The sequence below is a fragment of the Lycium barbarum genome, chromosome 5 (genome assembly GCF_019175385.1).
Source record: "Lycium barbarum isolate Lr01 chromosome 5, ASM1917538v2, whole genome shotgun sequence".
Taxonomy (NCBI): Eukaryota; Viridiplantae; Streptophyta; class Magnoliopsida; order Solanales; family Solanaceae; genus Lycium; species Lycium barbarum.
The window spans coordinates 141279764-141351852 of record NC_083341.1 but is presented as its reverse complement, the minus strand read 5'-3'; the positions used below and the strand labels follow the sequence as shown (position 1 = coordinate 141351852).

At 34.4% G+C, this 72089-nt stretch overlaps 5 protein-coding genes and 1 pseudogene across 8 annotated transcripts in view; 3 read left to right on the top strand and 3 right to left on the bottom strand.

Moving 5' to 3' along the window:
- The window catches only part of LOC132641951 (pentatricopeptide repeat-containing protein At2g30100, chloroplastic), a 3957-nt gene extending 138 nt beyond the window's left edge, over positions 1-3819 (bottom strand). The window contains exons 1-3 of the mRNA XM_060359105.1: positions 3205-3819; positions 2012-2341; positions 1-1118 (exon numbers count right to left, since the gene is read on the bottom strand). The exon at positions 1-1118 is cut by the window's left edge and continues 138 nt beyond it. Of these exons, the coding sequence (XP_060215088.1) occupies positions 345-1118; positions 2012-2341; positions 3205-3630 (1530 nt within the window). The 5' untranslated portion in view covers positions 3631-3819 and the 3' untranslated portion in view covers positions 1-344. The remainder of the gene's footprint in view (positions 1119-2011; positions 2342-3204) is intronic.
- A 7773-nt stretch (positions 3820-11592) lies between these two features.
- Positions 11593-12521, bottom strand: LOC132639936 (putative late blight resistance protein homolog R1A-3; annotated as a pseudogene).
- Positions 12522-14669: 2148 nt separating this feature from the next.
- Positions 14670-17378, bottom strand: LOC132639935 (putative late blight resistance protein homolog R1B-12). The gene is made up of 3 exons (XM_060356316.1): positions 16336-17378; positions 15058-16234; positions 14670-14762 (listed from the first exon to the last, which is right to left on the bottom strand). The coding sequence occupies exons 1-3, from the start codon at positions 17376-17378 to the stop codon at positions 14670-14672; spliced, it is 2313 nt and encodes a 770-aa protein (XP_060212299.1).
- Positions 17379-35858: 18480 nt separating this feature from the next.
- On the top strand, positions 35859-47677 carry LOC132641950 (serine/threonine-protein kinase 1). 2 transcript variants are annotated; one of them, XM_060359102.1, is made up of 19 exons: positions 35859-36305; positions 37828-38195; positions 39338-39426; positions 39523-39630; positions 39770-39877; positions 40972-41062; positions 41464-41516; positions 42378-42440; positions 42584-42628; positions 42840-42875; positions 43480-43535; positions 43854-43935; positions 44044-44166; positions 44298-44400; positions 44971-45115; positions 45617-45821; positions 46765-46965; positions 47057-47226; positions 47352-47677. In XM_060359102.1, exons 1-19 carry the CDS (start codon positions 35944-35946, stop codon positions 47449-47451), a joined length of 2508 nt encoding a protein of 835 aa, XP_060215085.1. In that variant the 5' UTR covers positions 35859-35943; the 3' UTR covers positions 47452-47677. The 2 variants fall into 2 exon arrangements, with proteins under 2 accessions (XP_060215085.1, XP_060215087.1); XM_060359104.1 differs by having other exon boundaries at positions 35860-36305; positions 47057-47142.
- Positions 47678-50154: 2477 nt separating this feature from the next.
- LOC132641949 (uncharacterized) lies at positions 50155-53250 on the top strand. The gene is made up of 5 exons (XM_060359101.1): positions 50155-50470; positions 51651-51715; positions 51813-51988; positions 52467-52575; positions 52688-53250. The coding sequence occupies exons 1-5, from the start codon at positions 50221-50223 to the stop codon at positions 52988-52990; spliced, it is 903 nt and encodes a 300-aa protein (XP_060215084.1). The 5' UTR covers positions 50155-50220; the 3' UTR covers positions 52991-53250.
- Positions 53251-69600: 16350 nt separating this feature from the next.
- LOC132641947 (probable 6-phosphogluconolactonase 1) overlaps positions 69601-72089 on the top strand; it is a 4307-nt gene continuing 1818 nt past the window's right edge. The window contains exons 1-3 of one of the 3 annotated variants that reach the window (XM_060359100.1): positions 69601-69726; positions 70858-71039; positions 71131-71266. In XM_060359100.1, the coding sequence (XP_060215083.1) occupies positions 70867-71039; positions 71131-71266 (309 nt within the window). In that variant the 5' untranslated portion in view covers positions 69601-69726; positions 70858-70866. Of the gene's footprint in view, positions 69727-69803; positions 69965-70426; positions 70734-70857; positions 71040-71130; positions 71267-72089 lie in introns of those variants that run through there. The other 2 variants (XM_060359098.1, XM_060359099.1) reach the window with 2 other exon arrangements.

The following is a 72089-nucleotide window of genomic DNA, read 5'->3' as shown; positions in this document are numbered from 1 at the left end:
TCTAAATTAAACCAGCAGCCAACATCTTGCTCTCTCAAATCATCTAAAACTATACATATTATACACATCAAAGCCTGCAACAAACTACAAACCTGAAATATAGGGCATTACTATTTATTGTTCGTCCATACGACGTGGGAGGTGATGGAGTACTTTACATGTACATTAATATATACCAACTTCAACTTGAGAACAAGATGCTCAATGTTGCAATTCTGGACATGTAAATGAAACCAGCAGCCAACAGCTTGCTCTCTCAAATCATCTAAAACTATACATATTATACACATCAAAGCCTGCAACAAACAAGAGCACCGTCTTCTATAGCTTCTCCGAGTTGTTGCTCAAAGCGTCCTTACTATCCAAAGTTTATATTTCTTCATATACAGATATACAAGACACGGACCAATCAAACTCGCATCTGAAAGGTGTTTGCAAAGGTTAAGGTAAGTTTCTAAGTTTCCAGATTCTTGAATTCTTCTCCTTAATCTCTGCAGCACAGCTGCTCTGTCCAGAAAATCTGGATACAACCCCAAGTCGAGCATCTTAATTACTGTCTCTGCAGCATTCTCTAAATGCCCGCCTTTAATGAAACCTCTCAACAGCCACGACAATGTTTTCTTTTTCTGTAACGAGGTTGAAGCCTCCATTCGGGCAAGCAACCTCGAGATGGGGCCTAGCTCCTTTTGGGAAGCACATATTGCTAAGACAATATCATGAAGATCTCCGCTTACTTCCTTGCCAGCTAATTTCATTTGCCACAAATGTCTCTCGGCTTCTATTCCTCGACCAGCACAGACATACATTGCAAGAAGCCTCTCGTGAACCACCCCGAAAAGAGAAGGGCCACCCTCTCGAATCAACCAATCGGACAGCTGTACACCCTTAGCTAACAGATCTGCTTGATATTCTTCAATGAGCCTTAGATTTTCTAAATCAAGCTCAGCAACGAGACCAGTTCCAGCAAAACCTTTTAATTTGCGTAAAGCTTTTCCGAATTCATTCAGCTCTTTTACCACAGCTGTCATTGCAATCAAATAGCTGTATAACTCTGGCTTCAACCCAGTATCTCGAATGTCAATAACTAATTTGACTGCATCCTTGTAATTACCCTCCTCCTGACAGAAAGATTAAAGCTATAAGACAGGGATATAATTTTGCAAAGCAAATCCTAGAAGCAGGAAAATTGTGCATCACAAAAGACCAGGTATACATATACAAACATTCATACATATTATGTATATGCATACATACAAATAGATTTTTTGGTAAGGTAATAAAAAACATGAAGAAGTTACTGCCAGACTTGTATCCCCTCTTGTTGGCATTAACCCCTTTCTTTCTACTATATAACAAGATATTGGACCAAATCACTTTCTCAAAACTAAAATACAGAGTAGTTTATAACTGGAAGATTGAAAGTTTGCCGCGATAAATGCATGGTGAAGTGACCCAAGATCCCATAGCAAAAGAGTCCCCTTATCACTGTCAACCGTTTAACTTTATTTGGGAATCATAATTTGTGAATTTGGCTGCCACAACCTATCCAACCAGACCGACTCAAAAAATTTCGCCAACAAGCATCTACAAGTAATCTTATTCAAGTGGCACAATGAGGCACACATGTTTGTCACAATAAGGATGCAGGAAAACAGAATATATATATAACGAACTGCCCATATATCATGGGGGGTTATTTTCTTCATTCCAATACCATATTACTCAAAGATAGGAAGAGAGATCCTAATTTGACTGTAATTTTCAGAAAGCATAAGATAGCAAGACATTTATTTTTTGGCAAATAAGATAGCGTGACGTTAACATGACCAAACTGAATGACTAGAAAAAGAATATAACATGGTCGAAGGCATGAGTCTTTCTTTTTCCAATCAAGAGTCCAAAACAGTACTCGATGACATCACCTTTTTAACGGGAGAAACACACCAAATATTAACAGCAAACAAGTAGTATTACTTAGCATTAAACCCAATCAGTATATAAGGATTATTACCATCATCTTCCAGGCAAGATAACCAGTAGGACCAGCCTTATGCCCATCTCCATTGCCATCCGAGTAAGCGATCCGCCTCCTCAACACCTCCTTCACAAAAGACACAGCTCCGTCCCGCTCACCCACATCCCAATACAAAGAAATAACCTTCTCAACCATACTAAAACTGGGGTTCAATCCTACACAGTCCATATCCACCAGCAGGTCCGCTACATCCCCAGGTTCGCTCTTAGACCCGATCAACTTCTGCACCCATCCACACATTATCGAAACCATAAGCTCCATCGTCTCCTTATCGACTCTGTTCTCTTTCCTTAGCCACTCAAATACCTGTTGGAAAAAATAATTCAAAGTTGTAAGAAAATGATTAGGATTTGGTATTTTAATTCATTCTCAAATTCATATAGGAATAAGTTTTCCTGTCTTGAGTTGAAGTAGGTTTCGTACTACTATAAATAGGGGTACTGCTAGTTACTCCCTCCATCAATTTTTACTTATCCATGTTTGACTTGGCACACCCCTTAAGAAGTGCTCCCTCTGTGTCTTACTTTCCTTTTTGGTCTGTCGCAAAAAGACTGTCTCTTTCTATATTTAGTGAGATGACAATTCAAACATCCTACCTGACACGTTTAAAACTACAAGATTCAAATGACATTTTAGTACATTACAAATATCTTAAATTTAGGACCAACAGATTCAAAAGTCTCTTTTTATTCCTTTAACTTTGTGCTCAGTCAAAGACACTTAAATTGGGACAGAGGGATTAATTAATAAAATGATAAGTTTGAATATAATAAATTCAATGTTTTGAGAATTGCATTGGGAAATGATTATAGTTAATAACAAGGGCAAATTAGGAACTGAGCGATAAATTCTGTCTTGGTTTTCTAAACTGTACAAGTAAAAGGGGACATTTGAACAAGTAAAAGTGGATAGAGAGATTATTTTCCATTCATAGAGCCCGTTTGGATTGGCTTATAGCTTAAAGCTGTTTGCAGCTTATAAGCTGCTTTAGATAAACTAAGTTAAATGGGTCCAATTATTTTTTTGAGCTTATTTTAACCATAAAATGACTTTAAGCTGGCCAGCCAAACACTCAAAAAAGCTGAAAACAGCTTATAAGCCAACTTATAAGCCAATCCAAACGGGCTCATAGAGGTTTTAAATAAATATATATTTCCTTGAAATAATACCTCTAATGCACACCAAGAGTCCCTTCCTTCTTGAGCAAAGTACACCAATACAAGCTGCAATTCTCTATCAGATAACTTGTCATTCATTTCCTCTAAAACATCAGATGGCTCTCTATTCATTCTTTCTAATTCCTCAACTGCTTCAAAAAAACAATCACTCATCTCATTTTCCTCCTCCTCCTCTTCATCATCTTCACTTGTCACAAATCTATCCAATTCAACTGAATTAAACAACCTAAAATCAAGCATTTTATTCCTCCTCCTTGGTATAACAACATCAAAACTAGGGTTTTGACTATTACTCAAAAACTTTGAACATGATTGAGTAATATTCCTTAATTTCAACCAAGTTTGAGGGATAGGTGAAACAGTGTTATTTAACCTGAGGTAGGTAAAAGCAGCAATTTCATTAACAGTAATAGCCATATCTATAAGTCTTTGTATAACAATTTATTGGATATTGGAGTTGAATAATTGAAACTGAAGGAAGTTAGATAGATAAGAAAGAAGGAATTTATTACATGAAGAAAGGAATGGAATACTAAGAAAGAAGAAGAAGATGATGTTTTAAGCAAAGTGACATTGATGATGTTTTGTCTTCACAAAATTATTACATTATTTTAAGGATGTAATAAATAAACATGTTTTTTTTTTTTTTTGGTACATTAAAAAATAAAAAAGACTTAAAGTTCATAAATCAGCTTAAGGGAAGAAATTTTAGCACGTTCTTTTAGACTAAAAAAGGTTGGCTGAGTGGTTTCGGTAGGTGGTAATCTCTTCACGTGAAAGATTTATCAATCAGAGCTCGTCGCATTGAGTTTATCTAATGCAATTTGCGTCTTCGTGTGGTTTGCGAGATTTTCCGGAGATTTAGAAAGAAAAAAAAAATCTTTATTATATTTGTAATCTTCGCGCTCAAAATTTACACATTGACTTGGTAATATTTACTTATATATTTCTCAGTCTTACAAATAAACATCAAACTGTCGTTTAATATTTATAAAATACAAAATTTTAGATGTGCTTTAAAATCGATGTCTAAAAAATTTTTAAATTACAAGAAAACTACAAAAAGAAAATGTCATTTTCTAAACAATTGGTTTACTAAATTATTGTCTCAAAAGAGGAGAACCGGTGAAAATTGCACATGCTAATATGCTATAGTGTGTCATTTTGCAGTTTCCACGTATTTTGAGTAAATTTTAATACCTACCCAATTTACAACATGAAAACTCTAAATGTGTCAATTATTAAGACTTATACATATAATAATCACAATAGAACTTTTTGAATAGTACATATATAAAAAAAATATCACAATTGATAATCACGATCAATATTTTAACTCTATAACAAAACGTCAGACCATTGTAAATTAATGGATCCATTCCAATTCTTCAACCCATAAAATACCATGTGAAAAAGATCACAACTTTTGTCTCTGAACCATATTCAAAATATATCAAAGATTTTTCTCTCCATATTTCCGATTTATACAAGTATATTAAACAGTTAATGTGAATTTTATAGCACGTATCTGACACCACACATGTTTTTTTTGTTTACAGTCTGATTAGATTTTCATTAAATATAAAACAGAAATTTTATGCCAATTACTTTCTAAATATCTTTTTACTGTAAATAATACTAATTTATATCTAATATTTTTTATTCCCATGTTTTTTAAGCTTTTGCTTAAGAATTCCTATGTTTCTTCTACTAAGTTTGAAAACGGGTAACGTCATTTTATATCAAGTTAAGACCAACTACTTTTGCTAAATCTCCAAGTATTTTTTTAAAAAAAATATATTTTTAGACCAAGTATTTCTTAACCGTCCAAGTATTTCTTTAGATATATTTTTAGACCAAGTATTTTCTTAACCGTAAATAATACAAAGTATAAAGTACTTTAGACTGTTTACCATAAAAATGTATTTTAAAAATATTTTTAGACCAAGTATTTTCTTAACTGTAAATAATACAAAGTATAAAGTACTTTCTACCGTTTACCAATAAAAAAAAAGTACTTTAAACCTAGTATTTCTAAGGCCAAGTATTTTTATTTTTAAGACTAAGTATCTTTTCAGACCAAATATTTTTTTAATCGTAAGTAATAAAAGTATAAAACTGTATACCATGGACAGACCATAAAAGTGAACAAAGTAATAGATAATGGTAGAATAACCATGATAATATACAAGTACTATTTATTATGTACTCATAGAGCAAGTACTTTTTAACCGTAAATAATACAATGTACAAAGTACTTTAGACCAAGTATATTTAGACCAAGTATTTTTAAGAATAATTTTGTAGACCAAGTATTTTCTACCATGTATTGAAAATGAAGAACGACATTTTTATACCAAGTCGAGGTCTGGTAATTTTTTAAACATATTTTTAGAGCAAGTACTTTCAACTGTAAATATTACGAGGAAAGTACACTCTAGACCAAGTATATTTAAGACCAAATGCTTTTTAGACAAAGTATTTTCTTATCATAAGTAATACAAGGAATAAAATTTTATACCATGGACATACCATATAAGTGATGTATAATGTTAGAACAAAATTGTGCTTACCATGATAACATACAAGTATTACTTAATTATTATATACCAGACGAAGAGTCAGCCTGAAAATAACCTCTTGCAAAATTGCAGTCTTGGACTGCCCTTAGGTGCAAAATTCAAGACTACTGAAATATGGTCTCACATAACTGAGAAGTTAAAAAAAAAAAGGCTGGCAACATGGCAAATGCAGTATCTCATTTGGAGGAAGATTAACATTGACTAACAAGGTAATGGACAACATCTCTAATTATAACATGTCCCTTTTCCATATTCCAGAAAAGGTTCTCAAAATGCTGGATAAAATTAGATAAACATTCTATGGGAAGCAACAACAAGGATCATAAATTTCATTTGATTAATGGGGAAAAGTGACACAACCAAAATCCCAAGGGGGCCTAGGTATCAAAGATCTAGCATCCCACAATAAAAGCATGATGATGAAACAATTATGGATGTATGGCTCTGAAAACATAAGATCATGGAGAGATCTGATTAAAGCTAAACATGATGAGCTTACTTACTGGTGCACCAAAACTTCAGCAGCTGCATATAGGGTTGGCCTATAGAAAAGCGTCATCAAATTGTGGCCTGATTTTGCAAAGTATATAACATAGGGTGTGGAAAATGGCTTACACATCAACTATGAGTGAGGAATTTCCAAGTTTGCACAACCACTGCAGCTGAACCAGATTAAATCATAGCATACAACAGATCAGGTGACACTTGGGACATAAAGTTCAAAAAGAACTTACAGGACTGGAAACTTAATGACATGATGGACCTTTTGTGCCAAGCTGCAGCCGTGCTCCTTTTCACCCCCAAGAGCCTGATAGATTGAAATAGGACCAAAACAATTGCTGTGTTTGAATCACTACTAATATTTTAGCAAAGGTGAATTAACAATTGCAAATTAGAGCAGCAAAGTTTTACCAATAATCAAGATGTCGTATTAAGTACAGAGGAGATAAAAGGTGTTGGCATAAGTTTGGGAGAGTACAAAACCTAACTAACTTCATTTCTTCAGTAACTCTAAAAAATGTTGGAAAATGATCAAGAAAAGAACTAGAAGAAAACAGAAAAGATATTTCCAATTCTGCAGCACCGAATCAACTTGCCAAGTCGGTCCAAGTTCTTCTTCATCCTCCTCTCTAGACTTGATGATGAGCTTGAATTCATGATTTCCCATATCCTCAATTTGAGTTTTCTTAATCTCTTCAGCAGTGTTTAAGGCACTGCGGCTGCATTTGCACCAGGACACCTCGATCATCTGCAGCAAAAGTAAGTTTTCAAAGTTGCGAGGAATTGTTTTCAGTCTACTGTTCCTGAAAATCACATGCTGGAGGTTAGGAAAGGAGATATCAGAAAAGTTCCATTGTGGAATATTCATGCTGTAGAATATCAAGAGCTTGAGTGTCTGGAACTCCTCATCTTCGACATCCCATTTCTCTCCCTTAAAGCATCGGACTCCAACTTGAGCATTTCCAGGTTTTCTAATCTTCCTATGACTGAAATTTCACTCCATGGTAATTGACATGATGACAAGGTCAACTTCTTGAGGTTCCTAGGGAAGTTGACTTCAAGTCGCTTTGCACCACGTTTTAGAAAATAGACTTAATGATTCGAGTTTATTCAAAGATTCTAAACCCCCAAGTCTAATGCATCTCTGATAACCTTGTGGCTCATCAACCAAGCACCTCAGCTTTACTAAATTAGGTACTTTTTACACAAACTCTTGGAACTCTTTGCCTCCAGGTAAGTGTACAAAGGAAATCCATCGTAATTTCGTTAAACGGAAGTTCATCTCAAACTCTGGGACATGGCACCTAATGATAGCTGGTTACCAGTCACTTCCAAATGTTTTAAGCTTACCATACCCCATATTGCACGTGATAGATCTAATCTGCGAGATTCCCTAAGTATCAATGTTTTTAAGTACTTGAGGTTGGATAACCATGATGGATCTTCCTCAAAATTTCCCTTCAGTGCCAAGTATCTTAAATTAATCAAGAACTGAATATAGGATGCACTGGTTAATGTAACGCATACCAGATCCAATACTCTCAATGATGTGATTCTTGTTTTTTCACGAAAACTGTTGCAGTCAAAGATGGGAAGGTTTTTCTGGTTAAGTAAATCATCAACATGATAGGGTACTCGACAGATAGCAGAATGGAGATATAAATGTTCAGCTTCTTTATAATTATAGCAAAAATCAAGTGAAATGCCACGTTCGTGCTCAGCAGCTGTTGAATAACGCGATCTGCTAAGAAAACAAAATACCAAAAGGAAGAAAATAGTAAGTACCAGTAGAGTTAAACAGCCTGAAGTAACAAAGTCTCTGGTGGTTCAAATTAGATCTTACCTGTAACTCTTACAGCTAGTCAAACAAAACTCACGCAACAGATCATGCATGCGTATTGCCTTCACCTCACCAAAGAAACTCCTTTGGACAACCATTACAAGGTTACTATTAGACCTGCTGTCACTAGGGTCGATAACCACAGGAAAAAGGGTGAAAATAAGGCTTAATTGTAAATGTTTTATTAATTAATTATTATGTGTATGTATATCCAGTAGTTACATAGCGGTTACTTAGCAGTTTAGGCAGTTATTATGTGTTATATTGTACTAAGAAGAAGGAAAAAGGGGCAGTTTTTTCTGTAGGTTTTTCTCTGGCAGATTTGGAGGTTAAGGTTCCTCAAAATACCTTGGTTGTTAGATGTAATGAAGTTCTTTCTCTATTTGTAAAACTTATTCTATTTGTTGACAGTAAATAATAGTTGGAGTGTTGCTCTTATTTCTGTGTTGTGTTTGGAAGTCTACAGATTAAGGTTAGCAAAGTTTCTGGGTTTCTAACAATTTTGGTATCAGAAGCCTTCATGGTTTCAACCAGAATGGAGGGAAGGATTGAAGGGTTAGAGAAGACAATGGACAAAGTACAAGAGGAGATTGGTTCAGTACGTAATTACCTGGGGCAGTTATGGACTGGATGCAAAAAAAAGATGAACATGACGCTGAAATTCTTCAACATATGAAAGGAAAATCAGTGGTTCAGGAAGATCTAATTAAAGACACAGATGTGATGGCAGAGAACAACAACAAGCATAGGGGAGATGGATTTCGAGAAGTTCAACCACAATTTCGTGATGAAACGCGTCCTAGAAGATTGGAACTTCCTTTATTCTCTGGTGATAATCCATATGGGTGGCTTAACAGAGCAGAACGTTATTTTCATTTTAATGGCATTGATGACAAGAATAAATTGGAGGCTGCTGCTGTTTGCCTTGAAGGTAGAGCCCTAAATTGGTTCCAATGGTGAGAGACAAGAGCGCCGATTGTCACATGGGATGTGTTTCGAGTAGCGATACTCCAACGCTTTACACCATCACAGTCAGGGAACTTATATGAGGTTTTGATAGGATTGCAGCAAATTGGAAGCGTGGCACAATACAAAGAAGATTTCAGATTACTTTCAGCACCTTTAAAAGATACCGATGATGCAGTTTTGATGGGAATTTTTATAAATGGTTTGAGAGAGGAGATCAAGGCAGATTTGCGTCTTAGCAAGCTGGGAACTCTAACCCAGATTATGGACCAAAGCCAGGCTTGAAAAGTAGATGGAGCGTTAGACAACCCAAATGGCATGACTAAAAACTCATAATGTCCTTCATGTGTACGAAAAGCTGTCTTTGCTACATCTTCCTTGCAAACCCAGATTTGATGGTACCCCGATCTTAGATCCAAGTTCGAAAATATAGTGGCACCCCCAAGCTCATCCAGTAGTTCTTCGATTGCTGGAATTGGAAATTTATCGGGAATAGTAATCTTATTAAGGGCCCGATAATCCACACAAAATCGCCAACTACCATCTTTTTTACGAACTAGCAACACTGGACTGGAAAAAGAACTTGTACTTGGTTGAATGATACCAGCTACAAGCATTTCCTGGACAATTCGCTCAATCTCATTTTTCTGATAATCAGGGTAACGATATGGACGAATATTGGGTGGATTAGATCCCTCTTTAAGTCGGATAGCATGATCACGACTTCTACTGGGTGGCAGCCCTTTCACTTCCTCAAATAAAGTTCCAAATTCTTCCAATAATTGCTGCAAATCCAAATTCTCATGTTCCTCCCTTGCTGTTAACTCATTCAGATCAACATAATACCCTTCTCCATCTTTTTGCAAGGCTTTAAACAGAGTTTTGAGTGAAGCCACTGATTTGGACAATGAGGGGTCTCCTCGAACAACTCGTGTTTGCCCTCCTGTGTAAAATTTCAGCATCAACATTTTGAAATTAGCTTGAATGTCCCCCAAAGTCTCCAGCCACTCTAATCCTAACACTACATCGGCACTGCCCAAATTAAAAAGGAAATAATCTTGTGTTATGCGGAAATTATCAATCCACAATTCCACTTCTTTGCAGCTTCCCCTACTCTTTACTTGTTGTCCATTTCCTACTTCCACTACAAACGGCTTATTTTCTGTTTGCTTTAGCCCCAATTCTTCGGCCACTGTGTGAGAGATAAAATTTGTTGATGCTCCGCTATCGATCAACACAATAACCTTCTTCCCCAATATTGTTCCCCATACCTTCAAAGACTTCTTTGTGGTAAATCCTGGAATAGAGTACAAAGACAACTCCATTAACTTTTGCTACTCCGGTAGTTCGTGAACACTTAATTGGTCCATCCTTGCATTTATTATTTCCTCTGGATGCTCTTCTATGCCTCCATCTTTGTCGTCCTCTGCTGCTACAATAAGCAGATTTAACTGTTTTGAATTGCACCGGTGATTGGGACCATGTTTTTCATCGCATCGAAAACAAAGTCCTCTTCTTAATTTATCCTGATACTCTGCATCAGATAGCCTTTTGTGTGCTCCTCCATGCCTTGCAGAAGTTTCAGGCCTTGTCTGCTCGATTTCTCCTTGCTTTTGCTCTTGAACATGCCGTGGTATGGCTGTAACTGTTGTACGGGCAGAATGAAAGGGTGTTGTGGCTACACGCAAAGGGGAACTTGTAAAACTTCCTGTTCGGCTATTGTCAGTCACTAGAAACTGCATTGAACCCCTAGAAGGCGCCATATACTGTCTTGAATAAAAGTGGCGAAGTTGCTTATCGCCTCGATTTACCCCCTCATTCACGGGTGCATCCTGTATTTCATGTTTCTTGGCTAAAGTGTGCTTTGAAGGATTATATTCCAGTTCAGCAGCTCCCTCCTTTCTTATCCGAAGAACTTGAAATGCAAGTGCAACCTGAAGGTTTAGTAGACTACCAGACACTTTTGAATGGCTCCCAAGAGGTTTTGATTAAGTGGAAGGACTTACCGGACTTTGAGAACACTTGGGAATCCTATGAAGTCATTGATGGACAGTTTCCTCATTTTCACCTTGAGGACAAGGTGAAACTCGTTGGGGCGGGTATTGTTCGACCTGCTGTCACTAGGGTCTATAACCGCAGGTAAAAAGGTGAAAATAAGGCTTAATTTTAAATGTTTTATTAATTAATTATTATGTGTATGTGTATGTATATCCAGTAGTTACATAGCAGTTACTTAGCAGTTTAGGCAGTTATTATGTGTTATATTGTACTAAGAAGAAGAAAAAGGGGCAGTTTTTTCTGTAGGTTTTTCTCTGGCAGATTTGGAGGTCTTATCCTCAAAATACCTTGGTTGTTAGATGTAATGAAGTTCTTTCTCTATTTGTAAAACTTATTCTATTTGTTGACAGTAAATAATAGTTGGAGTGTTGCTCTTATTTCTGTGTTGTGTTTGGAAGTCTACAGATTAAGGTTAGCAAAGTTTCTGGGTTTCTAACAGTTACTATCTATTAACTCCTTCAAGTAGTCCTTTGCTACATTTTCTGCACTCTTCAACTCGTTACCTACTGCAAATTCTTGGCGATCCAAAGCTGTATCAACCCTCAAACCAAAAGGTCATTGTCAAAATGTTTTCCAAAGAAAAGAAAGCCATTCGTCAATGACCAGTTAAAAGTCTATAACTCTAAGTTGATTATGTCCATGTACTTTTGCTTATCACCAGCAATAAATGATCTTAAACCATGGGCAACTTCTTCCCAACGAACTTCGTCCTTGTCCAGTTTTGCAGGAACACCAGCTACCAAAATAATTGCAAGTGGAAGCCCTCCACAGCTCTGTGCTATTTGCACTCCTACTACATCAAGTTCTGGAGGGCAACTTTCTTCTCCAAACACCTTCTTCTGCAATAAGCACCAACTTTCTTCATCTGTGAATAAACGAAGATGACGAGGAGCACTAAAAACTTCAGTATAAGAAGCTATTTTGTCTTGTCTAGTTGTCAAAATGATTCTACTGCCGCTGTAATCATCTGGAAAACATCTCTTTAAGTCATCTCATACTTTAGTGCTCCATAAATCATCAATAACAATGAAGTGTTTCTTTCTCAATAAATGTCTTCGCAGCTCATCTGCTAGTTCATCATTGCTCCTTGTGTTGTCATTGAGAGGATCCGAATTACCCAATAACTCAAGCAATGTCCTTCTCTTACTATATACTTGAGAAATAGTGCACCATGAACAAACATCAAAGCGGCTGATAATATCTTTATGAGTATACAATCTCTTCGCCATAGTTGTCTTGCCTATTCCAGGCATTCCAACGAGGGCGACTACATCTAAATGTTTCGGACCCCATACCAGTTGATGTATCAGCTCTGCTGTCTCATTCTCAAATCCCACAATTGCTTCTGAAGTTGTGGTCATACTGAGCTCAGAAAATCTGAGCTTCTTCTTGGCACAATCAACAGGAAGTAGGCGAATGTTGCAGACTTCTTGTAGGTGGTGCTCGATATATATGGTTGTTAAGCAACAGTACAATAAATTTGGAGAGAAAAAATGTAAGAGATGAAAACTGTTTGCATAGAAGGCTCAATTTTGTATCCAAAGATTGAGATATCTCTGAAGTGCTTTGTGCAATTTTGCTATGGAAGAACATATTGCAGAAAACAACTCTTTTTATAGGAGTACTAGTTCAGAAACCCACACTATACGCTACATCCCAATTCATTATTTTTGTTGACATTAGTGTTGTGGAGTAAGTTTGTTGATTAAGAATCTATAGGAGCTAGCTGCATAATAAATGGTCCTTACTATCATAAACAATAAAATAAATAAGATTAATTGACTATAAACAATGTAAATAAAGCTTGTCAACAAGATGCTTGAGACAAATTTGAGATTCGTGTATTTAAGTATCTGTTCTTAGTTGTTACTATGACAAAAGTGTAAGAAAAATACAGATACTGAAATGGGACAAAAAGAATTAGGAAGTGCTATATGCATTCCCACTTTAGATTCTATACAGGTTCTTTTAAGTTTCCTCACAAAAAGGATTGACTTGTTCTGGCATGTCACCAACTACCTAAGTACAATTAATAAATCTAATTGACTGTTATTTATCTCATAGATACATGCATCTGAAAATGAGATGTGAACTTATTTTTGCAAGTCAACTACCAACTTCTCATTCGAACAAAAATGAACTAGTGAAGAAGAAAAAAATAAATAGCAGACAAATAATTGAAGTTCTTTTGGTGATATCAAGTGATATATTTAATTTTTCAGCAAACAGTTTAGCAATTAGGTTGTGCAACCCTAATTTCCAAATTCGAAACCTTAATCTTTTTTGACATGTACTCTTTTTTTTTTCTTTTCTTTCAAAACAGTGTTTGCTTATGTGTTACCGTGCCTCAGCACAAACGTTACATTTTAGTTAGATTGATATGGTTGGAATTTAAATATGTAGTGTACTTGTTTATAGATAGAGCTAGATTGCAACTTAGATAGTGAATACCTTCATTACATGATTTATAACTTTGATCAAATGTTTGGCTTGATTATAAACATGGCCGGACCCGATTAAAATGGGTCATGACTCAATAATTCCAGAGAAGACATTCTTATCATGCTTAGAAGTGTTCTATTGAGCCTTTTCAATAAATAATGGTTAATTACTTTTAGAGCACCCAGTGCATGATACTTACAAAGAAATTTAATTAAGTAGATCGGCCGTAACACACCAGACATCCGCTTGTAGCACCCCTATTTAAAATATATCCAATTTCTATAAACTATTCAAAAGGCATTACGGGCCGATCGTAAGAAAAGCAAAGCTTCGTAGACTTGGTTAAGTCGCTTATAGCATGCAGTTTAACCAGTTTTGGGAAACTTCAAACTGAACCTCATGATGTTTATTCTTTTGTTTTTATGAAGTAAGAAGATTACATTAAAGGAAACAAGAAGATGCATCAAAAGTTACAAAAAAGAGAGAATGTGATTGCTCCCGTAAAACAAAACTATGCTAGTCTAACACAAGGGAGCTTACACATTCCAAAAAAAAATAGTCACAGCTTGTTACATGAGTCTGGTCTTGCCAACCAAAAAGATTAAGCAAACATTTTGCTTTAATGACATGAAATGGAGTTGAAATCTCATCAAAACATCTGGGATTTGTTTCATCCCAGATGCACCAAAAACATGAAGCAAGCACCATTTGCCAAATTTTTTGATGGACTTCCCAACTCTCCATGAACACCAACTTCCATAAGCTTCCTTGATACTGTCCGGCATGACCCAGGCTAGTCCGGGAGATGGAGAAAAACATGCTCCAGATATCTACTGTACAATGCAGGGAGAGGTGCCTAACACTCTCAAAATTCAACTGGCACATATAACATCTATTAACTGGCTGAATGCTCCTACAGCTGAGATTGTCCTGTGTGAGACAAGATTCATATAGTGTTATCCAACTAGGACAAATTACTTTGGTGGGAAGTTTAGTCCTCCAGATGAGTTTCCTAGGCTATTTGTCAATCCGGTTCTTATTGGAGCATAGTAGTGAGTAACCTCTCTTCACTGAGTAACCTCATGTTGTTTATTCTTCTTCTTTAGAGGATCTGAAGCTGCATTCCGCCAAGGCCTAACTTCATACCCGAAGGTCTGAATCTGAAAAGACATAGTTCAAATTCAGACCTTCAGTCTGAATTTAGGCTCCGGCGGAGCCTAAATACAACCTGACGGTCTAAAATTTTCAACTTCAGACACGTATGTTTGAAACTAAAGCAGCTAACTTTAAAAACTTTGTAAATTTCGACTATGCTTTAAAAAAGGGACCTAAATACGGCTTCGCCCGATCAGACTGGCCATGACCTGCAATTCAAATAATGAACTGGATGGGGTCCGGGTCAGCCCATTTAACAGGGACAGAAATGATCAAGAAAAAAAGTAGAAAACAGAAAACAAACTGCAAAATTCGCAGCTCTGAGTCAACTTGCCAAGTCTGTCCAAGTTCTTCTTCATCCTCACTCATTGATTCCTCATCTCTAGACTTGATGATGAGCTTGAATTCATGATTTCCCCAATCCTCAATTTGAGTTCTCTCAAACTCCCTAGCAGATCTCAATGCACTGCGGTTGCATTTGCGCACCTCAATCATCTTCAACAAAGGTAAGTTTTCAAGGTTGTGGGGAAATGTTTCCAGTAGACTCTTTCTGAAAATCACCAGCTGGAGGTTGGGAAAGGACATTTCAGAAAAGTTCCATTGTGGAATATTCATGCTGTAGAATTTCAAGAGCTTGAGTTTCTTGAACTCCTCATCTTTGACATCCCATTGCCTTCCCTTAAAAGCATAAGAATCCAACTTGAGCACCTCCAGATTTTCCAATCTTCCTATGGTTGAAATTTCAGTCCATGGTAATTGACATGATGACAACGTCAACTTCTTGAGGTTCCTAGGGAAGTTCACTTCAAGTCGCTTTGCACCACGTTTTAGAAAATAGACTTTGAGTGATTCAAGTTGATTTAAAGAGTGTAAACCTGGAAGCCTAATGCATCTCCGACCAACTTCTGGCTCATCAACCATGCACCTCAGCTTTACTAAACAGGGTACCTTTGACACGAACTTTTGGAACTCCTCACCTCCAGGTAAGTGTGCAAAGGAAAGCCATTGTAAGTTCTCTAAAGGGGGGGACGTCTCAAACTCTGGGACATCACACATAATGACAGCTGGTTTACCAGTCACTTCCAAATGTTTTAAGCTTACCATACCCCATATTGCATGTGACAGATTTAATCTGCGCGATCCCTTAAGTATCAATGTTTCTAAGTTCTTGAGCTTGGATAACCATGATGGATCTTCCTCAAAATTCCCCTTCAGGGCCAAGTATCTTAAATTAATCAAGAATTGAATATAGGACGCACTTCTTAATGTGACGCACACCAAATCCAACACTCTCAATGTCAATAACTCATGAGAAAGGATAGAGTTGCAATCAAACAATAAATTTCTCTTGTTAAGTCTATCATAAGGGAGTAAATGAGTGATCAAAGAATGAGAGCATGAGGAACCTGTTTCAGACCAATCGAGACGATGGATTTCATAGCCACTTCGGGGATGAGTGGAACTTGAATCATCTGACCTGGTAAGAGAACAACATACCAAAAGGAAGAAAATTGTAAGAACCATTAGAGTTAATAGTCTTAGGTGATAAAGTATGTGGTAGTTCCAATAAAATCTTACCCCTCTACATCCAATTGATGTATACAAGTATTGGAGCAAAACCCACGTAATAGATCATGCATGCGGATTGTTTTCACCTTGCCGGAGAAACTCCTTCGGACAACCATTACAAGGTTACTATCTATTAACTCCATCATGTAGTCTTTTGCTACATCCTCCGCGCTCTTTAACCCATTAGCTACAGCAAATTCTTCTGCAACCCAACGCTGTCTCAACTTACGGACCTTAACTCCATTTCCAAAATATTCTCCAAAGTAGAGAAAACATAGTTTCAACTGATCAGGTAAAAGATTGAAACTCAACTCAATTATGTCCATGTACTTTTGCTTATCGCCAGCACTAATACATGCCCGTCTTAAACTATAGGCAACTTCTTCCCAACGAACTTCGTCCTCGTCCAGTTTTGCAAGAACACCAGCTACCAAAATAATTGCAAGTGGAAGCCCTCTGCAACTCTGTGCTATTTGCTCTCCTATCCGCTCAAGTTCTGGAGGGAAACTTTCTCCTCCAAACACCTTCTTCTGCAATAAGCACCAACTTTCTTCATCTGTGAATAAACGAAGACGATGAGGAGCACTAAAAACTTCAGTATAAGAAGCAACTTTGTCTTGTCTAGTTGTCAAGATGATTCTGCTACTGTTTTTATCATCTGGAAAGCATCTCTTTAAGTCATCCCATGCTTCAATAGTCCACAAATCATCAATGACTATGAGGTACCTCTTTTTTAGCAAATGTTTTCGCAGCTTGTCTGCTAGTTCATCATCATTCCTTGTGATGTCATTGAGAGGAACCAAATTACCCAATAACTCAAGCAATGTCTTTCTCTTATTATATGCTTGAGAAATACTGCACCATGAACAAACATCAAAGCGACCGACAACATCATTATGATTATATAATCTCCTTGCTAAAGTTGTCTTACCTATTCCAGGCATTCCAACAAGGGAGACCACATCTAAATCTTTCCAGCCACAGATAAGTTTTTCGATCAGCACTTCCGTCGCATCCTCAAATCCAACAATTGCTTCTGAAGTTGTGGCCATACTGGACTCCGAAAAACTGTGCTTCTTCTTGGCACAATCAACAGGACGTAGTCTTGATAATGTCGCTGACTTCTTGCAGGTGGTGCTCGATATATTGATGTTAAATAAGGGTATAATACAGTTATAGAGTCAAATGTAACAGATGAAGTGAGCAAATTTGTAGAGAAGGCTCAATATTATGTGGGGAATCAAATGATTGAGATATCTCTGAATTGCTTTGAGCTATGGAAGTACATGTTAGAGAAAACAACTCTTTTATAGAAGTACTAGTTAAGAAACCCACGCTATGCACTGTCCTGGATCCAAATTTATTACTATTTTTAGTTGACATTAGTAGTGTGGATGACTTTGTTGATTAAAAAAGCTATAGCAGCTAGCTGCATGTAAATGATTCATCCTATCATAAACAAGAAAGTAAGAGTAACTTACTATAAACAATGTAGACTAAGTTGGTCAACAAAATGGTTTTGAGATGAGTTTGATTGTTGCATTAAAGTATTCTTTCTTAGTTAACCAAGTATGACAGAACTGTGTAAGAAATAGTTTTAAATAATCAAGTACTTATAGATTTGAAATAATATTGAGATTGGAATCTACAGTTTAATAAGTTTTTCTTGGTTTCCTATATAAATTATCATAGAACAGTCCAAGATCCGCTGGGTACGGCAGAATCAACTCCTACTAATTAAATTGGATAATCACTATGTAAATTAAAGTTCAAGTGTGTACATCAAAGATGAATATTTAGACAATCCAAGTTTAAGTTTTAATTTATATTACGTTCTGGCATGTCATCAACTACCAAGGCACGTTAAATACATCCAATTTTATAGAATTGTCCCGGAGGAAGGGACAAGCAATAACAACATAGCCACCGTAATCCCACAAATGGGTCTGAGAAGGGTAGGATGTACGCAGACCTTACCCGTACTTTATGAGGATGGTTGTCCCAGAGGAAGGGACAGGCAATAACAACATACCCACCATAATTCCACAAATAGGTCTGAAAATGGTAGGATGTACGCAAACCTTATCCGTACTTAATGAGGATAGAAAGGCTGTCCCAGAGGAAGGGACAATAATTAATTTTAATTGACTGTTATTTGTGTTCAAAAATGCATATCTTTGGAAATGAAATGTGCATTTGTTTTGTTACAACTATAAACTTTGAAGTCCCTTCTGAGAAATTTAAAAAGACAATTTTTGAAATAGAAAACAAAACGACTACCAACAAAAGTATTGAAGTTTTATAGTGCATTGGGAGAAGAGCTTTAATGAAATAGCTCACGTGGCCTTTTAGAGGGAAATGGAATCCGAATCGTTTTCAGAAACAAAACAAAATAATTTATTGTCTTAGGTGCCGTTTGGCCATAAAAATTATTCATTTTTTTCCGGAATCAGCGTTTGGCCATGAAAATTCCGATGAAGTTGTATTCCAGAATACCAAAAACTCAAAAAACTTATTTTTCAAAAAAAATAATCACTTTTTTCACTTTTTTACAACTACATTTCACCAAAAACTACAATTTCAAAAACTATGGCCAAACATAACTCCAAATCCAAAATTCCAAAAAAAAAAGTGAATTTTTTTTTGGTATCTATGGACAAACGGGGCCTTAAAACAATACTACAGTAATATTTTATTTTAAGTTTGTTACTCCTTCTTTCCACTTTTACTTATTCACAGTACTAAAAATAGATGTCCGTTTTAAAAAATCAAGAGATAATTTATCATTTAATAATACCTATTTTACCTTTGTTAATAAGTACTATAATTATTTGCAATCAATTTTCAAACATATAATAATTAGAGGTGGTATAGTAAAATTACTCGTGTGTTACTTTTCTTTTTTGTATGTCCCAAAAGAGCGTTTATTTCTATATTTAATAAGTTACAATTCAAACATCGTATATGACAAGTTTATGACCACAAAATTCAAATGACATTTTGGTACATTATACACATCTTTAATTTAGGACCAAAATATTCAAAATTCTCGGTTTCTAATCAAACTGGGACAATTTAAATTGGGATGAAGGGAGTAACAACTTAGTAACTAGTATTTCCTCCGGATAAAAAAGAGTGTCTACTTAGCCTTTATTTTTTGGTTCAAAAAGAGTGTTCACTTACTAAATCAATAAAAAATTAACCTTATTTTTTCAAATCTGTCCTTATTAAGTATTAAGTAACCAAATCTCAATACTTATTTAATTAGGGGTAGTTTAGTCAAATTACCTAATTTTGCCTTGAAATTTTTTCAAAGAGTGTGTAAATGGCTAAGTGGACACTCTTTTTGATCCGGAGAAAGTATTTGATTTCCGTACTCTTTTGTCGCCCTTTTAAAATTCCAACACATAGTATCAAGCTATTGTTGACACCACCAAAGGATGTGGTGCAGCAACTCTTGGGTTCGAGCCCTTAGTATGAAAAAATCAAGAGAAACAAAGTTATGACAAATTCTCACCAAAATTTCATGACAAATTATCATGCGAAATTCTCAAGATTGCATGATAATTTGCCATGCCAATTTCTCAAGATTGCATGATAATTTCCCATGCCAATTTCTCATCAAGGAAATATTATTATATTGAATTCCTCTTGCAATGTCTCTCCAAGGCTTCTAGAAATTTTTCTATAAATAGGCATGTGTTGTAGAAGAAAGGGGCATCCGACTTTTGTATCTAAATTCCATTCTAGTTCTAAGCTTCCTAGAGAGAAAAGAATTACTCTTGGTCTCTTTTCTCTAGTTTTTTTCTTAAACTATGTTTAGTCTTTTGGAATTTCTCTTTAGCTTTTCTTACTTCACAATGGAGTAATTTCTTTTTGTTGGGATAGTTGATGAAGCTTGATATAATGATAATTCTATCTCAGTTTCAATACATTCTTAGCTTGAAATCTTCTATTTATATTTCATAGTGTGCTGGAATATTGATCTTTTAATCATTATTATCACATCTATATATTTTATATCTAAGTTATTCTTATATTAATTTTGTAATTCTCACGGAGCAAAATCAATATATAATAACTGATGAATAGAATATTAGAGTGAGAGTAATTTTTAGTAAGATTATTATTTCAAGTATGTAATTTTGCTTGCCTCAGTTTTAATTCTCACGGAGGAACTGTTGTGGGCAAGATTATTGATTTTTAGTAAAAATATTCTCACGAAGTTTTTACTACCCTTGAGCACAATTCAGGCAAGATATTTCAGTTTAATTATCGCTAAGCTTAAGTCAATTAATTGACATAACCTCGCGGAGTGTTAATTAATTATTTATTTCTTAGTGTGAAAATATAATTGTATTATCAATAAGAAATTATTCTTTAGAAAATACGTGTAGAAACTGAGATTTTATTGTAATGATATATCAAGTGAATTCAACGATTCTCAACTCTTTTAAATTATAAATCCTTTGGAAGTTGTTAGCTTTAATTTAAGTAATTTATAATTCCAAACTCACCTTTCATCAATCTGATTCTCCCAAATAGTAGTCAAAATATTACAAGTCTGTAGCCTAGATTATCCAATCTCTGTGGGACGATGTCATAAACTATACTAGAATTTGACTGAGTACGAGCAGAAAATCCTATACACATTGGCCTCGTCAATTATGCTTTACATACTCAGTACATTGTTCGTAATGACGTCCTTTTGTTTGTGGACTCTGCGTCATGCCCGCAGGTGGACAGGGAGATAGACTTGATCCCTAGACTGCTTGCTCAGAGACTGCATAGAGGAGCTCCATTTAATTTGGAGTTGTAGCTGTTGTACTATTCCTTGGTGTATATACATATGGGCATGACGAGGTCCTGTCCCGTCTATATGGTGTTACATACTCTCTCTAGAGGCTCGTAGACAGTTGTGTATAGTTAGAAGTCTTTTAGCCCGGTCGGCTCATATTTTTGTATATTGTTTTGCTAGCCTCATCGGCTTGTGTATATGTATATGGGCATAGTTGTAGACGTTGATATAAAAGTGTTTTAGCCTTTGGAAATGGTATTATTGAGGCATATAGTTTGTTAATAGGTCATGTGGCTCACCTAGTTATGATTATAGAAGTATGATGAGAGGTGCCCGATGGGTTAGCTCCGGGTGCCCGTCAGGGCCCTCCGGTTGGGTCGTGACAGTAGTATACCCACAAACTCAAACATTTTGCAGGTACAAGAAACTGAGTTACTGATCGCTTGATAGTTATTGCATGCTCCTTAACATTTCCATAAGTGCCAACATTGTATGTACACAAATCTCCTTCATCATGAAAGTCCTTCACGGAAACAAGTAATGACCTTTCCCATTCATTTTGAAACATGTCAAATATAGTTGGGGTATATACATCCCTAGCATGAATTAATAAAGGAAGTTTAACCTTTAAAATAGGTATTCTTTGAGTCATATCAAAATTTGACTTATTCTCATTGGTGCGCTTATCATCAACTGATCTTTGAAAATGCTTAAAAAATTGAACGATATCCAAATCAGATTTCAAATATCCCCTTAAAGATCCATTAAAACTCTCACTTAATTGTGTACTTCGCATACCTGCTGAAAATGTATTTCTTCCATATGCCATCAACCGTTTCTCCCTCATAGCAAACGTAGTTTTCAACCAACTATTATCCCCAAGATCATATTTCTCAAGCATATCCTGCCACACACTTAAGAAATCGTCCTCATACTCATAATCATAAAGCAATCTGCTAAAATCTTTCGAAAATGATGAATTAACTCTAAAGATATGGTTAAGATGTTTAAACGCATTTGTTTTCCAAGTGCCACACACATAGACGATGATATGTATTTGGCATTACTGATGAGACAGCAACAACTATTGCGGGATCTTGATCTGTCATGAATGTTTGTGGTTTATCTGCAGATATAATGCTAAAGAATGCATCAAAAAGCCACTGAAACGATTCAGTTGATTCTTCGTACAAGAGAGCTGCACCAAATATAACTATTTCCCTATGATTATTCAAACCAACAAACAGTGCCAAGGGTCGATACTCTTTATTTGTCCTATATGTTGTATCAAAAGACACAACATCTCCATATATCTTAAAATCTCTTATCATCTTTGCATCAGCCCAGAATACATTAGTTATCAAATTATCATCATCTAAGTGTAGAGAAAATCGAAAAGCGGGATCTTCTACTGTTCTTTTCTCAAAATAATTCACCAAGCTACGAGCCACTCCATGTTTCAAATTTTCATGTCTTTTGTCCCTAAGATAATTCTTGTGATCTCTCTTCGTGTAACCTAGAAAAGATTGTCCTCCAGCTTGATGAGCAGCAAGTCAAATGAAGCTTTAGGACGTATTCTTGAATCATCTAATAAGTCAAGTTCTGTAACGACCCATTCCGTCGTTGATAAGTTGGTATTTTACCAACTTATCTCTTCTTTAATATTATATTTTTGCTATGTTTGTTTGAGAAATTAGTGCATTTAATATCATTTACATCTATTTTACAGGTTTTATATGATCTAGAAGTGATCGGAAGAAACCAAGTGAAAATAAAGTCAAAAAGAGGCCAAATTGGACAGATTTGCAAAACTGTCAAAACTGGACAGTTTTGCAAAAACGGGACAGATTCGCAAAAACGGGCAGAATTGCAAATCTGAAATATGGGGCATAAAAGAGAGGCTTAGGGCAAAAACATTATCATCTTTGGCATAACACATAAACTTGGAGGCTAAGGTTTCATCACCAACACCATTGGAGGAGAATATTGGAAACACTTTAATGAGATATTTCTTAATCCTTTCTTCAATTCCTTGCTTTGTATTGAATATTTATGTGTGTAGTATTTCATTTCAATACTTGAACCTTGTTTATGGAAGTATACATTGTTTAAGTTTGGATTGAATATCTTGTTTTGCTTATGTGTTGAATGATTTTATTCCTAATGAAGTGGGTTATTGTTTCTTTAATTAATCTCATTTTGAATGATTCTTAAGGGAGTAGCTAACCCTAAGACTTGCCCATTTATTTCGATTTAAACTTGGAAGAGGCAAACTCGGGATTGGGAAAGATTGATTAACAAGAATTTGGGGCGTTAACCCTCATCTAATGGAAATCGACCTAGGGATAGGCGACACCACTTGTAGCCGTATTCGGGTGTTCTTAATGCTCCTAATTGCTTTAGGGATATTCAATTAGGTAGTCTAGTTAGTCTTCGGAAGAAGCTAATTTAGAGTCATTATCCGAGGCTAAGTAATATAAACTCACCACTATTTGTAAATCATGAAGTACATTGGATCGTTACTTGAGCGTAGTTTCCCTTGTATCCATGCTTGTGGCCATTGATCATTTTACTTGCTTTCTAGGTTAGTTTACATTTTTGCATTAGTTATAATTTTCTCCAAAAACCAAAATATTATCCATCGTTTGGCTTTAGTGTAGTTGGTGAAAGTTCCTTACTTTCTTAATCGCCTAGCATATTGTTCCCTGTGGGATCGACCCCGACTCATAGTTGCGTAAATTATATTGCATACGACCGTGTACACTTTCTCTTTGAGGAGTGGATTCGGACGTTATCAGTCGTTACGGTGACTTTCAAAATATTCGTGACACCGACTCCCGACGACATGCTGGAGCCTTCTCTTGCAACTTGGGGACCGTCAACTTGATCGGGAAATCATATGAGTTACGAGTAAAGAATTAGATCGGGGCCCACGAGCCCAAATATGACTGGTTCAGCGTCATGCACGTCGCCCCAGCGGTGCCGCAGTAGCGGCTTGTATGCCGCAAAAGCGGCTGGTCAGAGAATTCCATTCGACCGCCCTAGCGTCACCTTTGACGCCGAAGCGATACTGCCGAAGTGGTGACGAGACCGCCCCAGCGGTCACAAGCAGTGAATCCACCTATTTAAGTGACATTTTGAGAATTAGCTTCATTTCTCAAAACCCTAGAGGGTCCAGTCGTTTTTAGAGTAATTTCTGAGCAAAAAATGGTACTTCCTTGGGAAAGATTATCCCCCTAACCTCTTCCATCCATTCTCCCAACATTGATTCTCATTAAGGATCCTTGTCTAGAATCACAAATGGGTAGCTCAAATCTCTTGAACTCTAAAATAATAAACCCTTGTCCTTCTTGATATAAAAGTCCTTGGAATATTTTCCTATGTTCATCATCCTAACATAATTCCCAACCTAATCCTCCACTTATCCTATTAAAAGACATATGTGTCTCTATTTTAGATCTTGGAAATGGGTTTCTTGAAATAAGCCTAAAATGGCAATTTGACCAAACTAGTAAATTGAATATGGTCATGAATGTCCTAATGAAGGTTGATTGATCAACTAGCATTGTGACAGTGAAGTTTTAGGTAGGATAAAAAATTCCATATCTACCTTAGCAATTTTGAAGTCCTTGGAAAGAACCCTAATGGTGAATTCTACTCTTGGGTCTCATGGTTGTCTCCAAGCTTTTCATATGGTTTACGCGGTGGTGATTAATTGAGGTTTCATTGGATGTTCGTGGCACTCGCTCAGCCCTGAGGTAGGTTACGACTTCCTTTCGGTAGACTCCGGTTAGTTTTCCGTATTGTTGTGGAGAAGAAACAGAGAATGCATGTATAGGAATTGGAGATATGGGATGGAATCTTAGGATGGTACTGTTATGTGTGACTTGTTTGTTCGGGCTTGTGGCCTGTAGAACCCTTAGGTATTAATGTAGCCTTGTTGATTATCGGTGGATTTATGTGACTTGGGAGCCGTGGACGGAATCTAATTATGCCTATCGGTGAGAATATTGTAGTGAATCTAAGCGCTAGCAGGGAATATAAAATGAATCACGGTAGTGAATGATATCCTAGTTAAATGGTGACGAGTGATGCGAGTGTAGGGCGAGATTCTTATCCTAAGTGAATATGCTGATTAGGAAATGGTAATACTGTACGATAAATTATTGACTTGATGCGTGTTGGGGCAAGCCATCCCGTTATGTGTTTGATTGTTTAATTGTGTTGGCTTGATTCCATGTGTAGTTGGTAGATGATGAATGTCACTTGTTGTCCTGATTTGGATAGGGTTGACATACCCGTTATGGGTATTTGTACTATGATACATTGTTGGCGTACCCCGTTGAGGTACTTGTGATATTGAGCTTGCTTGTAGATGATTTACATATGCATTGCACGCATTCTCTCATATTATCATGCATGGCCGATATCCGGTGATGATCCGGTATCGTTGATTGAGCGAAACTGATATTTGATAAACTCTTTTACTTGAGTGATTGTGAAAAAGGCCGATGTCCGAAGATCCATTCCGAAATCGCTGTTATATGAAACTGATACTTAATAAACTCTTTTACTTGAGTGATTGTGAGGAAGCCGATGTCCGAGGTTCAATTCTAGAATCGTTGATTTATGAAACTGATATTTGACAACTCTTTGAGTGATTGTGAGAAGGCCAATGTCCGATGGTTATATTCGGGCATCATTGTGCATAGCCATTTCCGATGTTATCCCGAATTCGATTGTAGTGCATTGGCTCTGTGAGTCCCCCAGAGTGGTGTCGGTGAGACTCCCCCTATGATCAATTAGCCAGGGTCCCGTCTGTCTGTTTGGCAAAGATCCGGGACGGGTGGCACTCAGACTTCGCGAGTCACACTGGGTTGTACTACCGAGACGTCGATATTTCCGTCCGGAGTACATGTGTACATCTCATTTGCATAGCATGGCATGGCATCACATTCATACCATTATTGCATTGCGTTGCATTATGACTTGAGGAAGATGTCGTGATGACTGTATTGTGATGATTGTGTTGTTGATTCTACTGTGTTGATTGTTCCAGGATTAGATACTCAGACTTATCATATGGGGTTTAGATGCTATACGTAGGTAATGATGAACAATTAGACTCGACTCTTGTGACTTATATTGCCGACTTATGCCTGTTAAACAAACCTAAAACTAGTAGTGTATCGTGTTAAGCGAGGTTGGACATGAAAGTGTCGTAACAATGAGTTCGTTCCTAAAACACGGACGAGCGATCTGGGAATGGTAAAGATGTTGTGAATCTGTATATGTGTTTAGCCAACTTATAATTTATGATAGATTAGTTGTGATGTACTGTCTGGGGATATATGACTTGATTTAGTGATTATCATCATTATTCGTGAATTCTTTACCAATATGTGTTACTAACCATTGTCGGCCTATGATGCCTACTCAGTACGTGTAGTTGTACTGATAATGCACTTGCTACACCCTTTTGGGGTGTAGATTGTGTTAGGTGATTGATCGAAGTATACGCGGAAGTTATGCGGTGCTTTTCTGGAAGGCCTCCTCCCATTTCATTTCGGGATTGGAGGTTGAGTCTTAGTATATGATTGCACTCTGAAATTTACTTAGTCGCTGTTGTATTAGCCTAGACCAGGTCATGGGAAATTGTATCGAGTCTGTAAAAACATATTGTCAAATTATGTAACATTCGAGTTTGTATTTATAAATGAAATTCCGCTGTTTTTCTTAATTTCCAAATGCTTTCGAAAAGAAAGGTATGTGATTGAAGCGTTGTATAAACGAGAGGGTTCGCCTACCAAGATGGGAAGGTGAGCCCAAAATGGGTCGTGACAAGTTCATATGCTTGAGCAACTTTTATCTTTCTTTGAGATGGTAACAGATGAGCTAAAGAAGAATCAACAAGAGGATGGTTGTGTTTCTCTTCAAATGAAGTGATGTGAAACATTCCACTCGATTGACGATTAATAGTAATATGAGCTAAGCACCCTGTCCTAGTTTCGTTTCTGTGCTTTTGAACCATCGGATCTTGTTTGTCCGTGCTTCTATAACCTTCTTTATAACATGTAAATTTTGTTGAAGTCAGATACCCGTGGACTCTATTTTTATTAGCATATTCTTTTTTAATACTAAAGCCAACTGAAGCTGCGTATTCATTATAACAGTCATATGCGTGCTCATCCGAGTCAAATTCCATCCCAAGTATTATTAGCACATTACATCCACCTTGAGACTCAGTTGATGCGATATCCATATACATTACAAAAACTATAAATAAGACAAATAATTTTTAGTCTTAAATTTCAGAAAAAATTATTTAAATTTTTCATCAGAAATGAATTTCAACACCTAACAAAGCTCTGTTACTAGCTATCATATCCATAAGTCTACCAACGATGGAGTTCACTAATCAAAACAGTCTTAACAAAGGCTCTGTTACTATCACATTCTAAAATTAATGAATTTCATTATTTTCATAAGATTAATATGAAAACTTTACGTGGAACAACTTGTGACCTTCATTCGATTTGCTATTTTTGTGCTTTAAGTATCTCAACTTCTCACTATTTCAAATATCCATTTTTTACTTAAAATTCTCCAACAACCTAATTGAGACATTTTTATCAAACACATTCTAGACATTTGTTCGTTTTGGTTGTTTCACCACGAGAATCACAAGAAACAAATGTATTTGATCTCGAAGTAGAAAAAATAGTGCAAGAGCGGAGAAGAACCTATTTTGGTATTGTCACTTAATCTCTGGAAAAACTTTTGCTCATCAACTGATCTTTCGTTTTCTTGCGATCGTTGGTTGTTGTTGTACCATCTAGATGATTTAATCTTTTGTTCTTGCTGTTTTTTGCTATGTTTTTCCATGATTTTCATGGTAAGAAAATATTTTTTCAACGAGAAAGATTTTCCAGCAATTTTTTCGGATGCTTCTATTTTGGTTAGCAAGATTTTAGGCTAAATTGATGCTGCCAGCAAAGGAAAGGATAAATCAGGGTATTAACCATGGTTTGAGAGGCTGCTTTAGTTAATTAAGTGCTGACCATTAGATTAAAAGGTGGACAGATGTCTCAATATTAACTGTGCACTGGACTCACTGGAGGGGATTAATACTGGAGATGGACCGCTTCCACTATTTATACTGAGCATGATATTAGTGTTAATTCAGCAGGATACAATAATTAGGATTAGCAAGATTAAACTACGTTAGAAATGGCATGCATATAAGTAGAAACATTATTTAATCATTTGTATTTCCAGAAATATAAAAACATTATCCGAATAAAGCTGCTCTTCAATATATATTATAATTGAGTTCAATCTCAATTATCTACTTATATTTAAGTAGAAGAAACATGAAGTAACCACTATTCAATTATTTTCACTTTTTTGTGTTTCAAGGAAATTTTCCCATTTCATATTACAAAGAAAGAAAGTCTATATTCCCTTCCCAAACCCAACACATCAATATGGAAATGACAATATGGAGATCTTCACCAAATATGCAAGTCACACACTCACACTATAGCAAGATTAAAAATCTCATAACTGATAAATCAAAACCTGTTAGGCTTCACTCCAAGATAGATAAAAACACACACGTAAATTCTTACATTACAATAAGTTCTCGATATTCCATAACATCTCCACATATTATGTTCCGTAAAAACAAAATACTTCAACTAAGAATTACTGCTTATAAGCCTAGAATTGAGAATTATATAACCACAACAATATACGTAACAATGTTATATGAGGAGAAGTAATCTTATAAAAAGGACAAAAATCACAACTTCTCGACCAGAACGCAAAAATACAACATAACTTTTTAATTTATGAAGTAATGTAATTTGTTGAAAAAATCTCTCACGATAATATACTTTTTATAGGAAATAAAAACATAATCAGGAATAGAACTCTAAAAAAATGGAAAAAGATGAAGAAGAAAATGATTACTTGAACTTAAATTGTTGATGATTTTCATAACCGATGAAAAGGTAAACCAAAAGTCTAACAGGTGAAAAGACTTACATTGAAATCATATTAAATGTACTTTCAAACAACAGTTGAAAATTGAAAAGGAAGAATATTTAAGCAATGAAAGATAAAAAAAAAATATTCAAATGAATGGAAAATGAAGTCCAACCGGCTGTCTTTCCACTTAACTATGGCCAGTTGGCCACACATACAGCTCCCACGTTCTTATTTTACTTTTAAAAAGAATTATTTTGATTTGTATTAAACTTTTCATTTATTATGTTTACAGATTGTATAATAACATATTTCACTCAAATGTTCTTGAAATAATGCTTGATTTAAAGGCAATATAATGGGTGAGTAATTCCGTTGGTCACAATTATGGAGAGTGAATGTGGAGCATTAAAATAGACTAATGAAATTCTTATTCACCACCCTTTATGCAATTTAATTTTCACACATTTAATTAGGTCGTGATTCAATGCAGAGTGGAAAATTCTTACCACTGCTGAACGTGTAATCAACTTTCAGTTAATTAAAATATTATTATTTAATATTTAATTAGTTGTTTTATTACATTTTGATTTACTGAAGGGGCAAAATCGTAATCCAACTTTAGAGATAGGACTTCCCACTTTTAGTATAATATATATATATATATATATATATATATATATATATATGATATGATTCTACACCCACAACCCTGTGATGTATAACCGTAACTAAGTATATTAAAATGTAATTAATAAAAAAATAAATTACAATTATATAAGAAATTTTTATGTATTTATTTTTAAGATATTTGATAAAGGAGATAAACTTTTTTGTTAATATCTTTATTCACGCAGTGGATTAAAACATAGAATAAAAATTTATTGAACATGTACTTTCAAAACGTATAAACAAGAAACAAACACAAATTACTCAGTAAGATATACCTGACTATTGTTTCTTGCAATTATTAGTAATAATTTCCCCCCACTTTAAACATGTAAGTTATTTGCACTTTTGCTAATTATAATATCATTTAGGTTTTTTCCCTTTTTTATTTTAGTTTGTTTACTAATTTTTGTGCTTCAAAATTATCTTAAAATAAAATTAATATATTTTTAGTAATAGCTAAATTATTTTTAATAATTATGTTTTAATATATTTAATTTAAAATATACCTCATAAGGGTGTAAGTATAAGATGTCAACATAAATGTTAATTTTAAAATACAGGGGTATATCTAAAACTAAGTCATATTATAGAAATATTGAATGTAACCTACAGTTTATGAAAAGGTTATGTTCTATCTATTATGTGCATTAATATGAGTAAAAACTTACTAATATCTAATCCTAGTAAATTTGACCGCGCTTCGCACAGTTGTACAATTAAATTAATAAATTTTAACAATTTTCCGAAACATTTTCGTAACATGTCCTTTCTTATATAATTACCGTTTTGCCCTCTTTGATTTCCAATGTTCCCCTTCCGCCTGTGTATATGGCTACCCCCTATTCTGGACTTTCGGATTCTCGATAGTAACATTCACACCTCCGTTGCCATACCAAATCCATGACCTTTCTGGAACAACGCATCTTACCTATTGCCGGTTTGCAATATTTCCTTTCCACGCGCCTTCCTGTTAGGCGTATCCATTCTTACAGAATCTCCTTTACCATTCTTACTTTTCAAAATCTGTACGTAACAAATATCGATAATACTTCACATATGAATTTAGTCAAGATAAAAGGATACAAAATTTCATATATTTGGATATAAAATTTAATTCCGTAAATTGAGTAACCTACATATATACCTATATTTGGTTAGTTTCAACACTCTTCATAAAACTGATTTCACAATAGATCCGACAATATTATTCAGAATGAAGGCAATAAAAATCGACATTAAGACCAAAACATATGTACTTACTTTATATTGTGTTAAGCTAAACAAAAAGAAGAAAGAAAGATAAAAAAGTTTCACCCAAATTATCATGCTTGGATTCATACAGTTCGTCAAAACCTGAAGTAAAAAGGAAGAAATAATGAACAGATAAAAAAAGTTAATCATGTGTGATTTATAATTTTTCAATAGTAAAAAATAGCAGATAATCAACGAATCAAATATGTGATGCAGAACCCCTGAGTTATAAGCCTGAAAATACAAGTACATCAGCGTCGTAACAGCACCTAAAAGGCAGACAAAATAGAAAAAAAATTGATACATAATAATTATTTCGATAAAAGGTAGAAGAAACTGAAACATAGTTAATTGTATCATAAGTTCCCGGGCTTTTGAGTTCATGCCTGAAATATCCTAGGGTTAACTTAATCTAATAAAATATTTTGGGGATAAAGTATGCTATGAAATACTATGACATACCGTTCTGGTCCTAGTCCAAGAGATGTACAAATCAATGCTCGTAAAATTAATTTTTGTGTCACAACCAAAACTGCTCTCCCTAAGGATAAACAATATAAAGAACTTACTGGTGTCGATAACATTTCTTTCCATGCATCATGCGCTCTTCCCCCTAGTTTTTGAAGAGGGTATATACACCATCTACACAAATATTAGATGAATCTTCTCTCCAATTATATACTCCTTTAGATTTATGCAATCGGCATCCTCTCCTTCAAACACTAAACATCATTAGAAAACTGCTAATAGTGTTGAGTGATCTAAATGGAAGCAAAAACTAACAACAACAACAACAACAACCCAGTGAAATCCCACAACGTGGGGTCTGGGGAGGGTAGAGTGTACGCAGACCTTACTCCTACCAAGGTAGGATGGCTGTTTCCGAGAGACCCTCGACTCAATAAAAACATAAAAAGAGGTCAGATACGGCTAAGAGATTCAAAGCGATATGGAAATGAAGTAACGCAAGCGACACAGATAACATAGAATAATCAAAGCACAGGAAATAACAGATAATAGCATAATAGCATAAATTAGAGCACAAGAAATTATACTACGATAATGCGACTATTAATAAGGCAGGGTAATGAGACTATCTACTAGCCTTCTACCCTAATATGGGTCCTCCAAACCCTCCTATCTAAGGTCATGTCCTCGGTAAGCTGTAACTGCGCCATGTCGTGTCTAATTACCTCTCCCCAATACTTCTTTGGCCTACCCCTACCTCGTCTGAAACCATCCATGGCCAACCTCTCACACCTCCGCACTGGGGCATCCGTGTCTCTCCTCTTCACATGCCCAAACCATCTCAATCTCGCTTCTCGCATCTTGTCTTCCACCGAGGCCACTCCCACCTTGTCCCGAATATCCTCATTCCTAATCCTGTCACTCCTGGTGTGGCCACACATCCATCTCAACATTCTCATCTCAGCAACTTTCATCTTTTGAACGTGAGAAACCTTAACTGGCCAACACTCCGCCCCATACAACATAGTCGGTCTAACCACCGCTTTGTAGAACTTTCCCTTAAGTTGTGGTGGCACCTTTTTGTCACATAGCACTCCGGAAGCAAGCCTCCATTTCATCCACCCTGCCCCAATACGATGTGTGACATCATCGTCAATCTCCCCGCTGCCTTGCATAATAGACCCAAGATACTTGAAACTACTTTTCTTCTGGATGACTTGGGTACCAAGCCTCACTTCCAAGCCGGCCTCCTGAGGTGCTTCACTAAACTTACACTCTAAGTACTCTGTCTTGGTCCTACTCAGCTTAAACCCTTTAGACTCCAGAGTTTGTCTCCAATCCTCCAGCTTAGCGTTAACTCCGCTACGAGTCTCATCGATCAGGACTATGTCATCCGCGAAAAGCATACACCATGGCACCTCACCTTGAATTTGCCGCGTCAATCCATCCATCACCAAGGCAAATAAGAACGGACTAAGAGCTGATCCTTGATGCAACCCCATCACAACTGGAAAGCGCTCTGAGTCTCCTCCTACTGTCCTTACCCTGGTTTTGGCTCCCTCATAAATGGAAGCAAAAACTAAAATTAATTATATCTTCCTGTTGTTAAAATATTGAGCTTCAAGTGACTCAAAAAAGATAACAGTAAAATCACATTATTTCAATTTTACAAACAACAGAAAATAAATAATATCACTCTTTTAAATCATTGGAAGAACAAAAGAATAAAATAGCACTCTATCATATGTAAGAATTTAGTTTGATGACCGAATTGAAAGTGGTAGATTGATGCAACCTTCTTCATTCCATCTTAAATAATAGAAGAATTCTCATGCTCTATTAATTAAGAATAGAAAACTGTTATAGTGACTTTATTAGGGAAAACAAAAGAAAGCAAACGGATGTTCATAGCTTAATTAGGAGGAAAACGGTAGTTTAGACCTTTATTATGTAATAAACACATGCCGACCTTAAATATAAAGGCTTAAATGAGTGACTTTTAAAATATCTCCATACTCAGTTATCATCTTTAATTTTGTCATTACTCTCATTTCAACCCATTAAATCCTATAATTAAAATATAATTAGAGTTTTTCATTTTAAAATTAGAGAAAAAGGCCAAATAAATGAGAAAAAAATAAATAGAAATAGTAGTCATAGAGGAGTGTCATATCACCTTGTCTATGCTTAGCTGTATATTATATATAGATTTACATCAAATCAATGTTCACATGTCATGCTTTTAGATAAAAAGATCTTTAACTTGATTATGATTAAATGACATATATATATATATATATATATATATATATATATATATATATATATATTTACTTTATTAGATTACTTAGCCACGATAAGTCGCAGTATTAATTTTTTATAAACATATGGTGTGAATAAAAAAAAATGCGCAAAGGGTCAAATTTACCCTCCAAGTATGGTTTATAGTTTAAAGTCTTGGAAAGATTTTAAAACATGGCAAAGTCAAATTATTGTTATATTTCTCGTATAAATTTATGGGAATATATTCATGGCATAAATTTGTTATATCGAAAGTAATTTTAAATTTTTTATTACATAAAATTTATATGTAATATATTGCATGGTATAAAGCTTTTATATCTAAAATATACCATGTATTTTTATGTTATAATTTTTTTTATATCTAAAATATACTTTATTATATAAAATTTATATGTAATATATTGAATGGTATAAAACCTTTATATCTAAAATATGCCATGTATTTTTATGGTATAAATTTTTTATATCTAAAATATACTATGTATTTTATGGTATACATGTAGAATATGACAAATTCAAGTTGTTGTTATAAAGGTTACAATTGTATATTCATGGAATAAATCTATTATATCGAAAGAACATTTTGTGATTTTTTAATTAAATATAAATATTTATTTATAATATATGTATGATATAATTTTGGTATATCTGAAGCATACCATGTTAATTAGCAAAGTCTTTTACTAAAATGAAGAGGAAGGTGGAAAGTAATTGTTGTGAGAGGAGAGATCTTTTGAACTAAAAAATAGGAAGAAAATCAGTTGGTTTAGTGGAGAGTAATTTGATATGGTATCTAACTCTAACTCTACTGAATGTTATCTAAATAACTCTGCTAACATTGTGTAATAGTTTTATGTTTTTGTATAGTTATGTGTTTTCCCCTAAAAATTACCACATCAGATTGCCACGTAATATTAAGCCCATCAGATTGCCACATCATAATCCGACCCGTATATTAAGCCCATTAATATTATTTCAACCCTTTGCCCTTTTTTTATTTCAGAAAAGGAGCGATTAGGGTTCTTGAGAGAGAAAAAGGCGCCAATCGAGTCTTCGCCAACCTTATTTTAGAAACAACATTTAGAGCCTGTTTGGATGGGCTTATGCCTATAAGCTGTTTGCAGCTTATAAGCTAAAAAAAATAAGTTGGGGTAGTCTAACTTATTTTTTTGGCTTATAAGCTATTTTCAGCTTATCAGCTGCTTTAGATAAGCTAAGTCAAATGGGCTCAATTATTTTTTTGAGCTTATTTTAAGCACAAAATGACTTTAAGTTGGCCAACCAAACACTCAAAAAAGTTGAAAACAGCTTATGAGCAACTTATAAGCCAATCCAAACGGGCTCTTAGTGACAGTGGCACCACCACACTACTAGAGTTTTCTTGTTCCAAGTAATTATCAGGAAAACACTGTATAAGTTTGTGGGGTTTCATTGAAACAAACATACAAAATTATGGCTTTGTGTGCATATGCATTTCCAGGAATTTTGAACAGGACCGTGGTTTCAGATCTTCTTTGAATAGGAAGAAGAGACGAACAATAAGAGCAAAAAATGCTCTGACCAAATGCCATATTCACCCCAAAGTCATGTTTCATCAGTTTGCTTTTTAACACAAGAACATCCAGCTTAATGAAGTAAGCACAAGCCAGTTCACATATGCTAAACAACTTACTGCTTCCATGAAACAAGTTAATATTACGTGGCAATTAAAGGGCAAATATAACAAATATCTAAATGAAAAGAATAAATTTGATCTCAAACTTTAACGAAGAGCAAATTTAAATTATAAATCATATTTGAAGGAAGTTTTGATCTTTTACAAATTTTATTTAATTTTATAATCTTTTTACAAAAGATCTTCATTTTTTACACATAAAAATCTATAAAAACACATAAGAATTTTAAAAAAAAATTCATTTTTTTCTATTAAAATAATAAAAGGACAAAAAAATCTTATTTTCACGTCTTAGTAAATTTGACCCTTTACCCAAAATAAAATACACAAAAAGTTAAAAACAACATAAAAACACTGTATGCCTTTTGGAGTAGAATTAATTATACAGTCACCATAGATATAGATCAGTAGAACTTCCACCATCAACACACTTCACACTCACAGAGACAAAAGGTCAAAAATGGAATTTCGCCCCTCTTCATGGCGATCTCGTAAACCACCACCACCAGCAAAACAACAACAATCCGACAACATTTACGCTACTATGCTCGTCAACGATGACGTCATCGTAGATGATGATGACGACGACGATGACTTAAACGACGACGAATCATTACCTCCTTTACTTAAACGCTTACCTAAAGACTTTGGTGGTGGTGCTATAGATTCGGTTTCTGATGATGACGTGGCATCCATTTCTGGTACGATGATTGTGAAAACCGATCGCAGTTCTAAATTACAACCTCAACAACAACAACAACAACAACAAACTGCTCGTTATATGTCTTATTGGGATCGAGATGACAAAACCCCTATCACAAGGTGAAACCACAATTAAATTACAGCTCTTATGTCTATTTTTTGCAAATATTTACGCCACGTAGTCCATACTTTTGAGTCCTTTTATTCTAGTTGCTAGTTGTAGTATTAGAGCCTGTTTGGATGGGATTATGCCTATAAGCTGCAAACAGCTTATAAGCTAAAAAAAAAAATAGGTTGGGTAAGTCTAACTTATTTTTTTTTTTGCTTATAAGCCGTTTTCAGCTTATAAGCTGCTTTAGATAAGCTAAATTAAATGGACCCAATTATTTTTTTGAGCTTATTTTAAGCACAAAATGACTTTAAGCTGGCCAGCCAAACACTCAAAAAAGCTGAAAACAGTTTATAAGCAACTTATAAGCCAATCCAAACGGGCTCTTACTCTTGTAGTTTCTTGTACGTTGATTATTGTCTTATTTTATTGTAGTTATGTCCTTTTTGAAATGCTTTTTCTCGAGCTGAGGGTCTAGCGGAAAAAAAAAAAACCTCTCTACATTCTAAGGTAGGGGTAAGGTCTGCGTGCACACTAACCTCCCCAGACCCTACTTGTATGTTGTTGTAGCCCATACTTTGAGTTTGTTACTCGATTTAGCCCATATTTGTGTATAAACACCTTTTATACACTTTATACAAGGTTGGTGCATTATGTATAGTGCTTTTCCCCCCAAAGTATAATGCTGTATAATGTTGTATATTTTCAAAAGCTGTATATTTTTTAAAACAGGGAAAATTGCGCCCTATGTCTATTTTTGAAAATATTTATGCCACGTAGCCCATACTTTGAGTCTGTTACCCGATTTAGCCCTTTATACACTATTATACACTACTTGGGGAAAATTACGCTCTATGTCTACGGGGAGAAAATATGTACATCACGTAGCCCATACTTGAGTACCCAATTTAGCTCATGTATGTGTATAAACACTTTTTATACACTTTATGCAAGGTTGATACGTTATGTATAATGCTTTCCCCAGGTATAATGTTGTACTCCCTCCGTCCCAATTTAAGTGTCTTAGTTTGATTTGGCACAAAGTTTAAGGAATAAAATGAGACTTTTGAATTTTGTGGTCCTAAAGTAAAGATGCGTGTAATCTAATAAAATGTCCTTTGAATCTTGTGGTTTTAAACTTGCCGTGTAGATGTTTGAATTGTCGACTTACTTAATATAGAAAGAGACACTCTTTTTGGTATAGATTAAAAAAGAAAGTAAGACATTTAAATTGGGACGGAGGGAGTATAATATTGTATAATGTTGTGTAATATTCTATATTGGGCTTCGTGGCGTAATAATTTATGTTGGGCTGTATATTTTTGAAAATTGTCTGGATTTTTGTCATAATCTTAGAATAAAAATAGCTAGCAACACCCCCATTTATGATAGTTCAAAACCTAATTTTAACTCAAAACTGGAAAACATATTCCTATATAAATTTGACTATAAATCCTAACTAGACATGGATTAAAATACCAAATCCTAACCAATTTTTGTTTTCTACAACTTTGAATTATTTTTTTCCAACAGAAGAAGATATCAGGAAAATGAGGACGATGAAGATGAAGATGAAGATGACAATGAGGATGAAGATGAGGAAGGTAGATTCTCAACGTTTGTGGTGAAGGATAATGAGTTTGATTCGGGGACAATGATGAGAAGAACTGTTAGAAGTGGAAGTAATGAAGGTGTTGGATCAACTATGAGTAGAGCAGTGGCTAGTATGCAAGCGGTAGGGGAGATTGGAATTGGGAGGCAGAGAAATCGTGGCAGTGGGGAGGAGGAAGGAGGTGGTGGTACATTGAGGCCGCAGGGGAGTAAGATGTCGTCGAGTTCAATACCGGATAGTGTGACTAGGGAAGATCCTTGTACTAAGTATGAATTGCTCCACGAGCTAGGTAAAGTTTGGTTTGCCTCTTTATTTGCTTTGAGATGATTTCAGCAGTGACATTTATCTGTTATGCTTTTTGGTAAATTTACCTGCAATCAGATAATTTTCTAGATAATTTACACCAGAAAGAAACCAAAAAAATACAATCAGATAATTTTCTAGATTGGATTCCTTTAACCGTCAGAACATCTTTTATTTCATTATTTCCAAGTACTCCACCATATCGCAGCAGCTATGAGTTCCAGGCTTTCCTTAGGTGCTTGGGGAATCACTTTCTCTTCCAGCGTAGGAGTTGGTCTGCTATTAATTTGGCATAGACCATTGTCTTAAAAGAGATTCTCCCTTTGTTTCAATATTCTTGTCTGGTTTGACTTGGCACGGAGTTTAAGAAAGTAAAGAAGACTTTTGAATCTTGTGGTCTTAAATTAAAGATATGTAGAATATACCAAACTGTTCTTTAATCTTGTGGTCTTAAACATGCCATGTGGGAAGTTGAAATTAAAGAGTTGCCAAAAAAAGGAAGAGGCATTCTTTTTTAAACGGATTAAAAAGGAAAGTAAGACAAACAAATTGAAACAGAGGCATATTATTGAGCGTTGAATGAAATAGGTCCAAGTAGAGCAGATTCAGCAGAACGGAAACTAAGAATTTATATAGCTGAGACTAATGTTTGGTACTGAGACGTAGGTGTAGTAGTAGTTGCTATTATTTGGCTGATTGAAATAATGAGTCTTTATGTAGTGAAGTTTTTTGTGAAATCGGTTTATCAAGCAGTGCTTTGTGGTAGTTTTGCACTTGATGAAAGATTTTCTCTTTATTAAGAGAGGTTAAAAAATTGTATAATGTGGACTTGTTTTGAGATACTTCTGATAATTTTGGTTTTGAACATAATCCTAAAATAAGTCCAACAGTTGTGAATCTGAATCTCATGTGAAGCAATTCTGTCTTATCTTATGAATGAGTATGATATTGGTTCTGTTAGACAAAGTGCAATATTGAGTGTAAATATTAGAAGAATCGGATGGTGGTGCTAATCTGTGTGACTGGAAAACATTGGTGGTGCATTTGTACTTTTTTTTAGTACCCAACCATAATGTTTATTGACATATGATTGAAGTGGCTGAAATTGGAGGGTTTTGATAAACACAGGGAAGGGCTCATATGGGGCTGTTTATAAAGCTCGAGACTTGAGGACTTCAGAAATGGTTGCCATCAAAGTCATATCATTATCTGAAGGGGTATGCTTACTCTGTGCTCTAGACTCTAATGTTAGTACATGTCAGGTGGTTCAATTGTTCCCTCTGTATATTTATAGATATATTGCTTCCTTTTAGGAGGAAGGCTATGAAGAAATTCGAGGTGAAATTGAGATGTTGCAGCAGTGCAGTCATCCAAATGTTGTTCGCTATCTTGGTAGCTACCAAGGAGAAGAGTACCTTTGGGTATGAAGGGTCATCATTTCTTTGGACAATAAAATTAGCAAGTGTTTCGAGTTCCGTTTCTTCCCTTTTATAATGTCTGCAAACTATACTAGAACTTTTCAGTTTATTTGATTTATGAGGAACAATAATTTGTTGGCAGATAGTAATGGAGTATTGTGGAGGCGGAAGTGTTGCTGACTTAATGAATGTGACAGATGAGCCTTTAGAGGAGTATCAAATAGCATTTATTTGTCGAGAGGCATTGAAGGTATGCTTGATTTCAAATGTTCTTTTAGGGTATGCTTGTAAGTTGTATGATACTTTTGGTCATGCACTTGACCTTTTCTCTGGGGATTCCCTTCCCCTTCATTGTATTCAAATTTAGATTGTTTGCAAAAGTTAGCTTGGTTTACAAAATCCTACTTAACTTCTCCTTTACTTTGCTACCAAAAATAATAATATAAATGCTCCTTTCCCATCCTATTTTGCTTCTCCTGGGTTCTTTCGATTTATCTCCCTACTAAAACATAGTTAAAGCTTTGAAAATGCTTATCCTTAAGGTTCCTCGACTTGTTACGCCGTTCCTCCTACATTTGTAACTCGTAACTTGTGACTCTACTAGAGGATGTTGTAAGATTGGGGCTTCCTTCGAGACCTTCCTCTACCTTTGTAGTGGAGATAAAAGCTATTCTTTGAAGATATTATCTTTCCAAGTTTAGCCTAAATGTCTAATTGTGTGGACAAAACATTGCCTTGAATATTTTGATAAAACATAGTTAGAAAATGGTTTCTCCCTTTTGTTGGCATATGCCACCCCATGTTAATCAATTTCCTGAAAATGAAACAATTCTGAGTGACCTTATATTGTGGCACTGCACGTTTAGAGTTTAATGCTACTATCGAAGAAATATTCTAGTACTAAGTCCACCTCTAGTTCAATGTTTCTAAAAGCAAAAGGGGCAAAAGCGACAAAGTCCATGGGGCTTGAAGCGAAAAGCGTGAAACGTACTAGGGGAGACTTAAACATAGCAGACGTATATGATTTTAGTATTATCATAATCAATATTTTGACTTTTCATTGAAGCAAATAACTTTCTCTGGTCTTGAGTTCAAAGGTTTCCTGTATTTTTCTACCATTGATTTTGTTAGTCGGCTTCTAGAAGGTTAATGGAGAATATGGTGCAGAGACAAGATGCTGGTTCCCATATTGAATCATTTTGAACACGTCTTGCTATTAATGTGGACTTAAATGATTAGAGAAGAATATATTTTATGATGTCAAAACTACTTAAAATATCTCTCTTTCAAAAAGCTTTTTAGCTTTTTGTATTTTCATCTGAAGTAATGTTAGATGTGATGTAGGGCCTCTCCTATCTGCACTCTATTTTTAAAGTACACAGAGATATTAAAGGTGGCAATATCTTGCTGACTGATCAAGGGGAGGTTAAGTTAGGTGAGTGCTTTCTTTATCTTTAGTGTTAGTTTTGAATTGTTCATACTAATTATTTATTGTGTCAGATCTTCAAAGTGTGGTTAGTTTCTTGTTTGGTGTATCATAAAATTGAATGGAAAAAATGTTCTTGTACTTTAAGAATTTCAACTAATTATTTGGATTAGGTGTCGTGTTTCCATCCAAATTATACATTACATATCGTGTACTGCTTCTAATTCTGATTGCCTACTTCAACTGAAATTTACTTCATTTGTGCTGATTCAAATTACAACTGATCAGAATCTTGTTTAAACCAAAAAAAGAAGAAAATGAATCAGAATCTTGTTAGCTAGTTTTGAAGGAAAGGTTTTTGGATTTTACATAACCTGGAAAGCTGGAATAATTTGTCAGTAAATGGGCAGGTGATTTTGGCGTTGCTGCGCAGCTGACTAGAACCATGTCCAAACGTAACACGGTATGTATTATGCCATTATGCTCAATCTATTGGCAGTGTTCAGGTGATTCTTGCAAGTATTTTAAGTCAGATCCCCTTTTTTGGTGAAGCAAAACATCAAGAACAACAAGCCAGTATAATCCCATCAGGTGGGGTCTGGGGACGGTAGAGTGTACCTCTTTTTTGGTGAAGCAGAAAAACAAAAATAGAAACAAGAAAACAAGAAGCTGTTGCTCTATAGATGGCTAATTGTTAAAGAATCCACTGCGTAAATTCCTTTTCTGCCTTTATGATTTGGCTTGCCATCACTCAGCAATACCTTCTGTATGGCACTTTTCTGTGGTTTAAACTTTTATATTCATTCTGGTCTATTCAAAGTGATGCGATATCAAAATGTACCTATTAAGGTGTCTGAAATTGAGGCTTGCACAAGTATTACAGTGTACCGATTAAGGTGTCTGAAATTGAGGCTTGCACAAGTATTACAGTGTAATAGGTCTGTCATTATCATGTTCAGTTTCTCTAGATATGTCTTCATTGTGTTTGAACTGAACCAATTAATTGACATTGGGTGCTCAAAACCTTGCCCCAATGGAGACGTCTCGTCCACTAGTTGTTAGTGGGTTGATGATTTCAGTTGCTCTGGCTATATACCAGGCAATAAAGGGTCACTACACTTCTATTTCTATTCCTTGAGTGTAGACTCTAAGATTTTATCAGATATTTGGGGGTTCTCCTGCTGTTTCAATCCAGCCAGATTGCTCTGTAGTTTCTGGCTGCATTGCATTCACGTTTCGCTAAGTTTGGTTAACATGGCAAGTAGTTTCTGACTTGTTATTTTTATCTGTTAAAAGTTCCTGATGTTGGTGCATTTATTTTCAGTTTATTGGCACTCCCCATTGGATGGCACCAGAAGTTATTCAAGAAAGTCGTTATGATGGAAAGGTATTACTCTGCTTTGATTTCCATCTTTTCAAGCTGGTGCTTAATGGAGTTCATCTGAATCCCAATAACTTGTGCGAAGTACGCTGGCGTTGTGCAAAACTCTATCCTTTTCATTTTTCTGATTATTATCTGATATTTTCCAGGTGGATGTATGGGCTCTCGGAGTGTCTGCTATTGAAATGGCGGAGGTACATCTAGTTGAATCTCTGAACTGCCTTTCTTTTTTATATTCATTTTTTTGTTTGTTTGGAATTTCATCCGAGACTAGATGTGTTGTTGCAGTACTGCTGGAGCTGAACTAGATGTACCTCCGCTGGTTCAGCTCTAGCTGAATCTGGTACTAGATGTAACTTTGCCTCCGCTGGGAGCTGAACTTTCTTTCTTGTTTCCTTTTTACAGGGTCTTCCACCTAGGGCAACAGTGCATCCAATGAGGGTTAGTCCTTTACTTTAACTATTTCACAGAGACATGCATTGCATGTTTATCTCATTTTGATAGATTTCACTTTCATAAAAATTTGCCATGACAATCAAAGTTGATCTATAATTCTATATTGTTGATTCTGCCAGTGCATTTGTGTTTTCTAATGTTATGAAGCATGTTTGGATGAAACTGAGCCTGGCAACACCTTATGAGTCTTCCGTATGTGGATTAGTGGAACCTTTTTCTTTTTCCGTTACATGTTTGGAGCAGATATGATGACTGGCTGCTCTTTGTAGAAATTTATGTTTAATGTAAGATTACATATCCGTTATGCGGGGAATTCCCCTGTTAGATCAATAAATAGTAACGTCACCAAAAGAAATTATCTATTGTAATCAATATTATATTTCAAGAATGCTCCTTCAAGTACAGAAGTTTGATCAACGTTATCTGCTTCAATATGTTGACAATGGGAGTATAATCGATCTACCAGGGATGTATGCTTATAGATTGAGTTGCAAAAGATTTGGTCATGCTTTATAATTTAGAATCTCCTCTGGACTCCTCAAGTGAAATTACAGCTTCAGAAAGTTGATATATCTGTAACTTTTGATAGGTGCTATTTATGATATCCATTGAACCAGCTCCAATGCTTGAGGATAAAGAGAAATGGTTTGCTCTGTACTCTTTATATTGGTTTCCATTGAACTGTTTATTTGTTTGTATCCACTCTCCTTTTGAGGAAGAATTCCTATTAAAACTCTTTAATTCATGTCATTGCAGTAGTCTTACAGCAACTATATATATATATATATATAAATATCAACTATGCATCACTGTTTTGTCCAAATTTATGAATCCTTTGTCAGTATAGTAAAATCATGGACAAGATTCTAGTTGCCATCCTTCTCTTCCTTTCTTTTTGGAGAGAATTATATCTCAGTTGGTTTTCTATTGAGGAATTTGGAAATGTGTTGTTGATTATTTCAGGTCTCTTGTATTCCATGATTTTATTGCCAAGTGCCTTACAAAAGACCCCCGACTTCGTCCAACTGCCTCAGAGATGCTAAAGGTATTGTACAAACGTCTACTGTCAGTTGGCAAATTGTTTTATTTGTTTACCTCCAGAGGTGTGTGGTCTTTGGCATATACTAATTTTTCTTCCATTTACCTTGAAAAGCACAAATTCATTGAAAAATTCAAAGCTGGAGCTTCTGTAATGATGCCGAAGATTGAGAAGGCCAAGCAAATTAGGGCATCAATGGCCTTGGAAGCGCAAAGTGTTGCTGCAGAGACTCCCGATGTATGCCTGATTAATCTCTTAATGAATTTTTTTGGCGTTTCCTTTTTGAACCAGGATGGTCTCTCCCCACCCTCCACACCTTCTTGAGAAAGTGAGATTCTGTTCCTCAGAGCCTTTTTCTGTAACTTCAGGTAATGGGAGGTCCAAAAGTGAACGATGAATTTGGCGATACTGTTCCCTCTAAGCCTAAAAATGATGAAGCACCTTCTACAAGCTTGGAGCCTGTGGGAGAAGGTAATCTGCAGCTTCATCTTGCATTATATATTTGACTGAGGTTCTCTAGGAGGTTCTGTTCGTTGCGAGAGAGGAAGAAAGATACAATTGATAACAAGAAGTATCTGAACATATTATGGATGTTCAATTATCTCATTTTTATGGACAATTTGGAGAAGAATATATCAAACATATTGAATCCCCTTGGCTTCTTTGTGTGTTTACTTCTTTATATTTTGATTCTCTTTAGCAAAAATCCTGGCTCCAACACTGTTAACTCTAGTGTAGTAAAACTATTAGAATATCTTATCTCTATGCTAGTCAAGGGAGTAGTCTTAACTCTTAATTGAGGCAATTGGGAGTCACTTGGAAAGATCCATACATCATTGGCAGATCAATGATCCTAGTGGATCATGGTGACTGGCAAACCCTGCAATTTTTTTCTTAAGCTTACTATGTATTATTGGTGAAAATATTGAACTCTATTTCTGAAAATATTGACTTTAATATGCCAGTTTGTCCTGAATGCTCGTAGTTGATTTTAGATAGTAATTAGTCTGAAAATAAATTCTATTGGATCTGTTATACCAGGTGATTTTGGGACTATGATAGTCCGAGATGGAACTGATATGGATAAAACAGCTAGTCAAATCAGAAATGCAGAAGCATCATCTACTTTCCGGCGTACTGGAAGTCCTTCCAACCCCACTGTTGCTGGCAAATCAAATGTTCCCTGGTATTTTTTTTTTCCTGTTAATCTGATGATCATTTAGTGCTGAGGTGAAACCTATTAAATCAGAAAAGTAATTCATCCTTTCCACTTAAATTCAGCCTTAGAAACTTTTTTCTGAGCACGTCTTCTCACGGAGATGACCTTTGTACTAATTAGCAGAGTGATGTGCTCTATTAAGTGTGAACTTAATGTACAGTTTGATCTTGGCATTACTTTGAGCTGTGGATCTTGGTTCTCTTGGCTATGACTGTCCTCTTTCATAACCTATACTACTAATAAAACCCATCTATTGAGTAACTAGCTTGGTCTCTAGGTTACTATGCCATTCCAACTGTTTATAAACCAGATTGCCCCCATGATCTTACTACTAACTTCAAAATACGATCAACAGTAAAGTAGAAATGTAAAAAAACATGCACGCAGTAAGAGAGAAAAAGAGTGTCTTTTTAGTGGTACTCCATTCTGTTAGTCCGTTTCCTAAATAAACTGAACATTTCTTGTCAGGCTGCTTAATGATGTTGATGTCAGTTCACCCGTTGGAATGTCCCAGAGACAGAGCATGCAAGTACCTTCTCCTGGAACCTTACCTTCTCCTGATCCGGGCCTTAAGGGAAGTACTACATCTCAATCAACTGTTAGTAGTGGTGGCGGCGGCTATAATACTGGAACCTTGGCAAGTGAAACTGTCAGTCGGAGAGCATTGGACAAGGTAAGTGCTCAAGCATGAACTCTACAACACACTTCTCTTTATTGGAAAGGGTGAAATCTCTTTCTTTTTCTACCCTTTTCCATAATCTGAGGAGTATGTGTTCTGTGCTATACTCTTTAAGTTTTCTGAATTGTCAACTCACTGAAGTAGTTTAATTTCATGGAAAAACTATCTAAACCATCAGTTATCGGACTAATTCTCACAAAGCGTTAACATAAAATCCTGATCCTACATTTGTATTCAGAAGTTTCATCACAACTGATGTGACTTCTGTAATTCTCTGTTACATAAGCAGAGAAGGAAGAAGACACGGGCTAAACTTATAGCTGCAGTTTTGAGGTTTCACGCTTTAACTTTTAGTTTGCACTATAGTATTAATGATTTTTTTTTTTTTGTGGTTTTTGGTAAAGGTTACAGAATAGTATTAGTGATTTCCGTTATTCATTGAGCCATATCTCCTGAAAAAAAGTAACACATTGCATCTAAAGCACATCCTTTACTTTCTCAAGCTCTATCCGCGGAGTAAATCAATGACTGCCCTTTATTCTTATCTCTCTTCAATTTCTCGATCAATTGGTTTTGGTTGTCACAATAAAATATTTATAAAGTGAGGCTCTGTTACGCTGGGCTTACATGTGGGGTTAGGCTTGTCAGTACTGTAAATCGCTATGATTATTCAAGATTTCCTTTAATGTAAAAAGACATCCTCCCACTAGCTATATTTCTAGCTCTGTGGTTGAAATTTATTTCTATGCATTGATATCTCTTACATTGTGGTTTCGCAACATGAACTGAATCTGCCTCTCCGTTGACATTAACCTCTACTTTGCCTTGTTATAAGATCTTGTTTCTGGCTGTCACTGCATTATTTCATTTTTCTTTGTCCGTGCTTGTTCTGGTTACAAGTATGATTCCGACTCCTGCAATTTTGTGCACGTATCAGCTTTGGTCCATATACTCGGCTGGTAACACGGTGCCAATACCATTTCTAAGAGCAACTGATATATCACCAATTGCACTCTTGTCTGATGATGTGCTTGGGGACTGGCAAAGGGATGATAGTGGGCAGATTGCTGTAGAAGCAATGCAGGAACTCTTCTCCGGTGATCCTCAATCCAAGAAAGGCCGAAGCAGACAGAACGAGGTCCTCTTGCCGCTTCCTTAAAAAGACTTCAATTTTGCTTTATTTCTTTCTATCTCCTCTCCTTTTATAATCGTTAATTGATGGATTGCAGGTTCCTCTTCCTCCAAGTGTATACCAGAGACTAACCTCGAGTCCTACACTGATGAATCTTGCTCAAGCCTTAGCGTATCATAAGATGTACGATGATCACATAATACTTGGAGAGCAATTTATTCAAATATTTTCCTTCCATTCGACTCACTACTATGTCCGGGACCTTAGGTTTATTATTACTTTGAGTTTTAGTTTATTAGATGCTAGCAAAATATGTCTAGGCATGGTTGTGTTTCAACGTCCTCTCCTTGTTAATGTCCAAATGAATTGATAATCTGAACTTTTGAATGTAGGTGCTATGAAGAGATGCCCCTTCAGGAAATGCAAGCATCTCAGGAACAACAAACCATTCAAAACCTCACCGATACACTCAGAACTATTTTACGACTGTAAATAATTCTTAGTTGAAACAGTTTTCTTCGCTGTGTAAATCTAGTTATGTTTATTTCTATTTTTTTCAATCTAGTTGTATGTTCATTTCTTATCCGGTTCTTATGGGATAGTGTTCTGTCTTCAGCTCCAGACCAAGCATGCACAAATGCTGCTTCACTTACCTGAATATGGTGGATATTTAAGCAGACTTTTTATTACATTTCATACCACCATTTTTGGATCCAAATTGTGAGCTCTAATCTTTCTTCCAGAAATAGATCTAAAAATTAAATAACCTACTCCAACTTGAATACTCCCTCTATTCTAATTTGTATGACGGTTGACCTATTTGGGGAGTCAAACATTTCCGAATTCGTCAAACAATGGCTAATTTATCTCGACAGACGCCGTGCAGGTTTGTATATGTGAAAGAAAATGCTTCAAAGCCCAAAAGGGGAAACAAATGAATACTCCCTTCGTCTCAAATTATCCGTCGTGCACATTCCTTAAGAAACATAAATTATCCGTCGTGCACATTCCTTAAGAAACATTAATTAGGAGAGGGTTTTAACTATTTTATCCTTCATTTTAAATAATAATAATATCACATCATAATTGAGGTGTTTATAGTCTTGAAGAATAATTACTATTAAGTTTAAAATGACAAATAAATATTTTTTGAAAATCACACAAATAATTTGAGACGGAGTATTTTTAAGAGATAATATCTCAAATGGTTACTCAACTAAGGTAGTTCACTCAAGAAGTCATACAATTTTGTTTTCTAACTCAAAAGTCACTTAATTAAGAGTACACTCAGAAAGTCATTCAACTTTATTTTCTAATTCAAAAGTCACTCAACTAAGGGTAGTTCATTAAGAAAGTCACTCAACTTTATTTTTTAATTCAAAAATCACTCAACTTTATTTCTAACCCAAAAGCCACACAACTTTATTTTCTGACCTAAAAGTCACTCAACTAAGAGTAGTTCACTCACAAAGTCACGCAACTTTGTTTTCTAGCCCAAAAGTCACTGAACTATTGGTATTTGACTTAGAAAATCACCCAACTTATTTAACTGATTTTTAATTAAATTTTGTTGACATGAAATTCTTATTTAAAGCCAAATGTTTAAGAAATAAAAAGATACTCATTTTAACTGTTTTAGTGGAATTACGTTTGAGTTAAAAAATAAAAAAAATTGATTGACTTTTTGAATAAATCATACATTGATATTAGAACCATTTATATAAGGCAAAATACATCAAAACACCCCTAAACTATACCCAAAATGTCGATATCACACTTAAACTATACAGACGACCCATTACACACCTAATATATTTTAAAGTGCTATTTATTACCCCTTAGAAGCTGATGTGACAAAAATAAAAATTATAATTCAAAAATAGGCAAGTGAAGTTCTTTTTTTTTTTTTTTTTAATTGCAAAATTCATATTTTTGTAATCCCACCCACCCCCACCCCCGTTCTTCTTTCATTTTTGTAGTCTCACTTCCACTCCCATTTCTTCTTCATTTTTCCGCCATTAATGGAGCTCCGACGAGCTCTCTCCGGCAACGACACCTCTCTCCCCCCTCCCTCCCCATCTCCACGCCCCCTCCCTCTCTTCATCTCACCGGAAAACACCATAGCCACCACCACCGCCGCCATCAATTTCACCCATTTCTTTTCCTTTCTGGAAAAAAATATCAAAATACTACAAAAAAAGGTTCAGATTTTGGAGCCATTAAAACTTGGAATTTTGTGGCCATGAAACCTAGGTTACTACTAAATCTCTGCAAAATCCATTGGATTGTGTTTTTTTTTTTTTTTTTAATAATGAAATTAGAAAGTAACAATTAATTGCCCAATTAAACAATGTGATGAGAAAAATGAAGGAAAGGGGCAAGGGGCGTGAAGATAAGGGAGGAGGAGGAGAAGGGGCGGGGGGAAGACAGCAGTGGCGGAAAAACAGGAAGAAATGGGGTGGGAGTAGGGAATGAAGAAGAAATGGAGTGGGGGTGAGGGTGGGGATGTGATTAAAAAAATATGAATTTGGAGGATTGGTGGTGGTGAAATGTGAATATGAGTTGGTGGAATAGCAGCAGTAGTAGTAATAGAGTTGGTGGAATGGGGTGGAGGCGGGCTGGTACTACTACTGCTGATGTAATAGCAGCAGCAGCAGTAAAATTACTAATACTCCCTCCGTTCAAATTCATTTGTCCACAATTATTGGAGGATTGGTGGTGGTGAAACTAGTGGCGATGGTGGTGGCGGATTGATGGTTCCGGTGAGATGGGGCGGTGGTAAAGATGAAGAAGAAGAAGAAGAAGAAGAAGAAGAAGAAGGAGGGTGGGGGGAGGGGGGAGGGGAGGGTGAGGGGTTATTTATATTTTACAATAAAGGAAAAATAAATTAACTAAAAGAAAAGAAAAATAATTTAAAATTTAAAAGAAATCTGATTTGGCGCTGACGTGGCAGACGAGTGTATTACACTTTCCATTGTGCAAGTGGTCATCAGTTTGCAGGGGGTAAATAATTTCATTTTTTAGATGTTCAGGTATGTAATAGATCGCCCGTATAATTTAGGTGTGATATCGACATTTTGGGTATAGTTTAAGGTGATTTGATATATTTTGCCTTTATATACGGTCAAATTTGATCTTTTTGCATAGTACAGGGACAAATTTGCCCCTTTCCCATTTTTAAATAGGTGTTTGTAGAGAGTACTGAAGCAGAAACAAAACCCACAGTTCCTTTTACAGTTTACAATATAGAAAAAGAAGAAGATGATGATAAGAAATAAACTTAGTAGCAAAATGAACCTTTTTTTGCTAAACCCTTTATTTTCTAAGCCTCTTTATTACCATCACCATTGTTTTCCTACAATACAACAACCAAACAAAGCCTTGCACAATCTTTGTAATGGTTTGCCAAATAGTCTTTCTTTTAAAAAAACCATTTCAGCATTAAGGTACTCAAGTTCTAATTCTTCACAAGAATTAACTCCTGAGAAAAATAGAAATGACCCACTTCACTGTATGCTCTCTTGTATCCTTTTTTTGTGTGTTTATGTTGAGTTGCTTATTAGGTGTTTGATAAATTGTTTATGTTGTGCGAAGCAGTGACGGATTCAGAATTTTCATTAGGGGTTCAAAAATATAAAAAAGTAAACAACCGAAGAAGCAAAGGGGTTGAACATATACTCTATATATATATATATATATACATAAAAAAAATAATTTTAACCTTGTATATATACAGGCTAGTTTTTCGCCATGAACCCCCTGGTCACCACTTGGCTCAGTCCCTGGTGCTCAGTGTTATCAAAAGCGAAAAGCGCAAAAAAAGGTCTAAGGTCTGTTGGGACAGACTAAAAAGGAAAAGGAAATGTAAGACGTAAATTGAGACAGAAGGAGTATATGTTAAGCCAGCCCAAGTTGTGCTTGAATTTTGTTTTCAAGAAAACTAAGTGGTGAATTTCCCTATGAAAGCTAATACCTTTACTTGGTAGGGATTAACAAAATGCATCTATTTTATTAGGCTTATATTGTTAGGTGTTTTTAATACTGGTGGTGGTGTACGGGTTAGCTTTTGCACACATAGACTATTGCCTCCCACCAGTATAGGTACCGGGTAACTTTGTCCACCAAGGCTCTATCGTGGTCTCTGCCACTTTATTGACCGCTAGGCTAACACCTTAGTCTTATATTGTTATGTTGGTGAAGCAACAAATGAAAATGTTGACCTGTAAGGCTTGGCCAGTAGCAGAGACAGGAAATTATATAAGGAGATTCAAGAATATGCTAGAATGTGACAGTTAGGATGTGAACTTGGCACTTAAAGCTATTTTTGAGACCCCTTCACTATTGCACTTGAATTTTTCGTTATGTTAAGCGGATTTGACAATTCATATATAACAAAAATATTCATTTTTACCCTACTTATGCGGTATAATTTTTCAACGAAGGGGATTCAATTTGTTCCCTCCACCTAGTAAGGCTGTTTCTAGCGGTAGAGTCCCCCACCACCAACCGGTAAATTGGAGGTTTTATTCGTGTGGAAGTTAATTAGAAATGTTCATTTACCATGAGAAATATAAGGGCGTTTGCTCCATACTTGTTTCATATTCTCATTAAAATGAATTTAGTGAATTTTAATCAAATTCGTCAAGTTATATTCTCTCACAGAGTCACACTTCGTGTATTTATGTTTGAAGATGAAACGATTGAGGACGTAGAACCAATAGATATATGGGAAGAAGAGGAGGAAGCTGACCCTGAGGTACATGATCTTACTGATATAGTATTTAATTCGATTTCATTTTCTGCATTTCTTTTTTGGTATATATGTTTAAGTTGATTTTAGTTCAAACTTTTAGATTGGGGATGGAGGTGATGGTGGAGGAATTGTATTGCAAAGTTGCCCTTGGGGTGAGCAGGCATTATCTATAGCACGTGATGTGCTTCTACAGTTCGGTGATGACACGGAACTCTATTCATTCAAAACCAGTCCACGCGGATACATCTATGTCAGATTGGACAAACTTCCAAATGAGTAAGTTGTTGATTTTGCAAAACAGTCTTCTTATCTACATCATACAACTCTGCATCTCTCTCTATTTCATGAATGATATAGAGCATGCTGTGCCTGATATCTCTTGTTGTGGTCGCTCTTTAAAATTCTAATTCCAATGAAAGAACACAGATGCCAATAAGTGAGAGTAGTGTAAGATAGTATTATTTGTGAAAGCATGTCAACATTTTGGATGTTCCAAAATAGAATGTGCATTATAACTTGTGATGGATGACTAATGGACTTGACCTCTTTGTTATAGGGTCACATATATAGTCAGTTACTTAGATCTCTCTGTCCTTCTTTGCTTCTTTTAAGAATCATTTCTGGTCAAGTTATACAATCTCTACTGAACTGAAATCAGAGTTCATATCTTGTCAGCAATTTTCATTTTGTTTTTGTACCAGTGTTCTTTTGATATCCTGTTCACCGTGGTTGTGTAACATACTATTTACATCAGCTATGGCTGTCCAAGTATGGATGAAATGGAAGAATTTAGCCGCCAATACAAGAAAAGGTTAGACGAAGCTGGTGCACTAGGGAAAATTCCTGATGATCTGGCCCTTGAGGTAACTCTTAAAACAGTGTTGTCTTCTCTTTCGGTTTTCATAAATACAGAAATTTGATAACGGCTTGGGAGTATTAATTTTTGAAACAAACGTTCTCTCTTGTGATTTTAAGGTATCGTCTCCTGGTGCCGAGCGGCTACTAAAAGTACCAGATGACTTATCCCGCTTCAAGGACATGCCTATGAGAGTTAGCTATATAGAAGAAATGAACTCTAGAAACGTTGATAAGAACGGAATATTCTTCATGGAATCAATTGATGCAGAGTCAGGGAGCTGTGTGTGGAAGTTGGCGGATGTGAAGGAGAACAGAGATCCAGCAGCCAAAGGAAGGCCGCTAAGCCGTAAACAGAAAGGCTGGAGGTTAAAACTGCCTTATGCAATGGTTAAGAGGGTAACTTTGTACCTCGATTACTGAGTTCTGTCTCATTATTATAGTACTCAAAATTTTGATTATATTGAAGTTTTTAAAGGATTCTAGGATATATTAGTAAATTGAATTAGTGCTGCAACTTCCCTAGCTGCACATGAATGCACAGAGAAGGCCCTCGCTCGAGTTCCTTGACATTGACTCGGTTGCTACTTGCTAATAAAAATGTGAGTTTTCTGAGTCAATAGAACTAGTGTTCCTTCATTACTCTGTAGCATACTGAACTTGTGGAAAGCATGATTTTAATATATTCACGGACAAGAGTAGCTGCGTAGATTGCATATATAAGTATAGGAATCGAATCCATAACTATTGATAATTGAGTGCACTCAAAGCCACCTTAAAAGCTTAAGCTAAGAGGTCTGTCAACAGTATGTTGTGGCTGTTTTCCTTCTCTATTTTGTTCGCTGTCCTGATCTTTTGTTTGTGTTTTTTTTTTTTTTGGTTCTTTTTACTAATTCTTGTTTAGACCACAAGAAAAAATATGCGACAAAACTATATAAGTTGGCATCAAGTATATGAATCTCTATTTTGAGCACTTTCATTTCAATGTTCCATAATAAGTTTTAGGATTTTCGTTTTTTTTTTTTTTCAAATTCATAATTATCCCTACACAGAACGTAGAAAATCTTGTTACAGATGGAGACGTCTCGATAATTGATCATCTCTTTGCCAAATAATGAGCGAAGTGCATAGAAACGATTTTGCTGCTACAATTTAAGTTGTGACCTAAGTTTATAATTTTTTGCACGTTTCAGACATCCTGTGTTTGAAATCTTGACAAAACCATACTTTAGACAATATGGACGAAGTTAAGGCATTTCTAAAGTTAGCCCAATTAGAGTGATGTATTGGGCCCAATGGCTTTAAGTCTCAATGTGGCTTATGGATGATATGTTGAGACCAAACGTTTCTCAGTTGCCCAAAAATGTGATAATTCTTTCTTTTATTTAAGAAAACCAAGAATGGGAGGGGAAAAATTACAGATGAAACAAAAAATCAAAATCAAAATCAAAGAAAGAGGATATGTCCATATTTGGAAACTGGAAAGTAGATATATTAGCTAAGGACTAACTGGTAAGCAAACAGTAGAATACTGGTCCACAAGCCAACAAGTTATTTATTCTCAATCCTTTCATGTGAAATAGACGTTTCTTTCCTCACTAATTGACCACTCCTTTATTCGGTGCCCAACCCTAGCACTCAAGTTTAAAGGGGGAGAAAAAGTTATCTCAACCCTTCTTAGGACATTTTTTTTTTTTTTTTTGTCTTTTTCCCTTCCGATGCATATTTGTATTGGAGCCTCGATTAATCTGGATTAACGCCGTTTAAGGCTAATTAAATGGGGACACACTCTCTGCCGGATTGTTTCTATACCTAGAGCTCAAACCAAATACCTCTAATTAAAGGATGGAAGGATCCCATTCGGAACTATATGGAGATTTTCTCCATATAGGGATCAATCCAAGCTTATTTATGAAATGTCACATTATTTTAGAATTCATTTTTTTAATTTTTTTTTAACACCTTTTGACAATTATTGTAAACGTTATCCTAATAACTCAATAAAGTAAAACGAAGTATGAAAATTAATTTTTGAGTCGCAATTTAGTGATTTCAACTTCATTATACGCCAATATTTGAATTAGGAGAAAAATTCACAAATGATCACTTTTCAGCTCTTGTAATAGAAAATAACTGCTATCATGGAGTCTTTATTTGTAGAATTTAAAACTTCATAATAATGACTATTTTTAAATTGTAGAACATGATTTCTCCTCACCTTATTCACGGTGATTCCCAAAAAAAAAAATTAAAAAGAATAAAATTATGAAAGACAAACAAGCTTAGATGAACCACATAATTTTGATTGTTGAGTCGCATTGGATTCAAAATATCTCACAAATGCTCAACCACCAGTACCTATCATTTTTTTGGACCTGTCCACCATTCTCATTCAATTCTTTGTTCATCTTCTTCTTTACTTCTCTTCCTATTTTGTCAGTCATTTACTCTTTCATATAGTACTTCACAAAGGACAACTAAAACATGAATATCGTGAAAAAATAAGAAAATATATGGACAAAAGGCTTTGGCTAATTGCTGAAATAAATGTACAATAAAATGTGAAGTTTCATCGATTATGCTAGTCCCATCCCAAATTGATGATGAAAATAGGAAAATAAATCAATCTATGAATCTTCAATCTAAGGATAGATACTGAATTACCGATTGATACCGCTGGTACGATAAGATAAATGAGATTCCTTCATCTTTAATAAAAAATTGTAAGTTCGAGACGAGAATGGATAAACTCCTGGTAAGAAGCGTTTTCCTCTTTATAGGCCTTACACGAAGCGAATCTAAATTAGTCTGACCAGTGAATTCCGGACATCATATGATTATAGCAACAAAAAACAAAACAACGATTTATACAAGACTAGAATGTTTTTTTATTAGGAGTCTATAAAACAACGGTTGATATAAGATTAGGAGGTTTTTCAATATGGAGCTATTACAATTAAATGAAAGGAACTATCGACGGAGGTGGTAAGATAGTTGGAATTTCTCGATTTTTTAGTAGGGATCTCGAACTTGAGTTTTAAGAATGAAAAATCTTTCAGTATGAAGCATTTTACTCCATTAATGAGCTTATTTTACACAAATTTAAATTAATCTGGCTAACTAATTTCAGATTCCCCATAGTTAAATAAATGAAATGAAAGGATAATTATGAATTAGATAGGAAAAATCTAAAAGAAGATAAGCTAAAAAAAAGATAAGCATGTTTGCCTGAGTTGAAGAAAAAGCAAATGTCAAAAGGGGCCTTTTATGGACCCCTACAATTTATTGAGTTCCTAAATTCAAGTAAAAAGTCACTATACACGGGGCGGATCCATCATAAAATTTACGGATTCGGCCAAATCAATAATTTTGGTATAATTTTATATTTATGTTAATTTTTTTTAATATATATAAATAATTTATCAAAAATTCAATACGTAAAAATAATTTTGGCCTAGATGCACACACACCTATACGTAATGACTTATTCTACATTGATTGTGACAAAGGATAAGTATTGTTAGTATCTGTAAAAGCAGAAAAAAGAAGAAACATACAAAAACAACTCTGATTAATACTTTTCTTTCCAAAACGTTCAACCCAACGTAGCAAAGTTTTGGTATCAACTGGATTGACTATAATGATATCAACAATAGTATTGTGGAAGTCGACTCAGTTTTGGTGGTTAAATGGTTAGATGGATCATATGATATCCCTTGAGAATTCTTGTAAGAGGTGAAATATATGAAGAGAATCATCGATAAGAGAAACATAAATGTCTAGCACTGTTTCAGGGAAGCAAACACAGCAGTTGATATTTTAGCTAAATTTGGAAGCAATACATAGTATAGTTTGATAGCTAACTTGTATAATTCACTGTAGGAAATTTCAAGAAAAGCTAGGAAAGTAGTGAGGATGGATAAAACTCAACTGACAAATTTCAGAATTAGACACAAAGCACAACCATAAGAGGAAGAGGAGAAGCTGCAAGCAGAGAAAGAAGGAAGAACTTAATTGGAAGGAGCGCGATTTTTTATATAAAATGATAGTCATTTTTTGCCGGACTATTGGTAGCACCTTCATTTGGAATGTGTTAAAAGTACATTGTAAAATGAGTAGGCTTTCTTTTTACTTAGTTACAATGTCCCATGAGTATATAGGCTTTCTTTTGCAATGAGAACATAGCTAATTAGGACTTTCTTCTAATTAGTAGTGTTCTCTTGGTTTATGGGGACAAATTAGTAAGAGAGGATTGTCCTCACAAATGTAAAAAGGGAGTCACGGCGTAGCCCTCCTCCCATGTATATTTTGAAGTTGCAATTAACAAGGTAGGGATCAATGCAAAATCCCCCAATGGTCATGGACAAATGTAGTATGTGAAATTGGCTTAGAAATAAAAAAAAAAAATAAAAAAAATAGCAGAATTTTCTATTTGCATTTGATGATGTTTTCGAGTACGGATTGACTACTTAATCTTGGTGTCTTTTAACTTCATCGTTATTTGGCATTTCGCTATTTCACTAATTCTTTCTAAATGTAGTAATCTTTTATAATCCAATATTTACTCTCTTGGCATTATATTCCAATCATAGCTAATATCACGTAATAATAGCTAATTGAGAAGGAAAAGGGAGGCCGGAGGGAAATGAATAATTTATTTTAAGTATAACAGGAGTACTCGAGGAAAAAAAGTTTTCTTTTCTAATCACATAAACTACTGCACTTTCATTTGAAGTATCGAATTAAGTACTTTTGAATAGGAAAAATCTTGACTTTACCCAACTTAATTACCTCGTAAATGGATATTTAACTTTAAGTAAATTTAGGTTTTTCCTTAAAATAAATTTAGTGGAATGATGAGAATTTTTTCGCGGTAACAAATTGAGATTTATAAGAAGCTAAGGGTAATCATGACTTTGAAGTAATTAGGAAAAAAAGGAAATAAATTAAGATGAGATATACAATGAAATGGTGCATACAAAATTAACTTATAGGGGCCACACAAATTCAACCTTTTGGAAAGAAAGAATTGCATTTTATCAGCCACTGGATTGAATGTTATTTTAATTTTTGTTAGTGCAACTTTTTTCAATCCCAAATAAACTACAAAAGTTAAAGAACTTTGTTTTAAAATCTCAAAAAGTAACTAATATTTTTTCAAAAAAATTCCAAATCTTGATTAGTATTCAATCATTTTTCTGACAGTTGGTTCAAGCTAGCACTATCACTGATTTTTCCAAACTATTTTAATCGTGTACGATATGTCTTACTTGAGATTTAATCATCCTTATCACTTATCAGGGGTGAAACTATGTTTTGGACTTAACATAGCAGCTTTTTGAAAGGTTATTAGCTCAAAATCAAAATTAAAAAAAGAAGAAAATATGTCCTTTAAATTGATTTGTCAGAGTTCTTTTTTCCTAAAAAAACATAGGATGAGTAAATGAACTTTTATATTGAGTAAAGATTTTTAAATGCATTGGGCCAACAAACTAAATATATTTCAAACTTTTCAATGCCAAATATTTGTCAACCATCAACTAATGGGTATTTATAATTACCTTTCCATTAGCTTATAAATAAGTGGCAAGTGAGATCTAAAGTTCTAGAGATTTAAATATGAACCACTAGAAAATTTCTAAGATAAAATTAAATAGGTTCCTCTCACTCCTAGTAATTGATGGTTCAAAATCAATTGAGCAAAAGGTTGACATTAAAGAAGAACCTAAAAATTTCTTCATAATGATGTCATAGTAGAAAACTTGCAAATGGAGCAACTAAAGGGAAAAAATATTTTAAAATTAAAGAAGACAAAAAAAAGGAAGCAATCTTCCTTTCTTCACTGCAATACAAGTATTAATTTAAGGGTTTCTTGAAATGTTGATAGAATTATGCAATAGGGTTTGAGATTAATTGAATATGATGAGGTGCATAGTATAAGTTCAATTATTATCTTGTCAATGTTAGAATCAAATAGGAAACATATCACAAACCAAAGGATTTGTTCATGTCTCATGCTTTGTTGTTTTCCAAATGGAGTAAACAGTCCAAAGGCCCCATAAAACAAAAAACATATCTATAGGATTGATTTAGATTCCTAACATATTAGATTCCTGCATTTGAGAAATTAAGGGTGTTTTTTAGTATTATGGATTTTTTTCCTGAGAAATATTTTAGGAAAGTGATATTAATTGGTGTTAGTACCTATGTTCTGAATTTAATATTTGTATATATTTGGTGAATTTTTTCCAAAGTTTGAACTATAATTACTAGATTCGGCCGAACTGGTATATAGGCTTCTAACTCCGCCGCTGAGTAGGTGGTGGGAGTGGGGTGGTCAAGAGGCGGTAGTTAGGATATGAGGAGAAGATAATGAGCTTGATATGCCACTTGTGATACTTATTTTTTCTACTTTTATTAAAAAAATTATTTTCCTCAAGAAAATATTTTTAATAATTATAACCAATGAGAAAATTGATCCATAACAAACACATCTTAAATTGTATTCTACTATCTGTACTATCGTTTCAACATCATCTTTTTATCACTTAGATGTACTTTGTACTATCGCTTCAACATCACATAGTACTTAGGTGTAAAGTTTAGTTTTATCCAAAGCCCTTCCTTTTTCAATTTTTTCTCTTGATTCGAGAAACATCTTAATTTAGAAAGAATTCTTATATGAATGGAAGTCAAAAAAACAAAGAAAAAAGAGAATCTTGAAACTGGGGTAGGAAGTTTATTTGTACTATTGTGGGGTTTCCAATTAGTTGAGAAAAAACTTTATACTATCTTCCCACTGTTGTTTTGAAAATGATTGCTTGTAGATTCCAAAAACCTCTTTGATAATAATGTGCTCATTCTTTCTCACTGTTTCTCTTATAATGATGGTGGAGGTTAGAGAAGAAACTGAAGAAAATGATGGCTGACATAATTTCTTGAAAATCAAAGCATAAATTAAAAGGTGACATAAAGTTTGGTTCTAGGGAAAGTTGAAGTACCCAAATGGGATTGAAATGGAATAATTCTTTTTCACATTTAATGAAAATGTATTAATCAAGCAAACAATGGTAATACAAAAAGATAGTTAGTAGCTATTTTTTTAAGACGTTCTATACATTTCAATCGAAAAGAATCAAGATAAAAAGAAAGAATTGGAATTGATCCATAGATTTTTCAACACAAATGAAAAAGAAACAAAAGATGAAACACAAATCATGAATCAACTAAGCGCTCAGGAACTTTTTTTTTTTTTTTTTTTACAGGGAAACCTCATGTAAAAATCACGAAATAATGAAGATTCCGTAACTCTTAAAAAAATGAAAATTTCGACATGTTGAATTTTGTTTTAGAAATTAAAAGCAATTACTAATTCATGATTTGAATGAAAATTTCTTCACAGACCTACTAGTAATTGAGGTTTTCAAGGAGAAAAATAAAAGTGAATTGTTGCATAATGCGATGATAATCCTTATCAGTATCAAAATATTTAAAACCCTATTATGGAAAAATATCCTAACTATCCAAAAAGGTACATGATTGGCTAAACATTCATTATTTGATTGTACATTTAGCTGTATTTACATTGATCTATGACTAAACTAGAGAATGTCTATTACCCACACCATTAGCTAATCTTTGAGGACAACTGACTAAGAACAACTATGCTTATTAAGTAGTTATAATACCTAATATTAAATTATTCATCACTTACTCTTTCTTTTATTTTTCTATTACATAGCTAGTGAGGACCGAAGAAAAGGAACAATAGAGTGAGAATCGAACTCACCTGTAAAAGGCGAAATCATGATTTTTGCTTTATGATTTTAGAATTTTAGAACTACAACTTCAAGTGTTAATAATTGGATTTTAAAATTTTAATATTTGTTCATATTTAATAAACTTTTAACACAAATAAATTATTCAAGCAAAAGTTACTATATGTTCAGCCAAATCCGTATCCGCACTTCTAATTCCGCCCTTGTCACCAATAATGACTACATATATAATTATGCTACAATCCTACAAGGGTTGGTGAGTTATTGCCTGCTTGGCCAAACTTTCAAATTTAGGTTGTTTGCTTAAACTTTTAGAATTTACTTATTTTGGAAAGTGTTTTTGTCAGAAATTCTTTTCAAAAAAGTATTTCCGAAGAGTAGTAGTTTGTGTTTGGCTGATCAATTTCAAAAATACTTTTTTCAATATTAAAGAAGTAATTTATGCTTGATCAAGGTTTCAAAAGTGATTCTAGGGAAAAGCTATATTTTAGCTTCTGAAAAAAACAATTATGCTACTACTCAAAAACACTTATTTTGTTCCTAAAAATTTGGTCAAACACCTCAACTCTCTAAAATAAATACCTTTAAATATACTAGTCTTTACGAACGTTCTTTGCTTCCCTGTCAACCGTGAGAAAAAAGTTAGGTTAAATTATTTGTGATCGGATAACATTTTTTTATGAGGTAGAAAAATATCATTAGTTTATACCAATAATACTTCTTTAAAATAATTTTTTGGAGTCTGGCGTAGTTTTTGAGGTACAACTTTTACTATTTTTGGTGCTTGGTGTAATTTCTTATGTTAAAATTTTTTATCTGCTTGAGTATGGCACAGCTTTTAAGGTACAATTTCTACTACTTTTTATCTATTTTTAAGGTACAATTTTTCGCGTTGCGATTTTTAAAATTTGATAGGACTTTCCTGGTGTTTCTGATAAATATTTTTTCTCATAATTCCTATAAAATTTAATCCCGTATGATCTTGAACTTTAAGAATAGGTAGCTTACAATATGTCCAAATGCTCCAAGCTTATGCAAGTTCATAATAGGTCTAGCAATTAGGCCGAGTTATACTTACAATTGATAAATTATCTACCAGTTTCCTTCTATGAAAAGAAAACCTCGACCAATTTTGATTTTAACAATTAACACTTACCAGTTATGTTCTCTTCAGTATCTACATCAATGTCTCCTAATCTTCGTCTATGTGTAATCTGCTAATGATGCTAAAGAGAAAAAAATACTACAATAATTCAATAAAAGTATAACCAAGAACAAGCATTTATAGTTAAAATAGATTGTATACAAATCAAGGCATGTTAACCCTTAAAGCTGCATCTTAATCCACCATGTGTAAGTTCCATTAAAGGAGGAAGTGTTCCCAGTCAAAAACCAAAATGATATCTATGCAAAAACAACACAATAATCATTTAGAAAAGAGCTAAAAATGATTAAAAAGACAAAATTAAAAGAAGGAAAAGCAAAGAAAATAGCTTGTAGATGGTATCTACGGAAAATACATAACCCCCAACGTATACTCGAATTAATTATGACGCACCCAATCTTTGCGGGCGACCTATTACCCTCCTGGCCTTATTTTTTCTGTATTTTTGTACCTTTTTTGGCTAACGTGGCAACAACAAAAAAAATTAATAGCGAGTGAAAATAGTAAAAATAGTTTTTATATTTTAATAAAAATTAATTTAAAAAAAAACCATTTTTTTCTCTTTCTTCTTCTTTCTCCTTTTTCTCTTTCTTCTTCTTTCTCCTCAACCACCCCCACTGCCGCCGTCACCGACGCCGCCATGATTGAAAATAGCCCAGTTCGTGAAATCATGGGCAGTTCGTGCAATTTCTACATTGTTTTTAAATTCCATTCCCCATGAATTTCCATGAAATTTAACAAATGGCAAGAGGAGCGGGTTGGACAATTTCTATGAAATTTAACAAACAACAATTTCCATTGTTGTTAAATTCCAGTCCATGATTGAACATAGCCCAGAAAGGAAAAAATTGCACAGTTTGTCCTTCAAATGGCAATTTCTTCAAATGGGTGTCAATGGCAATTTCTTCAAATGGGTGGGGCAAGAGGAGCGGGTTTGGGGGGGGGGGGGGTAAAATGAAGAAGAAGAAGAATGGGAGTTTATGATGAAATTGAATGTGTGTGTTAATGGAGGAAGAAAATTGGTTGAATGTTTCTTGAAAATAAGCTCTTTATGATTGATGATTAAATTGAATGTGTGTGTTAATGAAGGAAGAAAATGAGTTGAATGTGTGTGTGTTAATGGAGGAAGAAAACAGGTTGAATGTGTGTTGTTAATGGAGTAAGAAAGTGGGTTGAATGTGTGTATGTGTTAATGGAGGAAGAAAATGGGTTGATGAATTTCTTGAAATAAAGAAGAAAAAAAAAAGGGTTTAGTGATGAAGAAGACAAAGTTAATGGTTAATTAGAGGTTAATTAGTGTAAATATAATTAATAAAAGAAAAATCAAATGAAAAAAGAAATAAAAAGTGGCAGTGATGTGGTAGCAGCGTGGCATCAATGTGGCGGAGAGTGTGCAACACTCTCCACTGTGCAACTGGGCTTCAATTTTTTTTTTTTTGCCACGTCAGTCAAAAAGGGTACAAAAATACAGAAAAAATAAGGCCAGGGGGTAATAGGTCAGCCGCAAAGGTTAGGTGCATCATAATTAATCCGAGTATACGTTGGGGAATTTTTTATGCATTTTCCCTGGTATCTAATTAAAAAACTAAATATAATTAACTTATCATGAAAATTCAGACCAAAAATATTTGCAAATAAATTCTATTCTTCTACTTTGACTTCAAAAGATTTAAGAACTCCCAGCTTCCTTCTCTTTTTTCCTATCAAAGATATATAAACTTTATAACGATAAAATTGTTAGTACCTTCAATGTACGAACCTTAATTTCTCTGGTAGGAGTTAAAACTCGTGGTATACTGTTTTCTAAAGTAAGACACGTTGAATTTTTTTCACTGGCTTCCTACCATGTGTTGGTATATTAGTACACCGTGTTCTCTTTAATTTGAAGTGGCTTCTTACCATATTATTATACATTTTCTCCTTAATCAGAACTTGAATAGATGTAGGAAGCTACTATCCTTTACATTCTAACTTATACTCCCTTCGGATCAAAAAGAGTGTGCACTTAGTTATTTGCGCATCCCTTAAGAAAATACTAACTTCTAGACAAAAAGTGATAATTTGACTAAACTGTCCCTAATTAAATAGATATTGGGATTTGGTCACACAGCACTTAATAGGGGCAAATCTGACAAAATAAGGTTAATTCTATCTTGATTTTATAAGTGGACACTTTTTTTTACTCATGAAAAAAAAAGCTAAATGGACACCTTTTTTTTTTTTTTTTTTTAATCTGGAGGGAGTAATAATTAGCACTTCCTAAGCATTCTGAAATGGGAAAAGGGCCTGATTTACCCCTCTACTTTGGGAAAAGGTTCATATTTACCCCTCGTTATACTATCAGGCCATTTATACCCCTACCGTTACAATAGTTGAAATATTTGCCCCTATTTTTAACGGAGGGGTAAATATGAACCTTTTCCAAAGTAGAGGGGTAAATCAGGCCCTAAAAAATAAAACACCCTAAAGTTTCCAAACAAAACTTACTTCGGGTACCTTTTCAACCCCTAAAATGACTATCCGAACGTCTACATATCCTTGATGTATTGAGCCTACATTATTGTACGCAGAAAAAATATCAGGTTCTATATAAAATATTGACGTTTCGGAGTCTTGACACACCACTAATCATTGGTCAAGTATGAAAAAAAAACTAAATTTTTTCAACCAAAACTTACTTCGGGTACCTTTTCAACCCCTAAAATGACGATCCGAACGTCTACGAATCCTTGATGTATTGAGCCTACATTATTGTACGCAGAAAAAAATATCAGGTTCTATATAAAATATTGACGTTTCGGAGCCTTGACACACGACTAATTATTAGTCAAAGTATGGAAAATAACACTAAGTGTTGCAAAAAATAAAGTTGGCCAATTTTTGTTTTTTATTCATACTTTGACCAATGATTAGTGGTGTGTCAAGACTCCGAAACGTCAATATTTTATATAGAACCTGATATTTTTTTCTGCGTACAATAATGTAGGCTCAATACATCAAGGATTCGTAGACGTTCGGATCGTCATTTTAGGGGTTGAAAAGGTACCCGAAGTAAGTTTTGGTTGAAAAAATTTAGTTTTTTTTTCCATACTTTGACCAATGATTAGTGGTGTGTCAAGACTCCGAAACGTCAATATTTTATATAGAACCTGATATTTTTTCTGCGTACAATAATGTAGGCTCAATACATCAAGGATATGTATACGTTCGGATAGTCATTTTAGGGGTTGAAAAGGTACCCGAAATAAGTTTTGTTTGGAAACTTTAGGGTGTTTTATTTTTTAGGGCCTGATTTACCCCTCTACTTTGGAAAAGGTTCATATTTACCCCTCCGTTAAAAATAGGGGCAAATATTTCAACTATTGTAACGGTAGGGGTATAAATGACCTGATAGTATAACGAGGGGTAAATATGAACCTTTTCCCAAAGTAGAGGGGTAAATCAGGCCCTTTTCCCTTCTGAAATTAACTTTGTTCGTTGCTACATAACCTCTATCATAATAAGAATTCTTGGCCTTGTGTTGTGCAGCCGTATTAGACAAGAATTATATAACAGAGTTTAATCAAGTTTCAACACTTTTACATTTTTGTATATTAGTGTTATAGAAATTATATATTTAGTAAAAGACATAAAAGTCGTTCAATATTTTAAGGATATTTTGATCAATCAACATTTATATTCATGCTTTTAAAATAACTAGTTACTACGAATGTGCGTTGCACATTAATATTTTAACATCGATATTTAGCTGATTATAATTGCACGTATATACACAGTTAATCAATCATTTGTCTTGAGATTCATTTTTTATAATAATATTAATAATTATTATTATTATTATTTGTTATCAAAATTTCGGGTTATTTGTTAACAAAATTTTTCACTTTCAACGTAATTCCAATTAGATTACATAATAACTCAAAGTAATAAAATATTGTGTGCGATCAAGTTATTCGATACTGAGAAGGAAGAGTCCTGAACTAACTTAAACTTTTAAAACAAAGTACATTACCGACTTAGCTGCTTAACACCATAGGATTGGCTGATCTTTAATTCTTCTAACTTGCTCATAAATTCTCTTTGGTTGATTTCACAAATTAAAACCGTCCAATAACTAATAAACTAATATCTTCCTCTTCAAATCCTCCTATTGTAATAAATAATTGAAATTAGCTCGATCGGAAACAATCTTGAATATAAGGAAGAAGCAAACACGCATGATCATATTATCAAGGAAAAAAATAACTAACAAACATTGTATATAGTCCCACTAACTCTTTAAATTTAGAGCCATATTTTAGTAGCTAGCGTCCCTTTACAATTCAATCTTTAAATCAACATATCTCCCTTTCAACTTCCAACCATGCCTACTTACATATAAAGATTCTCAATTTAACCAATAAAGAGTGAACAAAATATCAACCAACTTGCATATAAATAAAGCAAAATACAAAAAAAAAAAAAAAAAAAAAAAAAATGTTATCTCCTCAGTGTATAAGTGGCTTTTACAATGAAAACTCTTAATATAGAGATAATATGTGTTTGATGTAGGATTAACTTGATATCTTCAATAACACGTCCAATTCGGTTGTTTAATGTTAATTGAACGCTACATCCCATTAAAGTTTAAAAGATCCTATTGTTAGTTGATTTCAGGTTCCTACTAATTACTTATTAAATGTTGCGATTGTATCCAATAAGGAACTAACTTTTTTGACAAGTAATTAATTAAATAGTTAAGGGTATAAAAGTAGTTCAATATTTAAAAAGTATTTTGGTAAATCAGCATTTATATTCATGCTTTTAAAATAACATAGATATAAAGATGTAAAAGTTGTATTGGTGTAATCAATTTGGATAACACTTTTGCAATATCATAGCAACAATTTTGTGTTTGTCCAAGATTTCAAAAGTGCTTGAGGAGAAAGGCTATTTTTTTCATCTCCTGAAAACAACTTTGCTAACTACTTAAAAGCACTAAAAAAAATGGCCGAACTCAACTCTCTAAAATATATATTATTTCAAAAAAAAAAAAAACGCGTCTTTGACTTTGGAAACTTGTCAGAAACAAGCTGTTTAATCTTGGTATGAATGTTTACTTTTCACTTTTTATTCAAACTGATAATAAAACATACTTAGAGGTGTTACATGAGCAGCTTGAATCGAGTTTTAGCGGGTCAAAACTGATTAATCAAAACTACAAGTCATAACTTTTATTTTGGTTTAACTATTTAGTATTCGAAAATTATTGACTTAATTAATTCAGATTCGTGCACCATATGACACATTAAAAGTAATTAGATGGATTTCATTTATCCGACTATTTAATGGTACGTGTCATAAGATTGTGCATATCAAAACTGATTAAATAAAAGCATGGGTCATAAAGTAGTATTTAAAAAGTACTAGTTTAACTAATTTAAATTCTACGGAGAGTATTTTCATTCTTAAAGCTTGAATACGAGACTTCTGATTAAGAACGATCCATTTCATCCCACTGTACCCCTTAATGGTACCGGCCATAACTCAATTAGCCGATTGGTTGTTCAGATAATAATATGATTATTTGTATTATCATCACTAAAGGATGTGGTGCAACGGTTGAGGCTGCACCTCCTTAACCAAAGATTTCGATTTCAAGTCTTTGATATGAAAAAATTCTTGGTAGTTAGTGTTCCCTTCAAATAAACCCTACACGGCGCGAATTCGAATATAATCAGACTTCAATACGGATATCGAATACGGATAAAAAAACAAAAAAGATTATCTGTATGATCATCTAACGTCTCGAGTAATCAAGCATTACATGGGATGTGAGGTTTATTTTGTGAACTTGGGACCACCAATATTTTATGGAGAGAGAGAAAAAAGAAAGTGTGGGAAAGTACAATATAGATGTAGATGGATTAACGTAGCAAGAAGGGACAAGTAGCTGGTTTTAGGGAGACAACCAATAGAATTGATTTTTGTTTTTTAAAAGTTAATGTTAAAGAAAGAGATAAAATTAAGGGTTAATCACACTTTCGGTTATTAATAGATTTTGTTTTTAGTCCTTGTAATATAACATTAATCATATTTAACCTTTAATTGATTAAAATGCACAATTTTGTGTTATGCGCTTGTGAAATTAATAAATTTACTTTGACTAATAACTGTTCCTCCACTTAATTACTAGTGTGATATGTTAAGTTTGTAGTGTTAACATAATTCTAAAAATAATTCGAATATAATATTTTTTATGTAAAGGAATAAAAAATACGTAAATGAATTGAATATTAAATAGGCTGAGTTATATATCACAGGGACTAAAAACAAAATTTATGAATAACTGAAGGACAATAAATATTATTATCCCTAAAACTAAAAGGAAAAACAAAAGAAGAAGATAAAGTTAAAGATGAGAAATAATATAAGGTAAAGAATCCCACCACCTAAGATTAAAAAAACTAACATTTAAATCGTGAAAGTCACTTCTACACTTGTCAAATTACTAATTGAACAAGTGTTTTCCTATCAATATATACTAGTACAAGTATTAATTTCCCCCCAAAGGATTAAAAAAAAAAATCTCAAAAACCTTTTTTTTTCTTCTTGAAAGGTAAATAATTGAGCGACATTTTTCTGTATATAAATATTTGGATTGATTAATTTAAATTTATGCTGCGCAAGGTCTATTAGAAAGAAGGCGTTAGCTCAATTCTCATAAATTAAATTTTAAAATATTGAATTAAAGATGAAGAAATTCTAGTCATTCCATCACATTTTTCGGTGATTACTCAATCTAACTTTGCTTTCTTTATTGTTTTGAGTATTTTTCTACCTCTTTTTTCCTTCGGAGATACTCATATCTTCTTTTTGGTCTTGATAAATATATTTTTAAAATACATTAGTGCTGTTTGAGTTAGCTTGCATATACCTTGACGATTTATCCACAAAGTTGACAAGATAATTTTTCCCATCTAGATTTGAACAAGTTGCTCACGCAACTGAAATATGCACATACAATATAAATGTACATATTAAATGTTAAGTATGTAGGTACATTTAGAATGAGTAACTACACACTTATATATGCTGAACTATGATCATATTAAAGACAGATTTAGAATTTGAAATTTATGAACTTGAAATATCAATGTATCCGTCATCTTTTGAGATGTTATATTAAAAAGTTACATTCGTATATATTTGAATTACCGGATTAGATTGAATACGTAACTTTAAGGAGCCGTTTGGACATAGTTTCAAACCATGATTTGAAATCATGTTTGAACATGTAATTTGGATATCTTAAGTTGTATTTTCTCTTATAAACATAAAAAAAGTCACAAGTTGTGAAAACTATCAAAACATTCTCAATTCTTATACAATCTTATCAAATGAGTAAGTCATAGTTCATAATAAAATTAATACGCTACTAGAAGGCCTTTCTAGAAAATACAACATCAATTGATCAAACTTTAATTCAATAAAAACGAAAATTTAACATGAATAGTAATGTAACTACTCTTTAATATAATCCTCCCACATGATAGACATAAATAAAAGTTGGTGGAAGTTAATGAGGTTGGTAAATGGTTGGTGGGAGTAATTGTTAAAAATATTTACCAACTTATGAGTCTTTTTTTATAAAATATAAACTTATAGGTCAAGTTTTATATTTAAAATTTTTGAAACCATGGTTCAAACCGAAATCATGCATTTTTGGATGATTTAGGATTTCAAACCATGATTTGAAACCATGATATGAAATGCATGTCCAAACGCTGATTTCATCTCATGGTTTCAAACCGCATGTCCAGACGCCTACTAATTGTAAATCCACTCCAAATCTCGAGTGAGTAATAATGTAATAGTGTTCCTAAATCATTAGCTTAAAAGCATAAATTTGCGCATTATAGATGGTAAATTAAATAAGATAAATCACTCAATTTTTTTTAAATGTGCACCAATTATTAAATCTAAGGTTTTTCTTTCCATTAAACCTAAGGTTAATTAAATTAACTAATTACATAAAAATTTATTTATTAATTGCTTAGATAAAACATAGCAGAGTATCTAGGAAAACAAAGTCAATTTATATTTTCTGACACAAGTTTTAGAAGTAGATAAGGAACGTGATTCATCTTTTTCTCTCTCATTTTTATCCAGTAACACAATAAAGAATTTTAGTATATTTTTGTCACCATCATCTTGTGCACGTGGTATCACATAAGGTAAAGTCCCTATATTCATCATAGCAAAATTCATGTTTTATTCAGTAAAAAAAAAAAATGTTTCAAGATTTTTTTTTTTCCTATGATGTTTATAACTTTATATATACATTTATTTCTGTGTGTGTGTGTGTGTGTTGTCTTTATATATGTTGTATAGAAACTGCTTATACCTATCTTTTCTTCTTTCATTTAATTGTTTTCCCTTTCTTTGCCTAACCCATCATTTTCCTTCTCCTTTGTAAGTTAATAGTAATTCAAGATTATTTTTTTTCCTTGGGGTTCTATTTTTTTGATGTTCTTGGTGTTTTTTTTTTTTTTTTTTGGCAATTCAAGATTATTAATGGAAGACGATGATGACTTTTTTCTGATCTGGGGTTTTTGTCTATAGTGTTGTTTTAGGTTTTTCTTTACGTGCATGTTCTTGATTTAATGAGTTGGAGCTTTGATCTTGTTGTTGATCATCTTCATTTCTTTTTGTCTTTGTTTTTTCCCCTTTTGATGTTTGTGAAGTGATCATGCACTAGTTTGTTTGATTTCTGTGTTTTAAGAATATCTAAACCTTGAATTGGTTAGTATGATGTGATTTTATTTTTGAGTTCTTAAGAATTTCAGAATTTGACTACTGGTTTTGCTTGTTCTTTTTTTTTTTTTTTTTTTTTGGGTGAAGGTGTATGTGGGTGGGTTGGTTGGGGGGGGGGGGTTGTTGTTGCCAATGTCAAAGATAAGTTCTTTTTTTGATTATGTACTACAGTTGCTACTGAATTCTTACTTTGCTTTAATGTTTAAGTCCAGAGGCGGAGGTGGTATTTTGAGTTTTGAGTTTTGGATTCTAAAAACGATAGGGTACTAGGTTCTGGATAAGTTATTTATACATATTAAGTGGATTTTTGAACATAAATACAGAGTTTGAGCCAAAGTTAATGAATTCTGCAGAAAAGGAAGCCATAGTTTTGCTCCTTTACTTTTATTCAGATTGTGCAATTTGGGAATCTGTGTTTTGTTTCATGGTAAATGAGCATTGTGGCATTGTTAGACCCTTTCTTTTTTCTTTTTTTCCTTTTCAGGTGAATCAAACAGAATATGGTCCCAATTGTAGCTGACTTGTTGCTTACTATGTTATGATTTGTGCAGTAAACAAGTATGGCTCTTTCTGGGACTAATAAAGATGGAAGAGAGGTGAGGATTTACGAGTATTTGGACGAACTCAACACTGATTTGGCAGATTATATTGCAGAATTATCAGAGGCTTCTGTGAAGGAGAGGGGGGTATTTACTATTGCTTTATCTGGTGGCTCCCTCATCAGCTTGATGGGGTATGTAAGTGTGTTGTATTTTTTGCAGTCAAATGTTTTTGTTTCCCTTGTTTATAAGGTAGTGAATTGGTTTGAAATTCTTGGGAAGCAGAAAACTATGTGAAGCTCCTTATAGCAAAACTGTTGATTGGGCTAAGTGGTATATATTTTGGGTGGACGAACGTGTGGTGGCGAAAAATCATGCTGACAGTAATTACAAACTTGCCAAGGATGGACTTTTGTCCAAGGTAGATAACTCTTAACTTTTACATGATCTTCTTGTATGCTATTGATCTACCATTGATGGTATTATTGATTCGAACCTTAGTTGTAACGATGGATCTCCCTATTTTGCGTTGTGATCCTTGATGACAATTGACATGTACCTTTGTCAAGTATTCTCTTAAATAAACCTCTAATGAGGCGTGTCTCTTTTGGGTTGATTCAGTTTATCCTAAAGATATAATAATCTTTCAGCTTTGGAACACAGAATTGTGCAACGTCGAGGTGGAAGAATTAGATACCTTTAATCTTTGTATATGGTGCATCAAATAGGAAGGGAGGCATCCACGCTGTTGTAATTACTACTTTTTGGCTAACTCTCATGCTAAACACCAGTTAAATGTAATTGTTGAAATTATTTTTTGTATATGTTGTTTGTGTTCATCCTATACAGAAGTGAGGATGTTCTTTCTCTCTTTCTTTCTTCCTTTTCTTTTTCTTTTTCCTTTTTTTCCCGGGGCGTGGGAGTGGGTGTGAGATTTTTTGAGGGGAGGAGGTGGGGAAAGGGTCTGAACATTGGCATGGGCACTGGGGCGGAGCCAGATACCAAGGTACGGTTTCGGCCGAACCCCGTAACTTGGTCCAAACTCTGTGTTTTATCTTAAATCCATTTAGCATGTACGAATATAAACTTCAAATCCTGGCTCCACCTTTGCACATGGCTGTTGTCGGTACTGTAGCTGCAGCCATGATTTAAGGTGTGTAACATATTTCTTTTGATCAGTTCTTTTCCTTGATGTCCCACAATGTTTTGAGCTTGTAATTTTGCATAGTACGGCGTAGTAGTAG

Bases quoted from the DNA above. Each gene is read 5' to 3' on its own strand.
- LOC132639935 (XM_060356316.1), bottom strand. From the start codon at position 17,378: ATGGCCACAACTTCAGAAGCAATTGTTGGATTTGAGGATGCGACGGAA. The intron at 16,235-16,335 runs GTAAGATTTTAT...TTCTCTTACCAG, and splicing joins CATCAATTGGATGTAGAGGG to GTCAGATGATTCAAGTTCCA. The intron at 14,763-15,057 runs GTTTTCTGTTTT...ATGTCTTTTCAG, and splicing joins AGCTGCGAATTTTGCAGTTT to ATTCAGACCTTCGGGTATGA.
- LOC132641950 (XM_060359102.1), top strand. From the start codon at position 35,944: ATGGAATTTCGCCCCTCTTCATGGCGATCTCGTAAACCACCACCACCA. The intron at 43,936-44,043 runs GTATTGTACAAA...TACCTTGAAAAG, and splicing joins CTGCCTCAGAGATGCTAAAG to CACAAATTCATTGAAAAATT. The intron at 45,822-46,764 runs GTAAGTGCTCAA...TGCACGTATCAG, and splicing joins GTCGGAGAGCATTGGACAAG to CTTTGGTCCATATACTCGGC.
- LOC132641949 (XM_060359101.1), top strand. From the start codon at position 50,221: ATGATGATAAGAAATAAACTTAGTAGCAAAATGAACCTTTTTTTGCTA. The intron at 50,471-51,650 runs GTATGCTCTCTT...TTATGTTTGAAG, and splicing joins TAGAAATGACCCACTTCACT to ATGAAACGATTGAGGACGTA. The intron at 52,576-52,687 runs GTAACTCTTAAA...TGTGATTTTAAG, and splicing joins CTGATGATCTGGCCCTTGAG to GTATCGTCTCCTGGTGCCGA.